This window comes from Protopterus annectens, chromosome 16.part0, assembly GCF_019279795.1.
Source record: "Protopterus annectens isolate FY-2018-M chromosome 16.part0, PAN1.0, whole genome shotgun sequence".
Lineage (NCBI taxonomy): Eukaryota > Metazoa > Chordata > Ceratodontiformes > Protopteridae > Protopterus > Protopterus annectens.
Window position 1 is genome coordinate 240,171,121 of NC_056750.1, and position 72,089 is coordinate 240,243,209.

Consider the following 72,089-nt stretch of genomic DNA (forward strand, 5'->3'; position numbering starts at 1 on the left):
GTTGAGTCCCATGCTGGGGCCTAGCCGGGTTGCATTGTGAGTGTGGTAAGCATGGATGTAGTGTGCCAACTGTATTGCAATAAGCAAGAAAGAGTAAAGCATTTACTGCAATAAAGTATACACAAGGAAAAATTGTAGTGCAATAAATGGGCATGTAGAACTGTAGTGCAATAAATGGGCAATCAGAGCCATAGAGCTGTAGTGCAATAAATGAGCAATAAGAACTGTATTTCAATAAAGCAATAACAATACCAATAACAGTAAGCAAATTGTTGTTCAGCAGGATTGTGTAGTCAAAACCATTGCACTAGAGATGTGTGCATTGACTGTCTATGCTAAGGTCGCTGCAGTCAAGTGTAACACTGTAATAGCTGTAGCCAGCAAATCTAATGGCCTCCAAACTATATTGCTTAACTCATAGTACTGTCAAAGGCTGTCTCCAGGCCAATATCAGTCACATAATGCTCTCTCTTCCTCAGGCATCAGGTAACAAAGGCATATGGGTGAGGTAGCCAGTTCATGGGCAGATATTGTGTGCAGACCTCACAGACATTTCAAACCAATAACAATAAAATGTGCTCACTAGCACTGCTGATGCTAAAGTACATTTTTTTCATATATGCAGTATGGTTGTATTCCATGCATGTGTATTCTACTGTCACTGCAGTCTAGTATAAATAATGTAATAATACTAGAATGCCAAAGAAATGTCATATAACTTGTTTTGCTCAATTCATAGTATGGTTCCAGGTGATCTCCAAGCAAGTATTAGTCACTCAGTAGTCAGCAGTGACTCAGTAGCTCACTCTGTTAAATGTTTTATATGCAGTACATTTTGACACACACACACACAGTCCTGTATTTGAATCCAGTGGTATGTAGCACTAAATGTTCAGTATCAGTCAAATAATGCTCACATTTTCTCTCTCACCAGGAACACAGCAAATATATAGGTGAGGGAGCCCATATTATGAGCAGTGATTAGATTTCACAGAATGTTAACATGAATACCAAGAATGTGTTCATCAGCATTGTTGATTCATAAATAAAGCTGTGTAATCCCAGTATGATTGTATCCATGGCATGTCTGTACAAAGTTGCTGCAGTCAATTATTACATTATTTGCAGATGTCCCCTGCCGTCACAGCTATTGGTTTCTACTTTCATGCCTGCCAACTATGGCATGATGGCTGACTAGTTTATTTACTGTACACAAACATGCCTCTCAAGTGTCACAATTTTTTGTAATGTAATTAAAACTGCCTAATCCATCTGTCACATGATTAGCAGATCATTTTTTTACCTGGAATGCAATGTATTACCAAATCTATGTACAGAACACCTCGGTAGTTATATATGTCCACATTATGTGAAAGTTTTCTGTGTAGTGGTGCACCTGCATTTGTTATTGCTTGGCCCATACTGAATCATGCTAACAGCTTGAAAGGTATGTACATGCTACATCAGGTATAGGAGATTTGTAGTCACTGTACACAGACCTGACACTGTACACCTGTAGAGTATGTGTTTCAGTGTTTTCAGGGATATAATCTGCAATGTCAGTAATATAATGTTTCTCTCTCTCCCCTTATCTTCATTTATTTATTACTGTTATTTATTATAATTTCCATATTAAACTAATTATAATTTGGAAACTGTGGTTGATTATTATGTTGTATTATGATTTAATAACATTCTGTTTAACTATATTTTGGAAAATGTGGTTGATTATTGTTATGTTGTATTATGCTGCAATATTAACATTTTTGTTAAACTAAATGTTTTGTTGGCCATATAGTTTACTTTGTACTGGCATGCTGCTATCATACTGACTGTTATGTTACTTAATGTTGTGTTGCATATAGTATACATTAATATGTATTTGGATGAATAAATATGATGTTCAATTCTATTAATACTAACAATGGTTTGGTTATTACCAACTGTAAATTATTGCTATACCTCATTTAGCACAGTAGACCAGTTCTGAGTGATCCCTCTACCTTGCCTCAACCAGCCGTGACACCGGGTCAGCACCAGGTCCCAGCACATCTAGGACCCAGACCGGTGGTGCCCCCTCTGCTGCCCCTGCACTACCTGCATTATTGGCTAGTACTGCCCCAGGGGACAGGGCCCGTCCCCACACTGGGAGTAGTGGTGGAGGGGGTGTTGTCACCCATGCAGAGCTGCTGGTCTTGGTGTACAGGATAGTCCACCATGGCTATGACCAATGCCTGCAGCAGATAGAGGGCATGCTGGTCCCCTTGGGAAAGCCTTGCCCTGGTGACCAGCCTCCAGCACAGCCACCCTCAGGGCAGTTATGGAGCAGTGTCAACAGTCCCATTAGTGGGGATGTGAGTCGTACTGCTACCATCTGGAGACACATGGGACACGGATTCCACAACACCTTCCCTATCCAAGGTGTTCACCCCCCCCCCATCATGTGTCACACACCATCCCTGTCGGCTGTCTTGTCTGTTGCAAATGCATCTTCATCTACCCAACTTACTTCCCCACACTTACATATGTCTCTTCCCTAGCATTCCACTCTCACCTTAAAAATAAAACAAATGGGCACCTGTCCCACAAGAATATATTGTCCCATATATAGCTCTCCATTTTGCACACATCCATTGGATGCATGTAAATCAGTCCAATTGGCTTGACAATGCAGTTATGTTGTCCTCACTCCTCTCTCTGAGGTTTGAGGATCCAAATTCATCTACAAATCTGTCAAAGTGCATAGTTGTTGCTATACAAGAAATGGATAGCTATGGTTCTTTCATACAACCTTCCTGCACATCCCGCTCTTTCAATATATTTTCCCCCTGCTTGCCCCCATTTTACAACTTTCCTATCTCCCCTTTTTTCTTTTCTTTATATTTTTCAGCACAATGCTATGCATCGCGCAGTTTCACTAAGCTCAGCTAAATAGAGCTATAATGACTGTATGTGTTTCTAACATTGTAAGACACATGTATAAAACAAACACCTATGCCATGTTTTGAACCCAAGCCCATCATGCCCGCAGCACACTGCATTAACCAGTTATGCCACATAGTTCATAACTAAAATGGGTGGTTTAAACAAAACATAGTAATTGCCATTTACAGCCATTAGGCGTGTTTCGGCAGAGCTGTGTGCCGTGCTGCACTATGCAAACTGGAATAAAAAATAATGGAAAAAATGAGAGTGTACCTTGGACTATGGTGCAACAGTACAGCACTAGACAGCTAGACACATGATTATAGATATAACTGAGGCCTCTGATAGCAGATGACTGTGACCTTTTATCAGCAACATGTAGAAAGTCACCTACTAAGGCATTAATGGCTAAATACATATTCAGCTGGGACTTTGGTGCAGAAATACATCCATATAAAGCTGTACACATACTGATGGATGTAGAAAATGTATGTCACAGCCTGTAACTGTGCACAGATTTCTTGCAAAATACACCTGCTGTAGCAGGGACTCAGTAGCTCAGTCTGTTAAATGCCTTGCATGCAGTACATTTTGTCACACACAGTCCTGGGTTCAAATCCAGTGTTGTGTTACATTTCAATTAAATTATTGTGAAGTCAGCAATTTATGAATGACTGATGCACTTTATGTCCACACAAAGTATTGCAAATTAAATAACTGCTTTTGAGTGATGGACGTCACAGGCCTACAGGTAGGGACACACATCACATATCCATATAGCATTATTGTATGTCTCCTAGCTCTTTGTTATTGACACAATTGCCTATCACATGCACCTTAAACACATGCTGTAATTGGAGTGTAAAGGCTACCCTCACCCTGGTTCTGCCTCTCCAACAAGGCTGACACAGATACACTTACAGCTTGTTGTCCTCCAAAGTGTTCATACTCACTGCCTATGTCTATTAATTGCAGCAGCAGTTACAGCCTGTGGTACACACAGCTCTATGTAAAGGTTTCTGTTACAAACCCACCCTCTGCAATGATATAGTCTAACTGTGAAGAAAGCAATTGATGAATGACTGATGCACTCTTTATCCACACAAAGCATTGCAAATTAAATAACTGCTTTTCAGTGCTGGACGTCACAGGCCTGCAAGTAGGGACACAGATCACATATCCATATATCATTACTATATGTCACTTAGTACTCTGTTATTGACACAATTGCCTATCATATGCACCTTAAACACATACTGTAATTGAAGTGTAAAGGCTATCCTCACCCTTGTTCTGCCTGTATAACAAGGCTGATACAGCTGACACAGATACACCTACAGCCTGTTGTCCTCCAAAGTGCTCATACTCACTGCCTATGTCTATTACCTGCAGCAGCAGCTGCAGTGTCTGGTACACACAGCTCTATGTAAAGGTTTCTGTTACAGACCCACCCTCTGTAATGATGTAGTCTCCTAACTCAAGTAATGTCCATTTCAACAGCTAAGAATAGGGCCATGTTCTTCATGAAGGCTTCATATATTACACAGTGGTTGATGTCATTTTCTAATGATAGTGCAGCTTAGTTGATTTAGCTACAATTGGCATATCAGAATCACAGATTGGTTTAGAGGAATTACCTAATAATGAAAAGCATGTTAAAATGCAATCAGCTGGCTATGGGAAAACATTCTGTATGAGACTTTCCTCACACAGAGCACACTTTTGGGAAACATTACTAGTAGCACATTTCAACAGAGTACGATGCTCCACCAGATATGTAGCTGCTTTTGTGTATAACAGGTTGCAGATGGGAGGATAGAGGTATGGGAAATAGGGATTACAGCAGTAAGCCTGTCTTAGACCTGTGGTAATGACATGTCATTGACACCCTGATGTTTTACACAGGCAGGGGACATACAATACAGCAGGGTTGCATTGTCTTTTGTCACTGTGGCACACTGGTGGTGTTGGACTGTCCCAATATACTGGTCATAATAGCACACTGCTGTTTTCCTGGCACTGCACATATGACATATTATTTGGAGGCTGGCCTTAGGGGACATGCCACAGTGGACCGGAGTGTTGGGTGTAAGATTGTACAGCAGAATCACTCATGGCACACAGGAAACTACCTCAGTAATGATAGTATCTCGGTTGCATCCACACATGTAGTATATTGTCAAACTGTGGGGTATGACGTGTGAGCAAGCAGTGGCTAGTGCAGGCCATGTTTCTCTTGCTGTATCTGTGCATAGTGGACATCCATGTATTTGATCCTGTAATTTGTTTCCCTTTTGGTGTGTTTCAGGACTAATGTTTCACAGAAGGCATGTGGAAAATGAAGTAATACTTCAAGGACTATGACAGCCTTATCAAATCCTCCTATCCAGGGGTAGGCATAACAGGGAACAGCAAGCTGCAATGTGGGCAGACCTTGTCCAGGATGTGAATGAGACTGACCACCAGGACAGGACATACGAGTAGGTCTGACATCATGTTACGGACATGGTGAATGCTGCATGACGAAGGGAAGCTGATGTAGCCAGGTATCATGCCATGACCAGTGGTAGGCCTGCAGTGCAAGAACCACTCACAGCCACTGAGGAATTCCTGGTGAACCTCGGGACACACGACAGCTCCCAGGCATCCATTACATCATACATCGTGGAGGTGGGTGCCACAGTGTCCACAGCAGAGGAGCATGTAGGTAAGCATACTGTGATCACCATTGTAATACTGTAGCAGTAATTCTGTCAGGCTGTAAATACCTTTACATGGGTGTCAGGTCTATGTGCTGTGGGAGGGGTTAAGCTCAGTTGTACACTCATACTCAGAATGTCACCAATACATCAGGTAACACAGTTGTTGCTGTACCTGTGAGATATATGCAGGTATTACATTGTTGTGCTGCAACATGCATTGGTATTGAAATTACATCACCCTCACCTTTTTACAGGTCTGTCAGGAGTTGTCCAATGCCATGCTCCTGCTCCTGCTAAGCCTGATACTGTTTTGTTATGGAACATATATATGCTATTAAGGGTAACAGCCAGGATAATTGCCCATATACATTTAATGTGTGTAACCAGAGTAGAATGTTTGTATGTTCCAGTCTGGAGCAGTTACCTAGGCTTCCTAGAGTGGGTAATCACAGGACTGTAGTTGAACAAGCAGAAATACATTTGCAGTTATAGTTCAGAGCAAATAAGCCTCCTGGTGTACATGAGGCAATTGATCCGACATGCCTTGTACATACTGAGAGATTGATGGTACATATCTTAGGCATTGAACCTTGTAATTGTATATATATTTGTTAAGATAGGTGTTCTGGGTTTTGTGTGTTGTTTTATCAGGTATAGTGCCATATTGCATATCTGAAAGGTATATTGTACTGGCCAAGTGCCACGTGATTTACATGACATGCTTGTTATAAAGGCCTTGAGTCGAATGTGTATTTTGTTGTGAGGAAGTCTGTTGTGCATGAAAGTGGAGATGAGAAGATGTGAGACTGGTAATGCAATTGTGGATCCTCATTATTATGTCTCTTTGTGGATTTTCCATACATAATAGTGCAGGTAGTAATGTACTGCTTTTGTCTTGGTTTCCACAGGTGACCAGGGGGGTTGGGGTCTCTCCCCCACACAACCTGATGTCAGTGTCTCTTCAGACTCTGATGATGGTGGCCAGAGTGAGGCACAGGTGAGGTTGTTGGGGGCTGAATCTGTCCCACAGGTTGATATTCCTCTTTTGCCCCCATTGTCACTGCACTCTCTCAATATGCCCACACATACCCAGTCCCTACAGGCCTCAAACATGGGACAGTCAGAGAGTGGAGACATTGAACAGGCCAGTATGACAACTATGGCTTCAGTGAGTGTAGACAATGGCCATAACCATAATCAGAGAGCTGGAGAGATCCCACGCAGGCAGATTGACAGGGGTGCTCATAGGAGGACTGCTGTCCATTCACCACCTGTTGTAGGTGTCACATCATGAGTCACCCAACACATGTTTTGGGCCATTATGGAGGCACAGGCACATTCTGAATGGAACACCAGGCATATGCTTAGGGTTATGGATGGAGCACAGTCTGACATCTGTGACTGCCTCCACTGCATTGGGGACACCCTGGATTGGTTCACTGATACAGTGGATAGATGGTGGGCTGAGACAGTGTCTGTCTTGGTGGGCTGAGACAGTCTCTGTCTTGGACCACACATTGTCTGTGCTGGAACATGTGGTTGGAGTTGGGTGTAGATGCTGTGGACATAGGTCGGCAACACCATCTGCTGAGAGTCCATGCACCTGTGCACAGTTACACTTCTGTAGTGGCAGTACATCCACTGCTGCAGAGGGAGAGTGCTGTCCACACCACAACGTGGCAGGCCATGGGCACATGGTCATGGGTGACTATATTACTTGACATGTACTTGTGTAATGCAGTATTGTTTTACCATGCCACTTGTAGTGGTCACCAACATACACTGTATGCTGGCATGTGTCATGAAATTGCAACATACGTTTGTGGACCTTATGTTGTGTGATGTTGTACTGGTGGTATTGTTACACAATGACAGGTATGTCAAGGAGCTGTGTGTGTTTCTGTTCCAGACGTCTGAGGAGATAGCCTTTGGACACATGCCAACAGTGAAGCGGCACAGCATGGCATGGCAGCACAGCAGAAATATGACTTCAGCAAGGGACAGCAGTATACTGCATAGCTCCATAGGGTCACATCTGTATGACAGTCTGTCAAAGACAATGGCGGTGGGCAGCATAGTCATGCATTCATAATTTGTGACAAGGTGTGCTACAGGGCAAGGTGTCTCCTTGATGGAGTGCATATGCTGCCTATCTGTTGGGAGCATAGTAGATGGATGACTTACTGTAAGGACATTGACCTACTATGTGAGGTTAGTAATACATGCTTGTGTGAGACATTTGTCTAGCACACAGACACACCCTTGAAACAGACCCTGCCTAATCGTACACAGAGCACTTTAGTGCACATCAGCACATGCTGTTTGATTGGCTGGGTGGCCATAATCCCAAAACACATCGTCTGCCTGAATGCCTCTTGCAGTATGTGCTGCTGGTACTGTACAGAGGGGTATAAAGATGTATCTGATTGTGAGGGCTGTATGGCCATCATGATAGTTAATTTTGCATGCCCTATGGCTCCATAACATGATGTAGACTGCTGTAATAGCCTCACACACAAAAATGGCCACACTCAGGTTAGCACCACTTCCACTCACTGCATACAGGACACTCCAAGGCACACAAATACTGCAAGTTGGCTGTATGTAGATGAGAACACTTATCTATGTACTGGTGTACACTACAGATCACAGTACCTGATGCGCACAACACAACTCATGTCTGCTAGTACTATCAGTTTAGAACATATAATGCTTGTTAATATCAGCAAGTCTTGTTGTGGTCTGTCATTTGGGGGCCCACATCACCTGCTACAAATAAAATGATGCAAAACCCTAACTATGTCTAAGTTACAAAGGTTATCACATGTATGCCATATGAATACACACACACACACACACACACACACACACACACACACACACACACACACACCATGTAGGGTGGAGTGAGATTAAAACCCCTACCTAACTAAGCCTATACACGATAGATCACAGTACTTATCACATGTGCCACAGCTATGTCTGATACCATACTGTCAGTTGGTTGTCTTAAAGTGGCTGAGATCATCATGTCTGATAGAATAGGGCAGCAATTTAAGCCAGCAGAAAGTTACAGGGCCAGAAATTGCATAACCATTGCAGGTGGGTAGCCCATTACAGCAGGCAGCTGTTTTGCAGGGGTATATACACACACACACACACACACACACACACACACACACACACACACACACACACACACACACCTCAAGTCGGCTGCAGTGAGATTAGAACCCCTACCTATCTAGGCTTATACACTATAGAGCACAGTACTATTCACAAGTGCCACAGGTTAAGTCTGTTGTGTATGGGATTGCAGGCACAGTACTTGTGCATTACACAAACTAGGTTTGGGTTGAACAGCATCTGTGGCCTGGAGAGTGATATTGCGTCTTACTGTTATCTGCATCTAGTATCCTAGCAGTGACATAACTGATGTTATCCTAGCTTTGTGTGGACAGTTATCAGTATGGCTATTTGTGGCTGCTTACAGTTAGATAGACGACACTGTAGGCATGGACAATGTGCCTTTTCCATAAGTGCATTGACACCATTATGCCTTACACCACCTGCTCACCTGTGTCTATGTATGTGGTGACATCCAGCAGGCACAGGGCTCTTTAGGTAAGTGGATTATGTACTGTTGCACCCTTAGTTTGGATCCTTTGAGCAATGTTATGGATGTGTGATAGTACAGTTTACTCACCATTATTAGGGTATGTCAGACAATGCAGACATCCACACACATATTTCTGTATATAACAGGGATGAATATATAAATGTAGCTGTGTGTATGATATGCATATGTATTCTGTAGATATATGGGAGAGTCTATGTATCATTGTAATACATATAGCTATGTATTTCAGTATATATATATCTGACACTACATAGCGATCGATATACTATGCATGTGAGAGAGATACTGACAGATGGATATGTATACATATATGTCTGAATGTGTAGGCATTTATACATAACAGGTCATTTCAATATAGGGCCAAAAGAATTGTGCTCATTTTATATGTCTGAATGTGTAGGCATTTATACATAACAGGTCATTTCAATGTAGGGCCAAAAGAATTGTGCTCATTTTTACTAAGTGTATGGGCATGCCCAGTTGAACTGTCAGTACTTATAGTGTGACTCCAGGCCCCAACTACCTGTATTACAGTCTGGGATTTTGTATGTTACAAACATTAACATCTGCCCCTGTTTCTGCAGTATTGCACTTCACTCAAAATGCCCACAACATTTTCCAGCTGTCTGCTGTATGTAATATGTGAGTGAGGTTGGTAATGTTACACCACCAACAGACTGACAGTCAATATACCTTTCAACTGTGTTGATTTTCACAGAATATCCAGAGTTTTGCCTCATATGTTTGGTCTGTTCCTCACACATTTGTGGTCTTATGGTGTTTTATTGAATGTTGTCATCAATACATTCTACTAGCTACAGACAAACAATTGTGTGTTGGACTTTATATCCATCAGAACATATGTACTACTTCGACACCTTTAATTCCAGCAACTGTCTAGGTTTATGTGACCAATATTTAAACTCTGTCCCGATGTGTGGGTCTTTGTCCCCCCAATCATTCTGGATTTGTTCATTTTTCTTGCACTAAGAGGTTGGGAGGTATGACAGTTCTGTGAAAACACCAACATACTACTACCTCACATCAAAAGATGTGATTAATTCCAATGTAGAACCATCACTACCATCACCCATGCTAGCTTTCCTAGTCCACTGAGCCACACAGGTCACTAGACAGACAGGGGTCATCCATCACACAATCAACAGCATACATATGTACATTGTTATCCTGTGTGAAGAGAGGCATACAATGTGTGGGTGCTATGTTACAGCCCTGAGATTGCCTGGTCCACTGCTATACCATAGCTGATTGTTAAAGTGGTTATATGGGTTCACTGCTGTGTTAGGGGTGGGGGAACAACAACACACTATCAGCTTGGGTAAACAGTAGTCCAAATATCATGTGTGCCCACTGTTTAACATCTCCCTTGCCTGATGTCATGAATATCTCAACCATAAGGCCTAGTGAAAATTAAGAAACACATACTATTGGACTGAGTAACACTTGCCCCATGTGGATGTTAACTCTGACCATATAGCCCACTATATTCCCTTGCATAACAGCAGCAGATGCATACATACGATACCTTATTATAGTAATCCATAAAATTGGTGTGTAGGTTAGAGACTTACCTTGTGAATGCAGCAGTTAACAGAACTGTAATTCAGGGATGACTCTGTGTGATGCAAGAAGTACACAGCCAATACATGGATAGGTACAGGTTGTGTGGGTTGCCTATGCTATTTTAATATATGTATGTGAGTAGGAGTAAGGTGTCAGTCCCTGGGGTCTTAGGTTGTCAGTGAATGTGCATTGCCTCTTAGCGAATGCCAGGGCATACTGGGCGTGCCTACATCTGCCTGCAGGGACATCATTAGGGGGTTCTCCCTCCGAGTCCTCCTGTGAGTGTGGCTGTGGTGACCTAGGCATTACATGATAGATGTGTTGCATATTGCTGGCCCTTGCCTCAGGGGTGAGGGGAAAATAAATGTGCTCACTGGCATGTGGTAGCATAGCATCCAGGAACTGGTGGAGTACCATGGATGCCGATGCCTGTGAGGCCCCTATCATGTCCCCAGTTGGTCTTTGGAAGATACTTGTGGCTATTATCCTAAAGGCTACACATACCTTTGTTTCCACTGGGATGGGTTCCTCTTTGTTGGCTCTGGACCTGAGTTAAGGGCGGCAGAGCTCAGTGAGTTCTTGTAGTATGTCCCTGTCCACCCTGTAGCGCTCTACAATCTCCAGGTTATGTAGCTCCTGGAAGGTTACCTTGGGTCTGAACACTCTTCTCTTTCTTTGCCTATGCCTATTGTCAGCAGCAGCACTGACGTCAGCATCTAATTCATACAAGTGTAGCAGACCTGCAGCAGCCCCTAGTATTCTTTCAGTTAAAATTCCCAAGTCTGTACACCAGTGGTGTAGAGTATGGAGAAAAATCAGATTGTAGGGTGTCTGCATACTTTACACTGCTCTACTGTAGGTGCTGCCTTCATGACTGGCTACCTATGATGCCTTGCACCTGCCTAATATATCATTGACATAATTTAATGACTAGTTTAAGTTAAGCAAGGATCAACACTAATTAATACATCATTGGCCTTTTAGATACTCTGAGCACTCTGGTGCACCATGCAATTATGCTCCCTGTAGGTAAACAATGCTTAGAAATCAGAACACCCACCCCCCCCCCCCAGACTTGCACTCTCAGCATTGTGGCGCACCACACAAACAGGAGCAGCTATGCTGCAATCATCTCAGAAGTTAGTAGACACGCCCTCTCCTGATGTCAGCTGCCTCATCTGAGGACACCACAACAGTTCTCTGCCTACATGGAGGGGATCTGTGGACATGATTACCCCATTATGCTATTCAGTAACTCCATCTCATTTGCATAGGGATCCATGCTTACAACCGGGATACTACATGCATCCAAGCCCTTCCACATTAGCAACAGCACCAATGCACCATTGTAGATACTGCACACAGGGTCATAGGATCATAGGAAGTTACTAGGCTATTGGACCTGAGGACCTTATATGCCTAGCCAAGAGTTTAGCCCATGCATAGACAAATCAGCACCCAATGCCCCTGTCTAGCAGGGATGTTTTTTTCTATTTCCCATCCAGTTATCCAGATTGTGCTTAAAAAGGGGTAAAGAGGTACCCTGCTTGATGTGGAGAGGGAGTCTATTCCATAAATGGGGGAGTCTTTTTGACACAAATATGTCCCGCCAGCAAGTCCTATTGATGTCACAGACCAGGTTGAGGCTGTGTGTGTGGGTTACTCAAGTGGAGCGTGACTTGCAGATATGCAGCAGTCCCATCAAGGCGGGGTCCACGATTGTCTTATATGCCAGACAGATGTCACCTCTGAGGAGTCTGTATGAAACCGAGTAGAGGGATAAGGCTTTTAGCCTATCTGTGTATGGTAGATTTTTTGAGGCCCTGGATTCTCCTGGTGAGGAACCTCTGTGGTCTCTTCAGCTGCTGCATGTGCTTTGCAAGGTACATGCTGAATGGGGCATTGTACTCAATAATGGGCCTTATAAGGGAAAAATACAGGGATGTTATGACCTCTTGTCCCTGGATGAGATACTCTTACTTATGAGGTGGGCCATGTAGAAAGCTTTCCGTACAATGGGAGTAACATGGTGGTCAAATGTCAGGCTGCTATCAATCTGGGCATCCAAATCCCTCACAAATGACTGCGTGCTTAGAATGTTGTTATTAATGTGATACTTTGTGGGGACATCTCTCCAGATGCATTTTTTTTGTATTCAGCTTGAGGCCATGTTTCTGGCACCAGTCATTTGTTTGAGTGAGACTCTTTTGGAGGATGTCCACGTCACTAGGGGAACTGATGACAGCTCCCGACTTGTAGTCATCTGCAAACATGGTCAGCCATAGCCCACTGTTTTGGTCTGTACCTCAGAAAACTATATTCCAAATAACAGAGGCCCCAAGACTAAACCCTGGGGTATGCAACTTCATACAGATCTACTGCTTGAGGTGGCTTCCCCTATTTTGACTAGGTGGGTTCTATTAGTGAGCCAGCTGGCTACCCACTTGGTAACATACGGATTAATACCTAGTTGGGAGAGTTTATCTATTATGCCTGTGTGGGGAATAGTGTCAAAGGCTTTGGCCAAGTCAAGGTAGGTGGTGTGTACTGTCTTCCCCTCATCCATGGCTTTGGTGACTGTCTCAAAAAAATCAACCAAATTTAACAGACATGACCTCCCCTTGATGAAGCCAAGCTGTGTGGGATTGAGTGTTTGGAGGTTGCCAATGTCCTTGTTAATGAGGTCCATGATAATCCATTCCATGGCCTTACAGTTTAGGCTAGTTAGGCTGATGGGTCTATAATTTCCCAGATCAGTAGATGCTCCACTTTTGTGTAAAGGGATGACAGTGGCTGCCCACTCAGCTGGGACAAAACTGGTAATCAGGCTTTGGTTGAATAGGGTGCCTAATGGTGCTGCAAGCTCCTGCCTGAGTTCATGTAGGATGTAGCCTGGGATGTTATGAGGTCCCATGGAGGCTGTATTTTTTGTCTTTGAGAGAGCAGTGATGACCTGATCCCTAGATGTAAGGGGAAGGGGCAGGTACTGGGATTGTTCTGCTTTACTGATGGGGGGACAAAGGGGTGAAATTTTCATTGAATCTATCACCCAGCAAGTTTGCTATATCTACAGCATTTGTATATGTGGTGTCCTTGACCACCAGTTCTGAACAGATCTGGGGCTACCTTTGAGATTACGGATATATGTGAAGAAGGCCTTATGATTGTCTCTAGTAGATGTGGCCAATTTGGACTCGAAGTTTGCTTTGGAGGATTTCACTAGTGCTCTTATTTGCTTGTTTAGGGTAAGGAGAGATTACTTCCAGTTGGGCACCTGCTCCTTCTTGGCCTTGGACAGCAATTTTATTTCTTTTGTTATAGAGTTTATTTATTGCAGATGTCCACCAGACAGGTTTACTCTTCTTTGTGGAGGATGATTTAGTCCTGTCAGGTATTCCTGATACCATGCATCTATATAAATGTTCGTATAGTAATTTGGTATAGTTTTGGATACTGGTGCCAGTTCCTAGAGAGAAGGAGGGGGCTGTGAAGCTGTTTATACCATCCCCCATGAGGATGTAATCAGTTTTGGAGAAGGTCTTTTGATTGACCCTAGCTAGAGGGGGGTTGGGGAGATGGTGACTTCAAATGTGGTCGCTTTATGTTCGGATCTTACAAGGGAGGATGATACTGCAGGGATGCTGTACTGGTTACTCATGTTGGTTAATACCAAGTCCAAGGTATGATTACCTCTTATGGGGGTATCGACTAGCTGTTCCAAAACATTTGCATTGACAAAGTCGAGGAATCTCTGGGCATTTGTCTTCTGGCAAGAGTAGTTCTTCCAGTCTATGTTTGGGTAGTTAAAGTCACCTAGGATCAGGGTGAAGGGTTGAATCCTGATAGATTCGAAGAGGTCTAGATATGCAAATTAGGCATCTTGGGTCAGATTTGGGGGCCCGTAGCTAGCTATGATTTGTATAGGGGTTTTGTCAATAGTTAACTGCACCTGGAATGTTTCCTGTGCGTCATACTGTTTGACCAGCCTGGAGGTGTGTATGTCTTTAATATATATTGAAACTCCACCTCCTTTGGCTTTACTACCCACAGTTTGGGGTCTGAATATATGATAGGATGAGTAACCAGGTAATGTTGGGGTGCTCTCAGCGGCTTTGAACCAGGTTTCTGTGACTGCACAGATGTCAGCATTTTCCAGGGTTAGTAATGCTTGCAATGAGTGCAGTTTCATGTTTAGATTCCTAGCGTTTAGCAGCATGACATTTAATTTGTGTTTTGTTGAAATTTATGCGTTGGTAGTTTTGATCTCATCACTTTTCCTAAAAAGGGCACTATAGGGGAGGCAAGAGCTTTTGCCAGAATCCTGAAGCCCAGGTGAGGCAGATGCAGGCTATCTCTGGCAAAGCATCATTTTCTGTCGATCATAACTTCCCAGGCTTTCAGGTACTGGATCCCCCTGAAATGACACCAGAAACTATGCAAATTGTTAAAATCAATCATTTTCTGTTTGTATTCAGGCATTATTCTGGGTGACGGTAGAATGCTGCTTAGGGCTAGGGACATACCTGCCTGGGACACATTCAGTGAGTTCAATCATGTCTCTCTTCATATAGTCCAGGGAGGTACATCTCAAGTTATTCACACTAACATGGACTATGACATTACAGTACCTGTTGATGAGAGATTTAAGTGCGTGTGTGATATGTTGGATTCTGGCCCCTGACAGACAACTAATCGTGACTTTCTCCTTATCCAGTCTGGTGAGAGGCATATCTGTGTGTCTCACAATGGAGTCACCTATGACCTGTATGTTGGGTTTATGGTTAAGCCTTAGTGGTTGTGAGACACAGGTGTATGAACTATGTATGGTATGTGGTGTGGAGGGCTGTGGAGATCGTGTGTGTTTTTTGCCTTGGAGGTTTTTGCCTCTGAGGTCTCCTTTGTTTGGGCATGTTTTTGTTGAGGACCTCCACATATGTGGGTGTGTGTTGTGTAGGTGTGGGTGGTGTTTGAGATGTAGTGATTGTGTTGACAACCTTCTCAGTGCCAGATATACTGGCTTGTGAGGGAGAGAGCTTGGACTCTAGGTTCCTAATGTAATTGCATCTCTCGCAAACTGTGTTCCTAAGTGGTAGTAGTAGGTGGTTGTCTGTGTACATAAGGAAGTTGCTGTACTGTCTCAGCATGCCCATATCAACGAGACTGGCAGGAGAAACTGTAGGAAATTGTCCATCCATATTTTTCAGAATTTGAGAGAGAAGGCCAGGGAGAGCTAAGGGGTTGTCCTAAAGCCCAAGTGCTTAAACCAAAACTAAGAGGCTTAGAATAACACTTACAGTTTAAACAGACTATAAACAAGCAGTAACAAATGAAATAGGAAGATACAATTGAACACTTTAGAGAACAAGACACAGCAAGTAGCAGAAAAATCAAGACGAAGTAATGGAGCAGGAGGAGGAAGCACAAATACAGTAAAAGAAGATGAAATACATTTCTGTCTCATGATATTAATATTTGATTATTCCACTTTTTTTATGAGGCATGTTTGCGCACTACAGCATGCCATGAAAACATGCCAAGATTATGAAAAAATATTTTAGATATTTTCTGTAACTTTTGGAACACACAGATGATAGTTTTGCTCAGATCAGTGTGTGATGTACCATTTTTGTCTCACTACAGTTTTACATCCTCTTTTATGTGTCTAAACTCCTGTACACGTAATTTTTCTGTGTACACTACTGACACTGACATGGTGTCTGTAGGGCTGACTGTCTGCTTGCTGGATTACTCTAACTGCCTCATTTGCATGAGATTCACTTGCTTATGAGGTGGTTTGCATGCCATGGAAGTTTCTGTGTTGCTGGGCTTGTGGAGCTGATCAGCACTTCTTACTGAATCTAAACTTGTTCTCGCCCGTGTTAGCAATGTGGTGCAATGCCTACACAGAAAAAAATGTGTAGACTTTATTAAATTCCCCCGATGTTTTTGTCTCCAAGACTACAAATTATTGTGTATACAAAACGGCAATCTGATGGAGAGTGCCTTAACAAACAACATAGTTTTAGCTGAGGAAACACTGTGTAATATAAAAACAATATGATGCATTTTCATTCATCTGCAAGGTATGAACTCATGTTAAATACTGAAGTAACACTTTTTACTAAATATACCACTTCAAGACATTTAGTATGTGCATACTTACGTATACCACCTCACTAGAATGTAATGTGCAAAACAATAGAAAATGTGATTATTCGTTATATGATGCCTTTTGACATCATTGGACAAGAGTCAGTGAGCACTCAGGCATGACTTTTATAAAGAATGATATGTATACCTGTTCTGAAATAAAAAAAATAATGTTTAAATATGAGAAGGAATGTTTGATGAACATGATGGTAGACCATGCACCACACAGTACAGCCCACATATATCCCTGCATGTATCAATTTTACTCTATTTTTTACAAGAAAGGAAACAGTAACCTGAATGTCATGGTCCATAGTACTGGTCTAGATGCCTCCTCTTTACATTTGCAGCCTTAGATCATACATGAGCCTGCTGCATGGGGTCCCTTACTACTGCCACTGACTGGTCACCATTAGTCATAGTAGGACTGGAGCTGGGAGGTGCAATGACAGCATGGGTCACTTCACCACTAGATTGTTGCATAATCATGTTGGGCAGAATGCAACATGCAGTAAACAAACTGTATGCAGTAGCTGAGTCATACTGAAGGGCAGCCCCAGAACCATCTAGACACCTAAAATGACACTTCAAGAGGCACAGATCCTATAAATGATAAGATGAGTCTGGGACAGGGCTATGTTGTAGTTCTCTTCAGCAGCTTCACTTGGATTTCTCACTGGTGTCATGAGCCATGGTTCCAGTAGATATCCAGCAGCACCTGAAAAAAACAGGGAGAGAGAGAGAGAGAGAGAGAGAGAGGGAGGGAGAAAAGGGAGAGGAATAAAACAAAGAAAAGGTGGTTTAGTATTCAGTAAATCATAATGCATTTTACCATGCGTAACTACTTAAACAAAACAGATATATATACACATACATATCCCCACTTACCAACAATATGACCATTCAGAAAGAGATGGTAGAGTTAACTAGTGTGTCATATATGGGAACTGTATGCACTGCCAGGATGCTGGGCAGAGAAGTTGGTAATGCTCTCCCATGCACCATACACCACCTAGAAATTGATGGAATGGTAGCCCTTACTATTGTAGGACTACCTCCGGGGACCAGATGGGGTCCTAATTGCAACAAAAGTGCAATCTATTGCACTGAGTAACACAGGAAAAGGTGCCACCCTATAACAGATACACATAGTCCTTGCTTGGTCCAGAGTTGGCACCAGGAAATAAATGTATTGGGCTACATTTGTCAACAGTATATCCGTAAACTGCTGAAGTATTCTCAAGGCAGAAGCCTGTGAGATACCCATGTCCCTAGTCTGTCTCTGGAAGGTCCCGGTGGCAAGTATAGTGAGGGCTATACATACCTTTGTATCCACAGGGATATGAAGGCCATGCATCACTCAGTGCCCTGTGGAGACTATACATACTCACTAAGGCCCTTATATTATCCCTGTCCACTCTGAACCTATCAAGTATCTCCTGATTGTCAAAATTATACTCAGTTATTCTCTGCCTATATCTCTACCTTCTTGGCCGGTGAGTGCCACTGGGTGTAAGCAGTTTTTTTCTTGGCCAAGACAAGCATTTCACACAGGAAAATAGCTGGTCTAGCAGCAAGTGCCAACATTATCGCAGATTGCAAAGTAGGTAGAATAGGTGCAGCTCCACCTTTCATAATGAATCTGCAGACAGCATGGAAAACACAAAACTCTGACTATGAATTGCAAGTAGGTGGGAGAAGGCCTCATTAGCTCATGTTGTTTTACCTCCTTTCTTATTTGCTTCTCATTATGACTTCATTTGCTTATGTTATTCACAACCATCATGTATTAGTGTAAGTGACCTATCTGAATTGCACATTTGTTGTGCTCATTCGCAGACAGTTCAGATATCCTTTACGCATTCACATAATGAATATGAATACCACCCAAAGATGTTAACAAGGAAAGCGTACTTTAACTTCATTTCATTTCACTTCTCACCACTTAATTAACCGCAAGGTGTAGGGTTTGATTCTCACATGGGGTAACTGGCTAGGCTTAAAATGGTCCACAAGGGCAGTTAGCCTAGTACTAATTTAAGGGTGGGAGGATGGCATAATGGTTAAGGTGTTTACCTTACAGACACTTCCCCACATAAAATAATGAAGAAGCATTCTACTGAATATCAAGGTAAGAAATGCATTATTATAATAAAATAACTTATGTACATCAATTTCACATATAATCTGTTATTTAGTTATGCTTAATGATTGCAAACAGTCTGACATTTGTTTAAGTTGTTAAGCAGTCTTTTAATCATGTATGATTCACTCCATAAAGTGCAGTTGTGTTAGCTGTTTGCTTAGCTATATGGATTATATCCTGCCAAGGATATAATGACTGGCCAGCTTCCAAAGCTTGAGGGCACCTTCCGTTTATCCAAACTGTCATGCAGCTCAAACTGTGCTGACTAAAAGACGAGTTTGGGTGCAAAGCCTTTCAGAGTTTTCCTGACAGCAGAAAGAGAGAGGCTGTGCCTTGAAAGGACTATGTTAGGAATAACAAAACATAAATGTCCAGACCTTGGCATTAAAAACACACACACACACACACACACACACACACACACACACACACACACACACACACACACGCAAAAAAAAAAAAAAAAACAAGCAGGATAGAGGGAGAGAGCAGCCAGTGCAGCAGTGATCATTCGAACATCTACTGTTATGGTACTTCAACTTACATAACTGTACCATGCTCTTTATATTGATCACTGCTGCAGTAGCCTTAGCTATATGGGTAGAGTACCATAACTAAATATATTTAGGAGGTAAAAGAGAAGGAACCAGGAGCCCCTGGAGAATGGTCATAGCAAACCTTGATCCGGACCAAGAGAAGGAACCATGCTTATAACTCTTCATAAAAGTATATTAAGAGGACCAAGTAGCAACTTCTAGAATATTTCTAGAAGCCATCCCTTTCCAAAAAGCCATATATTAAGCCAAGGCCCTGGTAATAGGGCGTTGACCCTGCCTGGACTAGATGTGTTATGGCAAATAAAATCTTGGAAGATTCCCTGATCTAGTTTCCATTCATGAGGGTCTGCCCTGGTCCTCCTCAGCTTGTCTGCCATGCAGTTTTACTCTGATGAAATGTAGGATGCCTGTAATGTGAGACTGTGCTGTGAAGCTATATCTCAAGGTAACATAGCTAGTCTATATCTCAAAGTAACATAGTTAGTCTGCAAAGGAGATACAACCTGGTTCTCCCTTGCTTATTGATGTACTGCAAGACTGGGGGATTGTCTGAAACCACTTTGAAGAGGTCCCAAGGAACAAAGATGGTTCACAGAGTTGAGCCCTTGATCAGGGCAAGCATCTCTTAGATATTCATGTGCTTGCATCTGTCCTTGATGCTCTACATCCCTACACTTGTATCCCTCCTGAAACTGCTCCCCAAACAAAGTCTGAAGTGTCTCTGGTGACTGACTGCTTTGGAACAGGGAAGAGAAGGGGAGACCTGGATTTAAATATATTTCTTGTCTCCACCAAAAGATTTCTCTTCTGACAAACCCCAACATTGAGGTTTGAAAAGATAAAGGGTGTTGATGCTGGGACCAAAGAGATTTCAGGTACCATGGTATCTTTCTTATCAGAACTCTTGCCAGGGGTCTCATGAGAATCATAGATGCCACGAGACCCAAAATCCTGAAGTATTCCCTTGCAGTAACCGAAGTCTGAGTGGGAAACTTTAGAAACATATCTAAATAAGGATCTAAGGTTTTTTTATGTGGAAGAAAAGCTCTTTGAATTGCGTTATCTAGTTGGCATCCCAGGAATATAATCCTGTGTGAGGGAGTCAAAAAAGACTTTTGACTGCTCTCTTGGAATCCCAGCTTGTGTAAGAGATCTCTCACCCAAGAGAGATTCCTGAGTTTGAAAAAGACTGCAAAGATAAGCAAGTTGTCTAAATATGGAAAAACATGGATACCCTGTCACCTGCAATAAGCTATAACTGGAGCTAAACACTTTGTGAACCCCCACTCTTGGTGCAGTGGATAGACTTAAGTTTAAGGTAGAGACCTGATAATGTGATCCAGACATACAAAACTTTAAGAAACTCTGAAGTGTTGATGAATAGTGATGTGATGATAAACATCTTATAAGTCTAGTGTTACCATGAAACTACAAAGAGTAAGAAGAGGCAACAGGTTGTGAAGTCACACAATTTTGAATTAGGGCACTATCACAAATGTATTTAGGAAAGAAAGATCCAGAACTGGTCTCCAAGTATTTTCTTTCTTTGGCACTAGGAACATCCTTGAATAAAACCTCTTCCCTTTTTGAGGAGGAAGAACTGGTTCTATCAGTCCTTGGGACAGCATGTGACGAAGAAAAAGTGGAAATAAAAGAGTCTGACCTGGAGGATGAGGAATGACCCCATGGAAAGGAGGAATTTCCCCCTGCTGCCATTTGCAATATCAATAAATGATAGTCAGAATAAATGCTTTTTTTATATATGCATATATATATATATATATATATATATATATATATATATATATATATATATATATATATAAATGCTTTTTTTAAAAAATCAGCAACAATTTTAAAACCACAACACATCAATCTTATCACTTAATTTTCTTGTGTATATAAATTAATCTAAATACTGTTAAATGCTAGATAACAACTTGAACTACTCAAACAAATGGAAATATAAAATTTGCATAAATGTATAAAGATAGATATGTATAAATAAATATTTATAAATTCATTCAAGTATTAGAAAAGTTGTTATACAACTGAATTTCACCTTTGTACGGCTTTTAATTTCAAAATACATTTTATCGAGCAGTATTCATTAAGCCCTGGTGGAACATGTGCATATGTTTTCATTTGCCAAACAAGTTCCTGTTCTTCAAGTTTTAATTCCCAGGGCCCACCTCTAATGTTCCTAACTATTTGTTGTAATATTGTAAACTGGAATTTATGTGTGTTTTGTTCTAGAATGTGTCTAGCCAAAGCATTTGTGTTATTCTTTTTCTTCTTCTTCTTTCGGCTTTTTCCCGGTTAGGGGTCGCCAAGTGGAGTTTTACAATGTCGAGTTGCCAGCCCGGCGCCCAGCCTTCCACAGAAGGCACACATATGTACACACTCACACCTAACTAATTTGGTATTGGTGCTCATAAATTCTCTGCTTAAACATTCTTTACTGCTCGATAAAATGTATTTTGAAATTAAAAGCCCTACAAAGGTGAAATTCAGTTGTATAACAACTTTTCTAATACTTGAATGAATTTATAAATATGTATTTATACATATCTATCTTTATACATTTATATGAATTTTATATTTCCATTTGTTTGAGTTGTTCAAGTTGTTATCTAGCATTTAACAGTATTTATATTAATTTATATACACAAGAAAATTAAGTAATAAGACTGATGTGTTGTGATTTTAAAATTGTTGCTGACTTTTTAAAAAAAAGCATTTATATTTATTTACATATACATTTTACCTTGTATAACACTGGCTCTTTAAATTTCTCAAGTTATGTTAATTGGTTTTATAATTAATTATCTCACCTTAATTGACAGTTTTATTTTAACTGAGGACTCTTGATGTTTCTTTGTCTGAAGAAGTTCATATATTTCCTGAACTTAAGAGCTAACAATAAACTGGTTGGAATTCACCTGGTACATTTGCAAGGTAAGTACACAGTTCTTGTAAGGATTATTATAATATGGTACTATATGTATGGAGCTGCTACATTATGCAAGTAAATATAGTGGGTTATTTGGACAGAAATAACATCGACATGGGACTTACAGATACCCATTCTGCTATCATGTTTCTATTAGTACTCACTAGGCCTTATGCAAGGAATATTCATGCAGTCCTACTACAACAGATTATTGGTACAGCAGTCAAGAGAGATTTTAGACAGTGGGGTGACATGATAGTCACACTATTGTGTATCTCAGCAGAACATGTGGTGTTCCACCACTGCCATTACAGAAGTGTTCCCTTGTAAGTGCTGGATCAGAAACCCATCAGTGGTATATCAGCATTCCAAGCAGTCTCATGACAGTAACATAGAAATTGACCATACATTGTATATCGTACTTAATGCAGGAATAACAATGTACATAATTATGCAGCTGATTGTGTGAGGAATGATCCCTGTCTATCAAGCAGCTTGTGTGGCTCAAAGGACTAGAGCAAATAGCTTGTGTGATGACGTTCATGGTTCAAATCTAGAAGTACCTACTTATTTTAGATGTGAGGTATCATTACTTTGTGTTTTACAGACTGCCACTCTCTGTGTGGTGTAATATTATAAACTTCTGTCACATATTAATTATATCAGACAACTTTAGAAAGTCATAGCCAATGTCAGTGACATGCAGCACTAAAGAAACAGGGACAGATGTAATTTTAGGTTCATAGGTTCATAGGTTCATACTAGGCTATCTGCCCAAGGGCATTTACAAGCCTAGCCCAGAGTTTTTGTGGCTTTCGCCACCCCTTTAGTTTGAAGAAAACTGTGCCCATTATTTTGCTGTGCCTCTGTCAAGCAGTGACACTGAGGTAATCCCTGGGGTATATCTTCGATCTCCCATCCATTGGTCAAGATTTCTCTTGAACACGGCCAGCGAGGTGCTCTGCCTCACATTTACCGGGATTTTGTGTAACACATAAATCCTGGACTGAAGTACAGGTAGGTGTGGGCTGGAGTCAGGTTATAACTAACAAAAATCCCACTGGGCATGCTTATACACTTGGTTAAACAGAGCCCAATTCAGTTGCTCCTCAATCAAAATGACTTCTTATATATAGATATGTCTACAGATACATATATATGTATACTTATCTGTCTGTCACTATCTCTCTCTCCCTATAGATATCTCTATTTCTATATGTATATATATATATATATATATATATATATATATATATATATATATATATATATATATGGCAACACATACATTACATACATTCCTGTCTCTTTCCATGTATCTACATAACACACACACACACACACACACACACACACACACACACACACACACACACACACACACACACACACACACACACACACACCTCCATTTATATATTATATGTGTGTGTATGTCTGTATTGTCCTACATACTCTGAAAATGGTGATTAAAGCTGCAGTATGACACATATATAATGTTGCTCAAAGGACCAAAAGTAAGGCTCAGCAGTAGATAGTACACTTACTTACAGGCCCTGTGCCTGCTGGATGTCATCACACATACACCAAGAGGTGAACAAGTGGTGTTATGTATCATGTTGTGTATGCATTCATTGACAGGGCACACTGTTTTTGACTACAGGCTTGCCCATCCAAATGCAAGCACCCACATATGGTTAAAATGGATACTGTAGCCACATAGCTAGGATAAAAAACAGTTATCTGACTGCTAGGCTACTGGATGCAGAGAACAGTGAGAAGTAATGTCACACTGCAGGCCACACATGCTGTTCAACACAAGCCTAGTTTATGTTCTCTATAGATTTCAACTGTAGTGCATGCCCCTCATTGTCTACAAAACTGAAATGGTTTGCACTTTTTGGCCCTTGCAGGTAATGCCAGCTTCCAAGCTCCTGTCTACCACGAGGCCTGTTGATGTTATGTACCTTAAGACTACCAACTGCCATTTTAATGTTGGACTTCAGCTGTGGTGCATGTCATAAATTATAGTATATAAGACCTAAATAGGTAGGGGTTCTAATCTCACACCAAGTCACGTGATGTGTTTGTGTGCATTTCTATACAAATTAAATGTGATCACCATACTAACTTAGAAAGAGCTTGGGGTGTGCAGTTTTTTTTGTTGTAGCAGGTGACGTAAACCTCCAAATTCCTGACCACAAGGCCTGCTGATGTCATCTACCATAACATTACCTAAAGAGATGTCAACAGTAGACTTGAGCTGTGGCATGTGCGTTAAGTACTATGATCTGCTGTGTGTACCATTAGATAAGCAGGGGTTCTAATCTAATTGCAGCCAACTTGGAGTGTGTGTGCTAGAAACATTAATTAGAAGGGGTGCTATTGTCACTGTAGCAAGGTTTGTGCATGTTAGACCATTTTACATCAGTATATGTGATCATTGGACATTAGTAGCCTAATGGCTCTAGGTCCCTTAAAATTCTAGTCAAGTTGTTACCCTTATTTACATGATCATCACATATTGCCCCTGTCCATGAGGGACACAGGCAGAAGCCCTGTGTTGAAATGATGGCCATCCAGGTAGTCATACAGACTGCATCTGAAGAGGGTCAATGTCATACACTGTTTGCCATTAGGTGGGAGTCTGTTGCAAAGGTTTGTTATAGTCTGGTAGACATATCTCCCCCATCAGGATGCATTTGGGATGTCACATACCACATCAATGTCCTTACAACAACTAATCCTTGTACCATTCCACCAACAGATATGCAGCATTTCCGATACAGCAGGGTCACACATTGCCCTGTATGCAAGGCAGAGATCACATCTAAGTAGTCTATATGACACAAGCTACAATGACACTTATTTCAGACTATTCTCGTAGGACGGACACTGGGGACTTGAAGTTCCCTTCGAGGAGCCTTTGCATTTTGTGCATTTGCCACTGGTGCTTGGAAAGGTACATGAAAAAATGGCCATTGCACTCAAATATTGCCATGCTGAGAGAAGAGTATGCGGAGGTTATAACTACATCATTATTGGGTGACAGTGCCCTCAGTAATGACATGAGCATGATATACTTCACTGCTTACCACTGGGGAGGCATGGTGATGTATGGTAAAGTAGGTGTAAACCTGTATGGCCAGGCCTGTGTGCCCAGGTCTATCACCCCTGAGTATGTACATCAGGTGTTGCTACTGATGTACTACTTACCAGGTACATAGGTGTTACTAATGGAAATGATACTGCATACACATTTGCATGGGGTTTATGGCCATGAGTATGTCAACAAGCATTTGTTCATGACAACTGTCTTGTAGGAGATTGACATGACTGCAGGGTGTATGACAGTTTGCTGTGTCATGAGAATCTTGTTTTCCTCCAGTCAGGTACAGTGGAGTCTATGTAGTTATACAGGTGTTTGCATAAAGCATTGGTGTAGAGCATGGCATAGTTGTCTGTCCCATCTGAGGGGGGAAGTGCAGTCAAGCTGCTTGTACCATCCCATAACAGGTTATAATTTGCTGTGTTGAAGTTTATTACTGTGTTTGCTGCAAGGGGGGGTCAGGTGTGAGTCTTACCTTTAAGGAGACTGATTTATGGTTATATCTCACCAGGGAGGACCTCACAGTGGAGGTGCTACAGTGGTCACCCATATTGGTAAGCGCCTGATGCAGTACATCAGTTCCTCTTGTGGGGATGTCAATCCACTGGTTCGGGGCATTGTAGTTAAGGACATGGACTAACCTTTGGGCAACTGAGTTTGAGCAAGAGTAACCAACACAGTTGGTGGTTAGTAAAAATCACCCCACTCCATGGTGTTGTGATGTATCTTGATAGACACAAGTAGATTCAAATAAGCACAATGAGTGCATTAATTCATGAAGTTACTCCTGGAGCTGGCAAAGGATTGAGTAGGTGCCCTACCAGCAGTGAATAGCACCTGCAGTGTCTCCAGGGAATCACACTGTTTAACCAATCTGGATCTGTATCTATCTTTAACGAATATGGATACATCAACTGCATTACCTGGCATACTTTCAGTTTGAGGTCTGAACATGTGGAAGGTTGTGTAGCCTGGTATGGCTGTGGTGCTGTCCACAACCTTTTACCAGGTGTGTGTGACTGTGCAAATGTCTGCATCTTTAAAGATGGGGGCACCTTCCAGTGAGTTGTGTGTAGTGTTGGCATTCCTAGCATGTAGCAGCATAACTGTGATGTTGTTTGAATATGGTGTTTCCTCACTGGAAAGTTTTCCCTTGAGACACCTATGGGGATGGATGTCAGCAGCCTTGGCCATTACACAAGCTTCCAGGGGTGACAGATGAACACCATCTGTGACAAAGCATAGAGGTCTGTTGAGCAGATCATCCCTGGATGACATGCACTGGATTCTCTTACAATGACACCACATGATAAGCCAATTATTTACTTCATTTTCCGTGTGTATTGGGCCATCATCCTAGGTGAAGGTGAAATACAGCTGAAGGCTGTGAGCATACCCACCAAAGGCACAGAGTCTGTAAGCTCAGTCATGTGTCTGCATATAGTCCATTTCCTGACCCAGAGACTCCCCAGACTCTTGAATAGATTGCCCATACATGCCAAGCAGAGTGCCTCTTTGGCCCTCTTCAAAAGGAACCTTGATGATTGGATGGGAGAAAGGAAATTCACCCCAGGGATCACGCCAGTCGCCCTGCTAGACAGGGGTCCAGGGAAGTAAATAGTGTGGGAAGAAATAGCCAGGGAATTGTTATGGCTAGGCTTGTATAGGCCCTAGGGCTGATAGGCTAGTACCAACCTATGAACCTATGAACCTATGAACATTGAGGTATGTCTCAAGATGTACACACCAACAGGACCTATGAAGGCATAATGTTACCTGATGTGGACATACCTGCATGCATGGGTGGTATGGCATATTCTGGCACCTCATAGACAACTAAATGTGACCTTTCACATATGTAGCCTGGTGAGATGGACATCAATTTGTCTCATGATGTAATCACCTATGAATAATAGGTTTGAGTTTGTGTTTTGCCTCAGGTGTTTGACCGGTGAGACAGTGGAGTATGCGCTACTATGTGTACTGTGTTCTGCAGATGTACAATTATGTACAGTGAGCTTGTGATTGCATTTCTGAGGAGTCTGTTGTTTGCATATGTGTCTGGTAAGCAGCTCCACACATGCAGGTGTTTGTGATGTAAGTGGGTGGAGTATGTGGTAAGGTGTGCATGTTGGCAAACTGTTCATTGTCATATGTACTGACCAGTGCATGAGACAACATGGAAACAAGGTTTGCAATATAGTCACATCTCTCACACATTGTGTGGCATAGGAGTATAATGGTGAGGACACTTTCCACAACTCAGCAGCAGTCATTGATAATGCCATTAGCAATATATTCTTTCTTGTGTGTACGTCACAACAGGCCATTGTTAGGCAGTGACCTGACAGATGCTGAACTGTAACATATCTCCTTTATGTAGTTCCCCTAAGGTAACACAGCACCTGACAGTGTGCCATAACATGGAAGAGTGAGTACAATGCTTTGCCAGGCATGTGGCCCTTGGATTAACCATAACCCTGTTATTAGACATGGTTGCAATAGTATACCTACAAATGTGACAATGTACAACTCCAGCTAAGTTAGGGCCATGCTGCTACACCCTTGGGGTGGACAACCTCAAACACATTGTCTGTAGGCACTCCTTGCAGTGGAGATGTGGATATCTGTGCATGCACAGAGACCTTGTTCAACTTTGCAGTCATTACTTTGGCCTTGCTAGTCTACGGTGCCTCACAAGCAACCAGACAGCAAACTAGATATTGTGAGACATGATGTGGGAACACAGCTATGTGTTCCCATTACATAAATGTACAGTATGACATACCTAGGGCATGTGTGAGGTACACACACTTTTGCTAAAAGTGGCCACTCCTCTGCAGTAAGCCTCAGATCCATGTCATGCAGCTATGCATCATGAAGCTGTTGAAGGTCAGGCTGCATGAACCGCTGTGAAATTGTCACCAATAGGGATCACTGCTGCTGCTGTGGTGCTTGTTCGAGCAACCTTGGATGTCTATGTCACCGAACATTAAACATCATATTGTGACAGTGCATCTGTGGTCTGACTCACCATTTGGTCAGTATGCTAATGAAATCCTAGCAGTCCTGGAATATAAGGCATAATACATTCCAAACTCAAATCAGTGCTCTGGTTGCTAATTAAGGCATCTACCTGGAAAAGGGTATGTGAAGCCTTACATGACATGGGACAACTATGTGGTGAACAAACAGGCTGTGGCTTGTTCCTCATGTCGAGCTTGGTACTAACATTTTGCTTCTGGAGAAAGACAAAGTATAGGAGCATTGTATCCCAGGAGAGAGTGGTGTTGAACTGGGTACTAATGTTTTGCTTCTGGTGCAAGACAAAGTATTGGATCATGGTATCCCAGGAGGGAGTGGTTGTGGTAAGACCAGCAGTAGTAGTAGCCAGGCACCAGCATTGCATGGGACTCCCCTCTTGTCAGCATTCCTCACATGGTGATTGTGTCATTTCAACACACATTGCTTAAGTAGTGTCCAGCTGCAGAATAACTGTGTAAACACACCCTCCTTAACTTTACAGGGTGTATGTATGACTTCCCCTCCATTGTTTGCCTGTGCTCTGTACAGACACAGATGTCTTGGGTGACTATCTTATTGGAAACTATGATGGAATTAACTGCAATACTTAGTTGCACACAGGACAACTAGCTAGCATGCAGTGACAAGCACTGTCCCCAGATGTCTCAGTACTCATATTTAAAGCCATGAAAAGACTTATCGTGGAAATTATCAGGAACAATGTAGAACACCTGCAGACACTGACCCAAACCCACTTTGTTTTGTTCAAAGTCAGATCATGCCTACCCTAACCAATGGACCTCATTGAGTGTTAAACTATTCAATGGACGATGGAAAAATGACTCACTCCACCTACTATGGCCTGAGAAGGAATTTGACAAGATTAGGCCATCAGGTATTGTTGAAACACTGTACAGGCTATTTACAAACTAGTATGTCAGCAGGTGGATAGCCAAGTGTCTGAGTCATTATTCGGGAAGATAGCATTGGGCAGTCCACTGCTACAATGTGGCCAATCACCAGTGGACTTCCCTTACACATCATTCCTGGGACTACCCTTCCTAGCCATACCCCTCTCTGCAGTCAAAGCCACTGTCAGTGACCTCAGAATGAGTACATTTGCAAATTATTGCAAAGTAGGAGCTGTTGCTGAATCCCACACAGAAGAATCCAGGATGGGCTGATACACGCATTCAGTTGTTGTCAGAACCATTGACAAATACCAAATGCCAAGGAATTCACAATACTATACTTTTGAAAGTCATCAACCCCAGGGAAATATATTGTCTGCACACCTCCAACAGTTGAACAATTAGTCAGGGCCTTATGGACACAGAGAGTGATGTAGCCTTTGACTTCCACTGGTCAGTAAGATGTGGGGATTCATTCAATGTTGCACAAATTATAGAGAAAGGCATGGCATGTGAATTCCAGAATGTCACTGTTACACTGCATTTGGCACTCATCACATCTATCATGGAGTGCAATGCCACCTTTGCTATGTAACTACACAGGCATATCTGCCAACTGTAACAGACACAGAGGTTTCACAATAAGCCAAAACGCACTGTACATAACATGTTCTATGCAGACAGTGTCAGTGCCATAACTGTGTATTCTGTCTCTTACATGCTTTGGAGGGGAGGTGTATGGCTGCCATACAGGGAGCTGTCAGATCCCTCTGTGTACTTCCTGCATATCCAAGAAAATGCTAGCATGAGAATAACCTGTTCTACACAACTACACCTTGACTGTGGTATAAATAGGTCATGCTGGAGAGATAGATATGTTACCCACACAATACACCCTATCTGTAACAGGCTCCCCATCCATGTGAGGCACACTTCTGCTGTAACACAAATCATGTGCAAGTTACACAATGGGATGCAGAACAAGACAATCATGACTGGTTTAGGGCAAATGTCTGTAATGGACAAAGGGAAGTTGTAGATGGTTCATCTCATATGCCACAGCTTGTAGATGTGTTAGCTCCCAAAACCCTGCTTACACTTATCAAGGGTACCAGACCTTGTCAGAGATTAGGGATGCATGACTAAGCTGAAAGAAGCCATTGTGCTTGTTAGCCTGTTATACGCATATGAGCCTATAGAGCCATGCACCTATACTGCTTTACCTTTCTGAAAACATTTTTCTTCTGTGCTGACATTCCATCCTGTGCTCTGATGTCTATGGGTTTATTGTACCTGTGTACCTATAGGTGTGTTCTACACAGTCCTGAAACATACACAGTTGCATGACACATCTTTCATTGTGTAAGTATACAGACATTACAACATAATCCAATGTAATGTGGTTTACTCATTACAAATGGCAGCAAACAATATCTGTCAGTGACCACTACAAGTGGCATGTCAAAGGCAACAATGGATGAAACAAATACATAGTAATTTAGATAGTCAACCTGTGCATCAGACACATTGCTTAATTTCCCTGCATCGATGACAAGGATGTGGCACAGGTATCATCACTTGCAAGGGGATTGTGTGGGGGTGCAGGAGGCCTAGGCTGACCCAATAGGTTGGCAAGGGTGTGCGTGAGTCAGTAAGGGAAACAGGGAAGATGGACCATGGAAATGCACCGTGTGTGTCTGTAGGTGATCTGATTGTGACAGTGGTGTGTGAGTGTCTGCGTGAACAAAGTCAAGCTCAGTGCTAGCCCTACATACCAGTATGTTGGACAACTTTGAACCATGTATGGTAGAGCTGACAGTTCACCATCTCTGCCACAAACATGGCAGCTGGCTCTGCCAAGAGTTGCACTGGCACCTTCATAGCCAAGGTCAGATTCAAGGCTACTACCTGAGGGAGACTGATGTCTAATGGGACCTTGTCCTCCACAGGAACACCCAGGAACATGAGTCCATGGCCTGCCATATCTTAGTGTGTACAGCACACTCCCTACTGGAGCACTGGATGTACTGCCACTATAGGAGTGTGAGTGTGCATGGCCATGTGGACTCTCAGCAGATGTAGTTGCTGACCTACTTCCATGAGTCCAACACTCAACTCCAGCCAGATATTCCATCACAGACAATGTGTGTTCCAAAACAGGTATTCTGCGATCTGTTTCAGACCAACGTCTTTCCATTGCGTCCGTCAACCAATCCAGGGAATCAGCAATGCCATTGAGGCAGTCACGGATGTCAGACTGTGCTGTATCAATAACCCTGAGCATTCATCTGGAGTTCCTTTCGGAACATGACTGTGCCTTCATGACAGCCCGAAACATATGCCAAGTGACCCATGATGAGATGCTTCTATATTACATAATCAAACTTTTAAAAGTTTGAATGTCATATGGTTGACACCATATGATCGAACTTTTAAAAGTTTGAAAATGTAATAAAAAAAAAAAACAAAGAAAAAACCTACCTGAATGGTTTAAGAAGGGGGGCAAACCCCCCTGCACCCCCCATATGGGGAGCTGCACCCCCAACACCCCCACTCCTTAAATATACCAACTCCGAGATTGCACTACAGTGCAGATAAGGGAAATATTCACATTCCGCACTGTACGGAAATCTCTGTTGAAATGTTGGAACTTTTAAAAGTTTGATCATATGGTGTTGACCATATGATGTTCAAACTTTTAAAAGTTCGACAATGTGATATAGACCCTGATGAGACACCTGCAACAGGTGGTGAAGGACAGCAGGCTTCCTATGAGCACCCCTTGCTGTGTGGAACTTTGCCATCTCTTTGGCTATGGCCAGTATCAACACTCACTGCAGCCATAGTAGCCACACTTTCCTGTTCAATGTCCTCACCCTCTGACTGTCCAATATCTGTGGCCTCAGGTTACTGGGTATGCGTAGGCATACTGACTGTGTAGAGTGATAATAAGTGCAGAAGAGGGGTGTCAACCTCTGTAATAGAATCAGCCCATGTGACCCCCACGTGTGTCTCACTTTGGCCACTATCCTCATCAGAGTCTGAAAAGACACTAACATCAGGTTGTGAAGGGGACAGAGACCAACCCCTCGGTCACCTGTGATAAAAAGAGAAAAGCAGTACATTGATGCCTGCACTACTATACTCTGCAGTACTATCTTGCAATATATGTTAAGCTGTATACAATGCTATCAGTATTACAGACTTGTTTAACCCCCAACCTCATACACTAGGACATGAGGGCATCATTTTCTAGCAAACATCTGTAGTTACATGTAAATAAAAAGCTCTTTAATCAAGAGGCTCATGAGCAACGGTGATGCACACTATTGAGATTTGGCAAACCTCTGCACAGTTGACACATATGGCAAACTGCAATGTCCTGAAAATACTGCCAAATTTATCAATGTGGTTACACCTACAAAGCATAGGTAAGGTTCTAAACTGTGTGCAATTGGACAATATCTGTGCAGTTGGCAATCATGCAGACAGTACATCAGTCCAGCTGGCAGGCCTGAGATGACACTTTAGTGAATACATTGCACTAAATCTACATCTCTAACAAAACAGTGTTATGCTTACCAGGAGCAGGTGTATGGCCACATCTGATTCCTGACAGCCCTGTGAAAATTTGAGGGAGAGGTAATGTACACAGCACCACATGTTGCACTATAACAGGCTAATATGTTCAAATATCTCACATTTACAGTAGCTACTATGTTAATTGGTATGCTGGTCACAATTTGAGCATGAGATTCAAACTGCAACTAACCCCCCCAAAAAAAATTATACCTGACACCCACATAAAACTATGTACATCCTGACACACTAAATGCTACAGTATTTCACTGCTGATCCAACTAAGCATACCTGGATGCTCCTCTTGCATAGAAATTGTGGCATCCACATTTATGACATACTGTGTGATGGATGCCTGGGAGCTGTCTTGTGTTCCTAAGTTTACCAGGAATCCCTCAGTGGCTGACAGTCTGACAGTGGTTGCTCTGCCACAGGCCCTCCGCCAGTGACACTATGATCCCTGCACATCTGCTGCTCTTCTGTGTGCAGCATTGATCATATTGGTGGCACGGTGTTGCACCTGCTCATATGTCCTGCTCTGGTGACTGATAGCATTCACATCGTGAATCAGGTCAGCCCACAGTGCTGCCCACTCTTCCCTATTTGGTCTTCCCCTGGACAACAGGAGTTGATGATGTTGATGCAAGGCCTCCAGGATGATGTCATTTTCAGCATCTGTAAAAGGGGCCCGGTGTCAGAGATGCATATTTCCTGAAAGACAACAAAATGGGAACACATGTCAGGATCACATACGTGGGAGTACAGTATGTAAAGATACAGCAATAACAAATGGCTACCAGTATTCACTGCTTGATTACACATCTCATATTCAACACTATGCAAACATAGTAAGGGTGTGGATGGAACTAGGATAGTACCAATAGGCAGCTATTCCTGTTTGTGCCATGACAGATGAAGTATGATCACACACCCAACACAGGAGTCCATTAAAGTGCATCCCCTAGGTTTAAACTCCCCTTATAATATATAAAAACAAGAGTGCCAAACAAATAGCAGTGTAGTATTACAACTTCTGTCAAAGAAAATTTCCAGGAAACCTGTGTACCTAATTAACAAAGAGCATTAGTTCCTCTGTAGGTGTAACATATTTGGAGATCAATGACATGTCATCATTACAGTTCTAAGAAAGGCTTAATAATCTAATCCCCATTCTCCATAAATATATTGAAACATATGCATCATGTTGGAAACAAAATGATTACATACCTGATGGAGTACAATACTCTTGAAAGTTACAAATATGTAAATGTTGTGCCAATGAGTTCACCTTGCAAAGTAACTCTCATACAAAATGGTTCCCCTAGCTAGCTGTTTGCCTTTTTAACATGGTTCTCATTAGCAAGTATTTGCCTCTGAACCAATCTGTGCGCCTGAAATGATAATTGCAACCAACAAGCTGATTTGCAGTATAATTAGTCAATCACATGCAACCACTGAGCAGGATATAACTCCTCAATGTAGATTACAACCCCTTTCTCATATTTTGGATTGGAAACTACTAGGGTACAGATACTACATCATCACAGAGATAATGTTTGCAGCAGCTACTATTTACATACAAATATGTGTGCTACAGGCTGAAGCTGAAGGTGATGCTGCAGGCAATAGGCATAGGCAGAGAGGGTGAACAGTTTGCACTACAACGAACTTTAAGGGTAAGTGTGGGACCAGTGGCAGCCTTGTTGTATAAGCAGAGACAAATTGAGGGTACCCATCTCACTGGGAATTAAGGTATGTGTTTCAGGTAAGTATGTCAGTCAATGGTACCAGTAACACAATACAAAGCAAAATGCTTAGTGTGTCCCAGAAAAGGTAGGTGGTACATTAACCATTTTGCTATGCAGTTGGGCAACTGCCAAGTAACATGTTATGTCATGGTAGTTCCCTGTTCAGTGTGTGCTGGCAACCCTTGCATCTAGCACAACCTCCATATATGTATCTTACTTGTGCAGCTGTGGTTGTCTGTAATATCACCAGCAAATCATGGTGGGCTGCAGTCTGATATTACTGGGCCACAATTTCAGTACACACTTCAACATCATCTTTGAATTCAGGCTAATGCATGTCCTGACATTCTCTGCACTTTCCAATGTTGTACTAGGACTAGTTAAGATTGGTCCCATCTGTAGGCATATAACCTCTATTATTTAGATGCAGACATTACAACTGTACTGCTTTGGGTGGATAAATAGGTGATGAGACAGACATACATATCACAATTTATAATGTTGATGTCCATATACATGTATTTTTATTGCTAGATGCAGCTGTAATTGAACCCAAGACCATGGTACCAAAAACTGAAATTCTCGCATTTCAGACTGAGTTACAAAGTCATTATTATAGCAGGTGTATTTTTACATGTTGTAGTTATCATTCCACAGTTATCTGCTATTAAATACTGCACTTACATCTATTATTATGTGTATGACTTTAGAGAACTGTATTTGTATACCAGAGTTCCAGTTAAAAAACTATTTCCCATTAATGTTTTAGCAAGTGTGTTCTTACACATTGTCCATATAACTGCAGGGTTACCAGCTATTAGACATCTCACTTACATTTAAGCTTATGTGCGTGGGCTTTATAGTGATGTATTTCTGTCCTAGAGTGCCAATTACAGTACAATTTTTCTATTAATCTCTTAGCTGATTTGCATGGTGTGACGCGATGCACAGCATCTCTTCAACAAGCTTAATGATGGGAACTTGAGCATTACTCTGTTTTGATTAAAACACCTGTGCTAGTTAGCAGCTGTGTGGTTTGGCAGGATGAGCCACTGTTTTGCAGGTGTGATGGTCCTGGGTTTGAAATAGGACACAGGTGTATTTTTTAAATGTGATTAATATTTTTTTCAAAAGCATACATCAATGTAGTGCTATTTAGCACAACTAAGTGATGCAGTGTGCCACGATGCATCGAGCAAAAAATCTTTAAAGAAAAGAAAAATGGGGAGAAAGGACAGTGGTGAAATGGGGTGCAAGCAGGGGGAAACATAGTGAAAGGCAGGTAGGGATGTGCAGGATGGGTGTAGGACAGAACCATAGCTATCCATTACTTGTACAGCAACAACTGTGCACTTTCACAGATTTCTTAGCTGAATTTGGAGTGTCACCCCCATGGAGGGGTGACAACAACATAAATGCATTGTCAAGCCAATACGATTAAATTATGTGTGTCTAGTGGACATGTGTGCAAAATGGAGAGCTATATACGAGACAATTTTTTGGGGGGGAACAGGTGCTCTTTTTTTTTTTAAGGTAAGAGTGGAATTTTGGGGAAGGAACATAAGTACATGTGGGGGAGGTAAGCTGGGTAGGTGAGGAAGCCTTTGCAGACAGAAAAGACAGATGAGAAAGTAGACAGGGTTGGTGTGTGACATAAAAGGGGGGTGAACACCTTGGAAGGAGAGGGTGTTGTGGAATCCCAGTCCCATAAATGTCACACATGGCAGCAATGTGACTCAAGTCCTCACCCATGGGACTGTCAGCACTGCTTCTTCACTACTCTTGTGGTAGCAGAGGTGGACACTAGTGTCCAAGGTGAGAATACCCCACCAAGATGGACAGCATGCTCTCCATCTGGCACAGGTGTACACCGACAGTTTGGTGCAGCAACCCATGCACCATACCTGGCAGTTTCTCACAGGTGACAAACTCACCCCCTCTAGCTCCGCTCCCAGAGAGGGGCCCAGCCCCAACCTGTGGGGCAAAACTACCATATGCCACAGGTAGTGCAGGGGCCACAGACGAGGCATCACTAGGCTGCAGCCCAGATGTGCTGGGTCCCGATGCCTCAGCCGGGGGAGCCAAAGGTAGGTGCATCGGCAGGAACCTGCCTACCTTGTTGTGCTGTAGTAAATTAATTAGAAACATAAGGTAACAAAATAAATAACCAAACGAAAATTAGTATTAACATAATGGAAGATAATATTGATTAATCAAATGACATATAAAGGAATATTATGAGGAACACAATAATAAATAATAAGGAAAGTATGTTAACAGCAAACCAGTATGAAATAGTACAAAAGGCCAAAATAACAGTTAGTTAAAAATAATATATCAATATCAAGTCATAATAATAAATAACATTAATAAATTAAAGATGATAAGGGGTGGGGAGAGAGAGAAAAACATGCCATTAGTAACTTTGCAGGGCCATTTCTGGATAATTAAACTGTGATACAAAATATCTAGAAGCAAAAATGTACCTACAATGGATAGTGTGCTGATTAAATAAAGCACGAAACTGACAGCAAGGTACGTCGTGGTCAGGGCCTAGGCAAGGAATACAGTACAAGTCAAAATCCTTATGAGTTATTTGCTTCCCACAAGTAATACAATTATTAACTTTTACTGACATTAGTAAGGAGCAAGAAAAAGTTTCCCCAATGAGGTATTTAGCTTTTTAGTTGAAGACTTCGGTTCTGAAACTTGAAAACGAAAATTTCAGGAGTCGGCTGACCGGCACTTGCGAACTGCTTCTGCTTCTGGCACCGTGCGGCAAGACAGACTGATGTAATGGCATCGGCTGCATGTTTTATACCCCCTGACAACCTGATGTCATGGAAGAAGGGACAGCAACTGATGCAGGACCCAAGACTTTGTTAATCAGGCCGACTGAGGGCAACCTGCCAGCAGATTACCCCAAATGTAATGACTGCAACAGTGAAACACGAAGAACATCAAAAATGTCACACGAATCACAGTAGGTCAAGTCAAATGTGTAATACATTGAAGTCAAATGTGTAATACATATCTCCTAAACATAGGCTAGGTGATGGAGCAAATGACTTTGAAGAGGTGCTGTCATGAGAGCTGGAGCTGGTCCGATTATGACCTACTTAATGCAGGTGATCCTGTAGGCACTGATCTAATAGTGCTGAGGGACTGTGACCTCAAATAACAGGTTCTGCTAGGTGTAGATGAATGCTGATGTGGCCTGCATGAAATCTGTTGTGTGTTTTCCCTGTCTACTATGCATACTACTTTCTTTCAGAAGCACTTGTAGTCTCAGGTGATCTGCCTCCATGTGTCCAGACTGTACACCGTCCTCCTCCCCTTCCAAGACTGACTCTTATCTGAGTCTGATAAGTCCTAACTTGTGTACAAATGGAAGTGGTTATGGATGCTTGATATGCCACCATACTACACATCAATATGATTATGAAATTATCCCTACTCTCTGCCATTTCATTTAGAGCAGGAAACCTTCATGTATACCCTTAAGGACTCTGACCATTTCCATCTGACTCTCTGTGGCAGTTCCCTGAGCCCTAACAATTGTCTCAGGACACTTGCCAGTATGCAACCATTGCTTTTCATGTTTTCTGGGGTAGCTGTGACAAATTCCTGCACCTGGTGCTACTTTGTAAAGGTGTCAATGTGGACACTGTTACCTCTGAATTTCTACCATCATCCTGAAAATGCTTGCCTGGGTTTGGAGATACTGGTGTAGATGTGCAGGAGTTTTCTCCCTGTACAAGTAGGAGTGTGATGTCAGCATGTGCTTAACTTTCTGATGCACTGTCACTTCCTGCAGCATTACTAATATGTTGTGGGGTGTGAGATCCTGCATTAATATTAGGGGCTGCATGGTAGCTTTGCTCAGGCTGTCTCATAAATATAGCTATGTTATCTTCATCGTCTTTAGCAGCCATTCTTTTGCTGATATCCTCCAAATTTAGTGGAACTGTTTGTTTCTGCTGCTGACCCTGTAAAAATGAGTTGAAAACATTAACAAAAAAGAAGTAGCATGCACTTCTATATGTTGAGTAAGGAGGTGTGGGGACATTTAGTATGCACACTGTCTTCATTGTCATTCTGTGCAGAAGTTGAGAGTTCACCTGCTAATAGTAACTGTCATATGTTTAATGTAATCATTCTATGTCAGCATTCAATTCACTATATAAATGTGTGTTACTGTTTTTGAACTAACCTTTCTCAGCTGGCATGTTGCTGCTGCAGATGTTGGTAACAGCCATTGTCCACACCACCTCTGATTATTACCAGTCCCGCCTCTTCTGTGTCACAGTCATTTTCATGAATGGAAAGGAGGTATTCCTCATCTGGTATTAAATGAATAAGTGATTTGAGGGCCCCCAGCACTGGTACGGGTAGTTGTATTCTGCCTCACCTTGGCTCTTGCATGTCCTACCATAACATTTCCCTCTTCTTGCACTGTGTTAATGTGTGGTTCCTTCCACTGACAGCATTAATGTCCATAACAACTTGATTTAATGCCTTTGTCCTCTTAGCTTGTTTTGACCCCCCTTTCCCAAAACAATGTTTGCCATATGTCCCAAGTGCTGCCATGAGGGTGCAGTTCTCATCATGGCTTAAGTTATCTTTTTTCTGCCTTGATCCCTGGCTTTGCATTATTACTTCATGCAAAACAATATGTCACAGTCATACACATAAACATTTGATATAATCATCTGTCAAAAACATAACACAATACAATGAAAGCATGCCTGCCATATTCACAAAAAAGTTAGCTAACAAAAAACCCATAATTATGTACATATGCAGAGTCCCGATTCAGCCAAATGAGGCTGTTTTGATCTAATGTTTGCACCATCATGAATACATTCACTGTAGTAAGGCAGCCTTCCCTACCACCTTCAGTGGTGACACTCAGAAATCTCCCAGTAAAGACACATATATGTTGAGCCAACAAAACATCCTTAACACTTCAGTACTTCACAACTAAATCTGCATTTCTACTGTGTGCACAATCACTAAATAACAGTAAAATAATATTACCTTCTCACTGATCACTATGCATTTTCACTACTGCTGTAATGATTTTCCATGACAAATTACAGTTTTACAGTGTTCATATAAGTCATTGTAATATGCCCATCATATCAGTAAAGCAAACATTTCTTTATGTAAACTCAGCAATCTTACATCATTTTAAAGTGTTTCATATTTTATTTATTTATTACATTTGATTACCGGGCAGTGTCCGACTGGGCAAGTAGCCCATTTTCAGTGGAGACTCGGGGAGAAAAGCTCCAGTACTAAGATACATAGATGCATAGAATTAAGATCTAAAATATTGAACAAAAAATAATCAAAAATCGTACAATAATTGCAAGGATACAGTAATTGAAATAACATATTACAAATAATACATGAGACAATATAGATACAGAGGAAATAGAGTATCAAAAATTAGAAACAGTAGACCATAGGTTCTAGAAACCTGACTATAGAACAGTAGACCATACGCACATATTGCACATGTAGTATGTGGCTTGAATTGTAGAGTAAAAATTTACCATTGAGACATATAAAACATTGTTGTAGTGGCACTAGAAAAAAGGTGAGCAGTAAAACCATGAACAGAGCATTGGGAGAGGAGGTAATAGAAGAGTTGAGTTTAACCTGGAGAACAGCATGTGCATGGCCAATTGTCTATGAGGTATTCCTTTATTTTGACTGAAGAATGGCAGGGAGTGTTTAGAGGGAGAGCATTCCAGAACTTACCTATTTTATTAGAGTATAGGGAGTCACCATGGTAATTGCGAGGTTGTGTAATTTTGAGCAATGGCTTATCTGAAGACCTAAGGGACCTGCTGTTTACCTCTAGTTAGACTTGTGTTGAAATTGCTGGGCAGTTTTTGGGATTGTGGATGATAGTGTGGGTGAGGGTAAGTTGGTTGAGTGTTAATAGTTTGGTGCCATTTGAGTTGTTGAAGAGCAGTACAATGATGGGTCTTGTGTGGGAGATTGGTGGCAAACTTTGCTATTTTGTTATAGCAGGACTCAAGATTACAAAGGTTGGTTTTACGTAAGTTGGTGAGTGTGTGTGAGCAGTAGAGAAAGGTAGACAGTAGGTGTGATCTAGCAGTGGCTGGCTACTCTGGCTTGGGTTGTTAGGTAGGGGTTGGCCCTGTATAGTGCACTGAGTTTAGCATGGACTTTTTTGATAGTTTGGGAAATGTGAATATCAAATTTTAGCCTGCTATCTATTGTCATACCCAGGAGCTTGGCCTGATTACTAGGCTCAATTATGGTACCATTTGCTGATTTAATGCTTAGGGGTGGGCAGTTGTGTTTGGTAGGTTTGTTGGAGAAGATTATTAACTTGGTCTTATTAGGGTTTAGGATGAGCAGATGTTTTGATAGATAAGTTTTGATTTCTTGGAATGATTTTTGCATCTTAATTTGTAGTTCTGGTGGGGAAGGGGCAGAGCAGATAAGGGATGTGTTGTCTATGATAGAGGCATGTTGGGTTGCTGAAATTAGATTGTTAGTAAAAATGATGAAGAGTAGGGGGCTGGGTATAGAGCCTTGGGGTACACTGGTGGTTAAATAAAATAAAATAAAAATATTAATTTGCAATATTTCTATTATTTTTAGTTACTTTATAAAGTCTGTGGTTTCCTAAGCTATTTGCCTCCTAACTTCAGTAATCTTAAGTTAATATGGTGGTGTTAAACATAACTTATTCCCATAAGTTCAGGCCAGTTAAGCATTTTGTATGCCTGTTAGGCCCTTTTACACTATCTCTATGAACTGCAGTAATATGCTAATGTGTAAGGCAACTTATCCTCATACCTAGGCCTTGGCTAGCCTTAAACATGGCTTCAGGTTCACATGAATGCACAGGGATAGCAGCAGAGTCTACAGCAGTCCCAATTATACCCATAATGACATGTGAATGTGTGGATAATCTGTTATTCTCTAAACTGACAATGTTTGGAAAAGGCAAAATGGAGTCATGTGCATGTGAGTTTGCACAACCATAAAGCATAATTCCTGGCCATTCAACATCATCAGACACACCTTATCATCTGAAAGCACTCAACATTTACTAACGGTTTGTACTCGCACATGCACATGGGAATATTTATTTCTGCAAAAAGCCCCCCCCCCCAAACAAAACATTAATACTGATGCTTTTCTGCATGAGGAATGTATAAAGAAATGATTAATTCCTTAAATTCAGGTGTAATACTCCAAAACAGTAAGAAAAGTAAGGCACATCAAAAGTAGCAGTTGTAAGATAAAAACTGATTATTTCATTAATGACTATTATCCACCATATAAATGAAATGTGAATGTATTCCTTTAAAACACATGCAGATGACAAAACATTTTTGGTTATTTCAAACCTGCCAATAATAACAGTACCAGGTCTAATGCCCCTGCTGGTTAGGGTGATGTCACACCCTAGAGGGAGTAGTTCTACACCTGTGAGACACAGCCTTGTTCACGCTTTCTTCATTCTAGTGCTGGGACTTTTAATGATGGCAGCAGCTATAAAGGCATGAGGCTGTGCTCTGAGCTGGTCTGACAAGGAGACTAAGATAATGTTCTACCTTCATAGGGATTCATACCTGAATAAGACTGAATCCTGCATCCACAGGTCTGCCTGGAAGAAAATAGACATCAAGCAGGGGTTGTTGAAAACCTGTCATCCCTGATAGAGATCACCTGGTCTGGTCCCCAGTAGAGACATAGGTACAATGCTCAATACAAGTGTAGGCGTGACCAACTGGCTGAGTGGGCAGATGAAGTGATGGTGAAAAAGACCAACTGGCTAAGAGGGTAGATCAAGTAATGGTGAAAAAGTCAGAGCCCTATAGTAAATATTTATTGTTTAAGTTTTTTGGGGTCATATTAAACATAGGTTTAAAGAATAAACTGTAAGAAGTTGCATAATTAAAGGTATTTGCTAGAAGAAATATGTGTAACTCAAATATGCATCTATATGTTATTATGATGTAAATGAAAGCATAAACATATCTGTACACGGAAATGCATCTGTGCACAAATGTGGAATGTATGGGTGATGACATAATTTTTTGTATGAATACAAATGTATATTTATGAGTAAAGAAATATATGCAAGTATGCATATACATGTCTGTAAAATACAGCTGTACATATGCATCAGTAAATTTATAATTATGTTTTTCATGGATGTAAATGTATGCATTTATTCACAAATATTTTTTGCATTCTTACATAATTTCATTTACAGTACGTAGTACCTTAATTATTAGTTGAATGACATACAGCCCATTTTTGCAAAGAAAGGATTGTTTCTGTAGAACAGAAAATATTTATTAGTATAAAAATTGATTTCCTTTGAAAATAGGTTGGGAAAGTTGGGGGAGGGGCTGGAGGTTGAAGTGCCAAGTGAATGACCAGCACATAGTTTATTGACAGATGACTTGTTGCATTACTTCTGCATACATTTTTAAACAATCTCCTTATATTCTTACAGTTATTAAGCTGGGCATTATCAAAACACTCGTTATTTCCTGAAGTGCATGCACTGTATCCATCTGAAACAGCTAATGTGTTTTATTTAATGAAGGTTGAATTGAAAAGAAGTGAAAACTTCTTTTAAATTGCTACATTTTATGTGCTTGTCTGTGTGTGTGTGTGTGTGTGTGTGTGTGTGTGTGTGTGTGTGTGTATGTGTGTGTGTGTGTGTGTGTGTGTGTGTGTGTGTGTGTGTGTGTACAACTTCTGCCTCTGCCTCAAGAAAATTCACAGAGTGTTACATAAAACCGCAAATTAGGTATGCAAACCGTAGCTGAAAGTAGAACTTATTCTGAAAGTATAAGGTAAGATTCCAGGCAACAACCCTATTGTAAACAGACAAGCACACACATAAAAAGAGCATCAATTTGTATGAAGATGCACCACTATTTCACCTTAGATTAAAGGAAATATTGGCACAGTATGACAATTGGATGTGACTAAATGTTTAAAGAAATAAATACATATGTTAAGCAAGTGCAACAGTAACTGAAATGCCTTGCAGAGTACCAGTTGTCATATCAGAAACGTTAAGGAAAAAAAGGTGTGAGACAGGTAAGGAATGATGATCTTATGTTTATCTAGCTGAAGAGGAAATCTACTATAACAGCAGTCATGAATGTAGGAGACTTACCAGATTGGTTCTGGGGACTGGTAAGTTTGAATAAAACCCTTGCCATTTAAAATTGTTTTTAATGAAGTTATTGGCTTCCTTTACTGTGTTAAATATTCTTCGACAAGAAAGTAAAGAAATTTTAGTCTTGTAGGATATAGCAGATTAGCTTTGATTTTGTTTTAATTGTTTAATTGTTTAATTAGTGGATAGAATTATATTTTCTTCTTTAGTGTTTTAATGGCATAGTCGTCGTTGACTCTTATTATATAATGATCCATTTTTATGGGGACTTTCCCAAAGGCTCTTTTTAAGACTAGTTCCTTGTCTAAGAAGGAAACAAATTTAAGTATGACAGATCTTGGTGCTGCAGATAGGTTTGTTGGTCTGACTGCCCTGTAGGCTTTTTCTATCCCAAAAGAAATATCCTCCTGAAGACTGAGAAATTTAGGAAGCCATGTGGATAAACATGTGACAATGTCTTCTTCATTTTTTCTGGGAGACCAAAGATTATTTAATTTGATGCTCATCATATTGATCACTGCTACAGTGGCCTATGCTATATGTGTTATATCCTGCCAAAGATACAACAGCTGGCCAGCTTCCAAAGCTTCAGGGTATGTTCCACACCCCCAAACCATTAGACAGCTGCAACCGAGCTGCCTAAAAGTCAGGTTTGGGTGCCAAGGCCTTCAGAGCTTTCTTGACACTGAGGAGATTGCTTTTCTGTAGGCTTTCAACAATCGATGATTGGCTTGTGCTGTTCACTGGTAGCAGATAAGTTCCCCCGGGAAAAACCTTCTATATATAATTTTTATTAATTATTTTTATTTACCTGGTTAGGAAAATCAATTTTAGACTAGGAGTTTGTGTTTTTTAACTGTTTTGAGACTTAACTGTACTTTTAAATGTGAGCGTTTTATATTTTTGTCAGTTTAAAAAGTGATAAAAACATTCTAAAATTATATTTCTGTGGAGAAACTGTGTTTATTTTACTTTGGGTGGGCTGTAAAAGTTTATAAAAGTGCTTTTTATTGTGTTTTTACTAGGAAAAGCAAATGTTGTGACTGACGTTTTACTGGTTTGTGCTGCTTGGTTTTCTTGTGAAGGAGGCACTATTTTGGCTTGACCATGGAACAAACTTCTAGTGCCATGGTCAGTCCTTTTTTTCAGATGCAAAAAGAATATATCACACAAACAGCCTTTACCACCACAACAGGCTAGCAATTTGCCTTAGATGCAGGTGGGTGACTATGCTGTGGCCAAAGCTGGTTTTTCATACCACTTATCTTTTCTCCCTTGATCCCTCTGCTGTAGGACCTACAGTTACTATTGACTGGTGGATAGCCATGTCCTCTGCCGCTGCTTGGGCCCCTCAGTGGGCAAGGGAGAGCAACTCTTGTAGGACTTGACAGAAGTTGAGGGGAAGATGCAGCTGCTTTGTCAGAAAGTTATGCTCACCACTGGGGAAGCTGCTGCCGCCATTAATAAACTTGTTTGCACCAATTTTTCTGTCAAAAATAAACTGAAAACTAAATATGTATCTGCTGAAGTCCCTCTGGACAGGAGTATGTTATTAGGTCTAGCTCATGGTCTTGTTCAGGGCATTGAACTTTCTTATAACTTGGATTCTGGTAAAACAAAAAGGGATTCATTTTTTTCCTGAAGAGATTCAAGATTCTGAATCTGGACAGAAAGATGAAGGGACAGATGCAGGGTTTTCTTCTCAGGTTTCTGATTCAGATTCAGAGGGGAACATGGCATCTGAATCTCCCTGTGCGGGATTCTCTTTTTGTAAGACTATTTCAAATTACAGAATATGCCAGTGTCAGTGGGAGAAGACTGAGGTTTCTCAGTCACTCAGAAAGTACTATGAGCTGTAAAATATGGGATTTCTAGAATCTTCACCCATCCCCCCAGTTCTTTAAGCATTGGAGGATGTGTTTGTCACAGCCATTATAATCCCTCCTAATAGATAGTCGTTTAAGTCTGTATACACATATCCTAGATTTGACCCAGCAGCTATAGCTTTAGTAAATCCAGCTGTTGCTAAACATTTGGTTAATTCCAATCATTCCTTTCAGACAACAATTGTAAAACAATTGATAAGTATAGGAAAAGTGTATGCTTCTGCAACTTTCATTTTCAGAATTTATTTTTTCTGACCAATTGTGAATGTATGAGGAACGTTTTATCTGCAGTTCCTTCTTGTGAGAAAACCCTGCTTTGTGTGGTTTAAGTTCTTCCATTTCACTGCTCACTACTTATTGTTTAAAGTGTGTTCATGGTTTTGTAGATACCGCTTCCAGGGCTGTGGCCATTGGTATTGTATTTAAGTGGTTTGCCTGGATGCATTCTGAAACTCCCCGAGGAAATAAAAAATCAGATTTTAAATTATTTTCCTTTGGATGGATGGTTTGTTTTAGGATAAGATTACAGATGACACTGGAAAGAAATTCCCCCTTTTAGGGAGTTATTCCTCATCCACCAGCCCAAACTTCACTATTTCTCCCTGTCCCACTGAACATGTTGCCTCAGGGTGTAATAGAGATTGTTCCTCCTTCCCAGTTGGGGAAAGCTTTTTATTCAAGGATGCTTTTAGTGCCAAAGAAAGCAAATGGCTGGAAACCAGTTCTGGGTCTTCTTTTCTAAACCAATCTGTGATAATGCTAAAGTTCAAAATGCTTTTACTTCACAACCTGTTACACCTTCTTCCTCATTTGAGTTTTCTTGTAAAGTTGCTTATCATCATATACCTATTTATCCAGACTTCAGGCATTTCTTGATATTTTGTGTGTCTGGATCACATTATCAGCTCTCTGCCTTACCCCTTGGATTATCCACTACACCAAGAGTGTTCACAAAGTGTTCAGCTCCCTTATTAGCTCATTGCAGGCTACAGGATATCCACATTTTTTCCATAATTTATGCAACTTGCTTATTTTTTCAGAATCTTTTTTCAAAGGATCAAGAATCTTTCACTTGGGTGAGAGATCTGTTACTCATGCTGAGATTCCAAGAAAGCATTCAAAAGTCTATTTTCTGACTCTGTCATATAGGACTGTGTTCCTGGGTTTGTCTGCTAGACACCTCAGTACAAAGTCCTTTTCTTTCACAGGAAAAAAAAATAGATTTATATCAACATCTATTTCAAGGGTTTTCCACTCAGACTTTGGTCTCCAAAAAGGAATACTTCAGGATTCTAGGTGTCTTATCATCTATGATTCTCATGATACCCCTGGCAAGACTCAACATGAGAAGGATACAATGGTATCCAAAGTCTTTTTGATCAAAGCACCAACACCCATTATTTTTTAAATTCCATTTCTGGGATTTGTCATGAGTGATATCTCTTGGTGGAGACATCAAATACCTCCAAATCCAGGTGTCCCCTTTTCACCCCACTCTAAAGCAGTCAGTCACTATAGATGCCTCAGACTCTACTTGGGGAGCAGTGTCAAAAGGGATAAACATGCAGAGTATCTGGGAAACAAAAACAGACATAAGCATATACATATAAACGACATGCTTGCTGTTATCAAAGAACTTAACTCTGAATCATATTTGGTCCCCAGGACCTCTTCAGTTTGTTACAGACAATACCACAGTAATGCGGTACATAAACAAAGAAGGAGAACCAGGCCTTACCCCCTATGCAGACTAGCCATGTTAGTTTGGGATGTAGCTTTACAGCATAATCTCACTGTACATGCATTATACATTCCCTCAGAGCAAAACTGTGTGGCAGATAAGCTAAGCAGTACCAGGGCAGACACTCATGAATGGAAACTAAATTGGGGATCTTCCAAGATTTGATAATCTGTGGGCAGTTCCTCAAGTAGACCTTATTGCCTCCTCTCTGAACAATCAACTGACAAATTTCTGCTCCTGAACTCCATGTAAGAAGGCCTGGAAGACAGATACCTTTTCTTTTCCTTCAACAGGAATGTTCCCATGTGTTTTTCCACCCTTTTCATTGCTTGATACATCCCAACTTCAAGCAACTTCAACTGACTGCCTTAATGATAGGGTCTTAATTCCTTTCAGGCACCTGTTTACTGTAACCTTGCTGCAGATGCTTATGGAGGCAAGAAAGCCTGTTACTAGAAAATCACAAATAAGCAAATAGAAAAAGTTTTCTAGTTGGTGCCAATAATATAACCAGAGCCCATTCAGGGCTAGTGTTTCTCTGAATTTATAGTATTTGTGTGAGTTACTATCCTCTTACTCCTCCATTAAGGTTCGTTTGTTAGCCATTTTAGCATGTCTGTCCATGAACCCACCTCTTTAAATGCATTCTCAAGTCAAAATATTTTTATAGGGTTTTGCATAAGAAAGCTCCAAGAAAACAGATGGTTCCTCCTTGAGATCTTAATTTTGTGTTAGGGAAGCTAACACTTTCTCCATTTGAACCAGCTCATCTGGCTAACTTGAGGTTATTAACATGGAAAACCATTTTACTGATTGTTCTGACCTCTGCAAGAAGGGCATCTGGCTGACAAGCTCTTATACTGGATCAACCATATTTCATTTTTCACAGGGACAGGGATTTTTGAGAATTAATCCTACTTTTATGTCTAAAGTGGTATCCAAGTTTAATTTATGCTAAACTATCCATCTCCCTGTTTTCTTTCCTGAATCCAGAAATGAGGGAAAAAGGATGCTCTATATATTTGATGTCCACAGACAGCTTAGGTTCTATCTCGAAGGAACAAAATCTCTCAGATCTTCAGGGACAACCTGTGTCAGAACAAACTATTTTCAGATGGTTGTCTCAGGCTATTATCTTAAAACTATTGCAGGCTGGGTAAAGGCTCACTCTACCAGGGCCTTGGCCTCATCTACAGGTTTTTGGAAAGGTTTGATTCTTGAAGTATTCTAGACGCAGCAACTTGGTCCTCTGTACATACTTTTACAAAACACTACAAGCCTGATTCTTTTTCACGGTTTAGATCAGGCTTTCCTAGGACCATTCTCCAAAGGCTCCTGGACCCTTCTTCTTCCAAATATAATTAGTTGTGGTAATCTACCCATATAGCTAAGGCTACTGTAACAGTGATCAATATGATGAACATAGTACAGCTGTGTAAGGAAACTTACTATAACAGTAGATGTTCAAATGACTGCTGCAGTAGACACTTCCTTCTTCCACCTCCCTTTATTATTTAGTATATTTTTATGCCAGGGTGTGTACGTTGATGTCTTTTTACTGTTAGCTGTGTCCTCTCAGGGCTCAGGCTCTGTCTCAGTTGACATTAAAGCTGGGAAGGGCTTGGTGCACAAATCTGACTTTTATGCAGGTCAGCTTGAGTTATCTAATGGCTTGAGCACATGAAAGGTGTCCTGAAGCTTTGGAAGCTGGCCTGCTGTTATATTCTTGGCAGGATATAACTCATAGAATTTAGGCAACTGCAGGAGTGGTCATTTGAACATCTACTGTTATGGTAGGTTTACTAATACAACTGTACTTTCTTCTTTGTCTAGTTTCCACATCCTATGTTTTATTTAGCAACCACTTATTTTGTTTCAACAATAATTTTGTGTGTTTCTCCTTCTTTTACTCCTCTACCAACATCATTCAATACATTCTATCTATTGTGTATTGGTACGTTTTCTTTTGTGGCATTGCTTTTAATAACACAGTTTATTTTAAGTTGTCCATGTTTGTAGATAATTCCTATATTGAAGAAATAACTTGCTGAAAGTCTTTTTTTAAGAGATGTCTCAGCATAAAAGTTGGTTTTGCATTTGTGGTATTTCCATGTTAACAGATAGAAGAAGTAATTCTGACATGAAAGGTTTTAAACTTGCTTACAATTTCTCATTAGTTACTTAAATTATCTGTTTATAATCCAAGTGGCTCTTTCCAAAGTTGAAACCTTGACAGTTGTTTATGAATTTTGATTTCAGTATTCAGAGCTCACTTCAGGTACTCTTACTTTTCAACCATCTTGGTTCTGTCCCACAATTTAGCATTTTTGTTTTCAGAATATTTTATTTCCAAAGCTAAAGTTCTCGGTAATAGCATATTAATTAGCATGGAATATATGACACAAAATACAAAAAAACAAAAAAAAAATAGGATCTGAACCAAGTAAACACATAGAAAACAGAAGGACCTGAACTGATCAGATCTTTCTATTTACTGTGTATGGACTGTGCCCTTTAAGCATTGTGGTTGTCATGACACTGGCAGTGCTTAAATCTTTGTTATCTCAACGTAAGTAAGCACTGTAGGCATTTTTAATTGTACCTTTTGCAGCGCTCTGCCTGATGACCATCACCTCTCCATAATCTATTGGTTTATTTGTTAATCCTGGGGCAAGAACTGTTCCCAGCCCATTTGTTCCCTGAGAATCAATAGCCAATTCCAGAGCCATCATTCTTACAGCCAATAAGGCATTTTAGGGGTGTGGCCTAACCCCATCTCTTAGTGGTAATGTAGGTTCCATATCATCCCAGAGGGAACACCTTTGCCTTGGTGGTAATGTGGTCTCCATATCAATTTGACCTTGATACATAGGCATGCCCGCTCCTTATCTTCCCTCTGCAAGGATTACCATACTGGCTAGGGCAGCCTCAGGGCCTTTTCTTGGGGAAGTGGCCTATGCCACTCTCCTAGAATGCCAGATCACCACAGAGGAAGAACCTACCACAACCCTACCTCCCAGATAGAACAAGTGTGAAGCAAAAAGGGTATACCACTACAACCAAAAATGACCAATCAGCAGTCCTCCACAATGACTTTATTGTGTTTTCCCAAAATAGTTTAAGCGCTTTCATCAGGAATACATCCATGACTTCATCAGAAACATTGAAGCAAGCCTTTACACAAGTTTAAAAGTGTTGCAAACAGCATCACATGATAAAAAACACCAATAGAAAGGCTAACCCTAAAAATCAGTTAACTAATTTCATTTGATTCCATTTAAAGTAACAAACCCTAATATGCTTTACACATAAAAAAGTCATGTGAAACAGGCAAGATTCCAAAGCAAATGTTCTGATAGGGCTTAATAAATAAAGTTTAAACATTTAAAGATTTTAATTTTAAAACACTACTTATGGATATGTTGTCATTTAAACCTGGGGCAGAATAAGCGTTAAGTTTAACCTGCCAGAGTAGCTCTTTATACTCAAGCACAAGTTTCCAAGGACCCCCCCATACCTCTTTTCTCACCATATTAATACCTGAAAAAACAAAGTGATGGTTGGGAAACATGGAAATATGTTTAGCCAGGGAATTTTTGTTATCATTATTCGTGTGTTCATAGATACGGTCACGAAACCTTCTCTGGGTCTTGCCCTCTGCAAGGATTACCATACTGGCTAGGGCAGCCTCAGGGCCTTTTCTTGGGGAAGTGGCCTATGCCACTCTCCTAGAATGCCAGATCACCACAGAGGAAGAACCCACCACAACCCTACCTCCCAGATGATGACAATGACCTGAGTCATGCATTTCTCACCTACACATCTATCACCTTTCAAGCTTCCTGATCCACTAATCAATTGTGTGTCATCTTGGTTGCAGTCAAGGCTTTATCCATGTGTACCACAGAGCCAAGGTAAGTATTGAAGGGATTTTAGATACATGCAGAAGGAGGGAAAAAGGGTGAGTGGGTAGGTTGGGAGGGAAGAAGACAGAATGTTAAGTTCATTTAAACAGCCGACTGCATAGGCATGCTGTCTCCTTCTCTGTTAAACAAATGCAATATAAATATGTAGGTTTCCACATACAGTGAATGAGAAAAAAAACAAAGCAATAATGAACTACAATTTCTGTATGTATCGCTCATATATTCATTTAGCAGCACACACTGGTTTACAGCAAAACGACCAATAATATTTAATATCTCTTTCAGGAAATAGTGTTTAATTGTCCTAAGAGCGTCTTGTGCAATATTTGTGATACTCTACTTTGCAGAGAATATATCATATCTAATTTGAACTAAACAGTTTATGCAGAATATTTCAAACAGCATAATGGAAACAACTCCAGTCGGCTGTATGTCCATTAATTGTGCATGTCCTCGAGACACATCAAATCAATAGTTTCTTTTTACAGAGTAATTTGGTATCAGTCAATTGCACTAACTTCAAATTACACCTATTTCCCACAGCCTGGTAACTTTCCTTTAACACTCAGTGATACAAAGTGGATGTTTCCCTTCCCAAAATAGGATTCTAATTTGTATAGTGGACAAAATGAAGTTTATGGGTGAATACTAGTAAAACTGCCTTGAAGGGCCATTTTAATCCTAGCCAATGACCTGAGATTAGAATCAAACCCTGCACTTTATGCCTGTGAGATAAAGACCTTAACCATTATGTGAAACCCACCGCCTTTTCTGCTGTGAAGTAAATGTACTCCTACTAACTTTTTGTTTCCTTTTGATCTTTTGCTGTCCTACTGCCTGTAAAACCGATACTAGTTTCTGGTTTTGAAGACTGCTTCTAGCCATCTACATGTAAACCTTAATGTTACCAATAGCTGTAGTCCCACTACAGTGCAGTACCCACTATGTGCCTGCAGTTTCAATTCCTCTCTCTCGTAGTAGCTACTTTAGATGTGAATTCTCTGTAACTTGGGCTGAACATTTACCCTTATTCCTGAACGTCTTCTGGAGTACTTCATAGAAATGTATCGTTGTTATGTAGTGCTGCATTGTGTGGTTCTTAAACAGACATAAAAAGAGTGTATTCTCAAAGTGCATCACAAGAAAAGGAATCCTTGTTAAATATGGCTGTAAACTGAATATTTTTGCAATCATCTGAGTAGGAAGCATTTCATTCAACATGTGTTCATGCATTATGCGAGATTTCTGTGTAGAATAAAGAAAGCTCAAACTGCACGCATGCTTTGTGATGTATCTAGCTGTTTCTAAACTAAAATCAGTCCCTGTTAATTAGTACAGTTAAATGAAATGGTGGGTGTGTTTTGCAAACCCTAATGCCCCCTTTAAGTTTGTATTGGATGTATCATAGCTGGGGGGTGATGGTAAAGAATCATGAAAGCAGGTTTTGGTTGATGCTGAAGCTGTGGATAACTGAATACTGAAAAGCTAGTGGTAGTTGGGAGAAGGTAAGGAAACAATGCTGGAACTTGGATCTAAACATACTTGGGGTAATGAGCAGGTCTATCCCTTCTGATACAATCCCAGTTCATCATCTTTTTTGTCCACTGTGTATAACTCACTAATGTGTCATTCTATTCAGTGGGATATTATCGTGTGATGACAGCATGGTTCATATCTAGAACGAGAGGATCACCCATGCCTCTGAAGAAATCGCATAATCCTGTGCGTAACTATGCTCATGAGATTGGTGGCATTGATGGCTCTGTAGTTCTCTAAGTAAACTGCTGATCCTCATTTGTGGATAGGGACCACTTTGGCCCATTGCCATAGTCCATGGACACGCCCTGTATTAAAAGATTATTTAAGGTGTGAGGACAAGTAACGCCATTAGATATTCTATAGCACTGAGAAAACAACTTGGGATGTTCATGGGGTTCAGAGAAAATAACTGTATTTATTGTGCCCAAGTTTGCTTTAGTATGATCATAAGATATTATGGGGATTGCTCACAAAGTCTGTTATAGTAGTCTCCTTGCATGGATTCTGATGTTGTAGCTAGTCTCTTTCTAAGATATTGGTGGTATCCTGTGGTGTGGAATTTATTGCACCATTGATTTCTAGGGTGCTGTAGTAATGAGTATTATCTGTAAGCTTCTCTGGACACCTATAATACACTTATTTTTCTACAATTTAACTGCAGGTTTAAGCTTGTAGGAGACCCTGGTTGACTGAAACCATACCAACTATATAGGCATACTACAGAAAAATAAATTGCATCCACCTTATATTTCTAGATGTGTCTGTATATTAATTGCAAATTTTCCTGCAGTAGCCTGAAACAGTAAATACCAACATTAAATGTTAAGGTATGTATGTATATAGACTTCATTGCTAAGCATTTTGCTATAGCTCTGTTTAGTATGCAGAACTGAATCTTACAATAAATGATTATTTACTTTTACCTTATTTAATTAGCGGACCGGAGTTCCAGTGTGGCGACCCCTAACCGGGAAAAGCCAAAAGAAGAAGAACAACAATTTATACGGTAGGGAATATTTAGATACATTTGTTCATTTTGTTTTTTAACGTAATACACACAATTCTTTTTTGCAAGCTGCTTTATCAAAGTGCTATCATAAACCCTAATTGAGTATTTATTCTGTAACTAGGCTGTGGCTAACAAAAATGAAAAAAAGAGGTCCACATCACTTAACTTACTAAACCCAAGTACTGCCTCAGGGTGCATCTCCTTATTAATATGAGCCCCCCCCCAAGTAGTACATGTTGCAGTGTCTCTGAGTGCCATTTGCAGATGCAGGACAGGTTTCAGGTATGGTGCTCCTCCAATGATAAAACAAAGTTCAGAAGGTAAGTTAAAGGTGTCGTTTACCTTCTGTATGGTGTATTTCAAATGAAGAAAAATATGGTTTCCAGTGAAAATGTTTCAGAGAATTAGCTTGATGTGAACCCTTTGTAAAACTGTGTTCCTTTTCAGCCAACTAATTTTCTCTCTGCTGCATTTCAATCTCCCTAAATATATGTCAAACATTACTGCCTCCTAGTGTTTTATATGTGCACAGCAGATTTACTTTTCTATAGCCACTTTCACTCTGTGATCTTAATTCTGCAAAGAGCTAAACCCAGACTGCAGAGCAACACTTTGAGACAATTCATTTGTAGCATTTATTTAATTTAACAAGATGAGAATTAACTTATAATTTTTGAAATAAAGGAAGTTTGTAACTGTTATTACTGATGTTTATTGATAGTAATCTACTACCCGTTCTAAAAGACTGTCACATTTTAGAAAAGATGATGTAAAATATTGAGCCAGTCTTGAAACTATGTGACCACTGTATTGCACAAATGGGCTTAAGTAATGGCTGAAAAAAAGGCTCTTAACAGTTCTTACACCAGCCCAGTTATCAAATGTATAAAAATAAACATTTGAAGAGGTGTAAGTGAAAAATATGGTTTGTGTCAGACTGGTGTAGCCAGGATTTTCAAACTTGTACTCACAGCTCCCAAACTGACAGTTTCAGCTCAAATTTCTCCCCCCCCCACTAAAAGTCCAGAGAAAATATCACATAACATAATTCTCCCCAACCATTACTAGAGAATAGGTCCTTGATGGACTTTCCAAGGCCAAAAACACTGCATCAATGGACACTGATAACATCCGGGGATGTTTAATAAATAGCATGAAACATGACCTCTCTGGTCCACTTGAATCACTTTTCGACTGCAGCCTTTAGTCAGCTTTAGTGCCCAAGGAATGGAAGATGGCTACTGTCATTCCTCTGAACAAATGAGGTCCAACCACTGATCTGGGTAACTACAGGCCTATACGGCTTACTAGCCTCATATGTGAGGCCATGGAAAGAATCATCATGGGCATAATAAATGAGGACATAGATAACCTGCTAATGATGGATCCATGACAATTTGGCTTTGTTAAAGGAAGGTCATGCCTATCAAATCTGGTGGACTTTTTTGAGGGGGTCATAAAAGCAGTGGATGAAGGTAAGATGCTGCACACAGCTTCCCTCTACCTAGCCAAGGCATTGGAAACAGTACCCCAATCAGCCATTATAGACAAGCTCACTAATTTAGGTATAAATCCTTTTAGCACCCACTGAATAGCCATCTGGCTCACTGATAGGACTCAGGAGGTCAAAATAGGTGAGGTCACCTCCATCAAGAGGCCAGTCACTAGCAGAGTCCCCCAGGGCTCTGTATTGGGCCTGCTCCTTTTTGGCATCTATTTCTCTGAAATGGTAGCAAATGCTAAAGGTTTGTGGCTGACTAAGGTTTCAAGGTGTTGGTTATCACTGACTCCCATGCAGATACTATCATTCTCCAAGAAGAACTATCTCGGGCTAACAAATGGTGCCAAAGCCATGGTCTTAAATTCAATCCTCAGAAATGTATAATTGTACTCTTTGGGCAGTCAACCATTCCAGCTAATTACAGTGTTGATAATACACTCCTAAGAGTCAAAGTGGTTAGTGATCTAGGTATGGACATAGACACTAGCCTTACCTTTGATCACTATGTGGCCATAGGTTTGAGGAAATCCTTTTATGTTGTACAACTTATAAGTAAGGACATGATATCTAGTTCCAAACAGGTCATTACCCAACTTTACTCCACCCTTGTCAGACCAATCATAGAATACAATACTCCCTTTGGTATGTACATGACCAAGCATACCCAGCAACTAGAGTGACCTCTAAGATTCTTTACAAAAAGAATACAAGGCGTAACAAACATGCCTTATGCAGAACACCTTAAAGCCCTTTCCCTCTACTCAATCGCCTATTGATTGCTGAGGGGTGATCTATGCCTGGCTTACAAGGCATCTGCAAACTCCACACTTATGAATCTCCTACATATTCATAATTCAAAAAGTGCCATAAATAAAATGTTTAGGTTCTTAAACAAAACATGCTGGAGAGACAGATATGTGTCCCAGAGACTGCCCTCCTATGGAACAGGCTTCCCATCCATGTGAAGTTGAGTTCATCTATTACTCAGTTTAAATACAACCTAGATCAGTGGATGGGGAATAGGAAATGTACACTGGGCCTGGCACCCATGTCCCTTATGGACAGAGGTAGCTTATAAATACTCGACCCTAAATATCCTATCTGGATGCAGACATTATTATTCTTTCTGGAAAGCTTAGCGAGGCTTAGAAAGGACCCTCTGAATTGTTAGCCTAGTAAGTCTATGAATCTATGAATTTATGAGTTATGAATTTTGCCATGTAGTAATCCAGGGTATGATTCCCTCATCCTGTATTTGCAGTGTGCTTGTGAGTAAGTAACTTGACTGGGAAATACTTCCAATCTGTGCTTCAAGCTGATTTGTGTTTGTTATAATGTTCCTTTTTTCACAACATTGTCAGTGTTTGAGCAGCTGCATTCTTGAAAGAGGATAAAAAATATGAATATCCTAAGGTTTGCAGCACTAAAATCAATTCTCTCATTGTATGGGCTCTGTTTATTTGTCTCCAAGTCAGTGCAAAGGGGGTAAGGTTAATTTGGTTACTGTGCATTTCATCCTGTAGTAGTCAAGGGTTTGATTCCCTCATGCTGTGTTTGCCTGCCTGGAGTGTGCCTCTAGGGGACTTAAGCACCTAATACATTATACCCTGACATTTTATGGGTATGAAATAATGTCAGATTTTCCTGTAACTTTTGCATTAGTAAGTAATTCTGTATGTAAAGCAAGTAAAACTGTGAACAACTAAAATGGTATAGCAGTCACAATTTCTTTAGACAGTAAAATGAATGTGTTGCTTTATACTGACTGTGATCACATGTTTTGTCCTGCAAACTGTCATGTTTCCCCATTTTGGACAAATAAAAAGTTGGTAATCCTACTCTGAGTTATGTATAAGCTTTATACTCCTCTAGTTCAGAGTTCCTTCATCCTGCATCTCCCTGCCTAGTGAGGAACATTATTCACTTACCAGGGGAGTGTACCAAATACATATGTTGTATTTTGATGTAATTGCTGCTGAAATATGATTATGTATGCATTTCATGACACACTACAAGAGTGAGCTTTTATTTAGACAACTTAGTGAAATTTAGCACTTTAATGAATATGGTATAGTTTTTCCTATATCCAAGAAATATTTTTGTACTTTGATATAATTGCTGCAGAAATCCATGACTATGTGCTGCATGTTATGTTAATTGGTGAGCTTTACTGATAGTAATCTACCCCCTTCTGAAAGACTGTCAAATTTTAGGAAGGATGATGCAAAACGTTGAGCCACAATCTTGAAACTATGTGACTTCTGTATTGCACAAATCGGCTTAAGTTAGTGGCATATAATGATGCTGTGATCAAGCAGCAGGTACATTTAATACAATATTTATTTATTTATTTATTTTTCAAATGATAAACACTTGAACAAGACAGACCACACTTATTAAGATTTCAGAGAGTCACACAATGTGGTACAGTGTTTATTATTTAGTTATTTATTTGCAGCTTGTTAACCAGGAATGTCCACTGGGCCATGCAGAGCCCATTTTCAGTGGAGGCCTGGGGAGAAAAGCTCCTCAGTAAAACCAAAATTACAATTAAAGTACAGAACAAGTAGTAAATTATGTACATTTGGTAGTAAAGCAATGTTTAACAATATTGGATAAGAATGGTATAATCAACTCAGTACAAATACATTTATATACAGAGATAGTATGCTATTTTTGAGTCAAGATAAATTTATATACAGAAGTAGTAAATCATTTTGAGTAAGATTAGCAGTACAGATGTATAAGGCAGAGGATTTATAGATAAAACTCAGTATAGAAAGGAGGGGGAGATCCAGTTAGTAAGAGATAGGGTATTCAAGGGGGCTGAATACAGGAACAGTTCCAGTTCGAAGATAGGTAAGTGTGAAGGGAATTTTTGAAATGGGCAGGAGTTTGGATTGTTCTGATTGCTAATTGAAGATCATAGGTTCATAGTTAGTACTAGGCTAACTGCCCTTGCGAGCCATTTTAAGCCTAGCCAATTATCCCCTGTGAGATTCAAACCCTGTACCTTGTGTTTGTAAGGCAAACACCTTAACCATTCGGCCACCCTCCCAACAGATCATTCCAGTTCTTGGATAAAGAGTAAGAGAAGTTGGCCGGGTCGTAGGTTAGGTTTGTGAACCTGAAGCAGTTGCTGATTCTCTGATCTCAGGGGCCTATTAGGGAGGTAGAAGGTAAAGACAGAACTGAGGGCAGGGCAGTCAGAAGGTTTAAAGATAAGTTTGTGGTCAGTAGTAAGTTGCAGGTAGTTGAGGTAGTTTGGAAGTTCTATTCATTTTAGTGAGAGAAGAGCATTACAGTTTGGCTTTCAGAGTGGTTTGGAGGTTGGTAAGTAGAGGCGTACCATACATTAAGGAGGGAAGTAGGTAGGTAGAGGCAAGAGTTTGTCTGGAAGAAGGGCTCAGGAACTGGTTGTGTCTATAGAGCTTTCCAAGTTTCAGATTGTTTTTTTTTTTTTTTATGTTTTGTTGCAGGAGAATATCAAATTTTAGATGTTCATCTAGGGTTACTCCTAGACGTTTTGTGTGGCTGACAATTTCTATTTGTGCTTTAATGTAGGAGTAATATAAAACTTGTTTTTGTCCAACAGGGTAGATTTTTGGGTGGTGACTAGCATGATTTTGGATTTATTAGGGTTAAGGGTTAATTGGTGTTTTAGCATCCAGGATTCTGTGTGGAGAAAGTTGTCTGGGTTTTGAATTGAAGTTCTGAGAAAGACTCAGCTGTGCAGATGATGGCTGAGTCTAGGTATATTCGATACGGGTCCCATTGGTTATAGATGTGTAATGAAGATGTTGAAAAGTAGAGGGATGAGTATGGAGCCTTGAGGAACCCCAGTAGATGTGTGAAGATAGGAAGAGATAGAGTTTTACCATTTGATGGTCTGTTTGTCTTTTAGATAGCTTGAGAACCAGCTGAGAGTGCTGTTGGACAGACCAAAGTTGGAGAGTTGAGATAGTAGCAGGGGGTGGGAAACAGTGTCAAATGCCTTAGAGAGAGCTAAGAATATGGATGATACAATTTTCCCATTATCACGAGCTTTGTTAATAGTTTCCAGGAAGGAAATAAGGGCAGTTATAATGCTTTGGCTGGGTCTGAACCCATGTTGTGTGGAAGACAGGAGATGCTTCAGAAGGAGATAAGGCATTAGTTGAAGGTGAATACATTTTTCAAGATCCTAGAGATAGGGGACACAATAGCGACAGGTTGAAAGTTAGAGATATCATTGTTTTTGCCACCTTTGTGAAGAGAGAGAATGAAGGCTTTCTTCCATAGTTTGAGACATAAGATTCTTGGATGGATCTGTTGATTAGGATACTTATAGGGAAAGGAATGGCATTGGCTGTAGTCTTTAGGAATGCAGGGGGTAAATTGTCAGGAGCGTTAGAGCAGGGTTTGAACTTAAGGAGTAGTCTTTTAATGGTTGTGGTTGGAATGGGATTTACATTGAAACTAGGGGAAGAGTGGGGGTGGGGTCTGTAGTGGAGATGGAATTAGTAACAACTGGGATGTTAGTGGGGGGGGTAGTGTCACTTAAACTGTTAGTACTAGGAGGGAAAGAAGCAGCAATGTTGGCTATAGAATTTATAACGAGTGAGTTAAAGAAAGACGCATTTCGTGAGGAGGTTTGACAGTGTTGGGGCAAGGATTGTTTTTGACCCAGGGTTTAGGAGGGATGAGATGGAATTCCAGACCTTTTTGGGGTTTTGTTTATGGCTGGACTGTAGTTTTATGTAGTGAGCTTTTTTGTCCTTATACACCAGCTTTTTTCCCTGGTTATGGAACTGTTTAAAGAGTGTCAGGCTGCCCTGATTTTTGTTAGATTGATAATTTTTCAAGGTTTTATCTCTAAGGTGCATTAGATTCCTAGTGGGTTTGGTAAGCCAGGGAGCAAAGTTAGTTTAACTCATTTTAAGCGAGAGGTGCAAGGCTATTTAGTATATCTAGGAATGTATTATTGAAGTAATATACTGTATCATCTAGTGGGAAAGTTTTTAATATGTGCCGGTTAATATTTTTGAGACTATCATTAAAGATTAATGGGTTGAAGTCAGTCAGGTTCCTTTTCAGCCTGTATTAGTGTTGATTTGGTGGGGCTGAGGTGAAGTGGCTGATAAAAGTAGGGAGGTGGTCACTCAGTGAGTCTGGGAGGGTGCCAGCTTCAGATATTTTATTGGGGTGGGAGACAAGAATCCAGTCTAGAGTGGATCTAGAAGTGTTATCTTTGTTAGTTCTGGTTGGGGTAGGTTTTGTGGTTATTAAGCTTTAGGAGGGCAATATTAGTACAGTCTCACAATGTTGAGTTTCCAGGTTTGATTCTCAGCTGGGGTGCCTTGCTTTCTTTGTGGGTCTGTGCATCTTCCTGTGTCTTTATATGTCCCTTGGGTTTCTACATGTTACACTTATAGAGCACCATTAGTGCAGCAGTTAACATTAGTGTGTGGTCCCCAGGTTTGATTCTCAGCTGGAGTGCCTTCTGTAAGGAATCAATACATCCTGCTGTGTCTGCATGTGTGTTTTTGATGGATCTGTACATGTAACAGCTGTAAGGCATTAGTGAGACTCAGGCATTACACTTACTGCCGCACGCTACTTGGCCTCCAGTGTTAATTTTTAAGCTGGTGTATCTTTTGTTTTCTGTGGAGTCTGCAACTTCCTGTGTCCGCAGACCACATGAATTTTCATAGGGTCACCAGATTTCCTATCCCTCCTGCTGTAGAGAGTGTCTCTTACCACTTTGTATGATTTTCACTGACAGGAAAATACTTATATGTACCAGTGCCCAGACATTATCCAGTTACACTATATGAGCAATGGCATCTTTGTTTAGGAACAATATGGCACATAACTCCCAGGGATCAGGGTAGCTGGATCACTAAAGTGGTAGTGACAGGCTTTGTATTAACTTTTCTTTTGGTTTTGTTGTAGTGATACAGTGATCAAGGTATCCTACAGCAATCAGCACGCTTGATACAAGGCCACAGGATAAGCAAGAGGCTGGAAGCACCACCGCTTTTGAGAAATTAAAAGCATTCTGTATTTATAACGAGGCACAGGAGCACAGTTAGCCATGGGTGTGCTCTGCACAAAATGAAAATGCTATGATTAGGTTTACATCCTAATTGATAACATCCATACTGAGGCAGGATGTTGAAAAGGTACTGAAAAGCCTCCAGAAGTCAGAGAATCATCACCAAAGCCTTCAGCTGCAGAAACAAAGCTTTGTGGTGAGAATATTTATGCAGCCATATTGAAACAAGTTAAACCTTTGAAGTGGCGGTGGCTGAGGTCAGAACAGTTTACTGTAGGGTGAAACACAACCACTCATATATGCCCATGGACTGTGGAAGTAAGTTGGCATAGACACCATAAACAGACTGTACTATGGCTGTAAAAGTCAGATGTGGGAAGACATAAGCAGAATGCACCATTATGACTGTATATTCAGATGAGCTACTTCTACAGGGACTTGGCTTGTCTCATTTCTCACAAGCATCAGATATGTCTTATAAGGGAAACAGAAGAATGCTCCCTGCAGTTACTCAATACTTCACAAATTCATGATATACAAAAGAAACTGTTCACTTTTTATGAAGACTATAATGAAGGTACAAGAAGCCATTTCAGTAAAATAACAGATGTCTGTGCACAAAGGACTTTGACAATGAAACTTGTCCAGCTTTGTTGCAGACAATGTTTTAGTCAGTTATGACAAGCACGGATCTGTTTTTAGATGTGATAACGGTGAAGGGCCTCACATCATTCCAGCAAATGTTTTGTGCCATATACTGCATAATTTTACAAAGCAAGCCAGCAAGGCCCTTACATGGTTTGACTGGACCACTAGTTTTTTGGCTCCAAAGTTTCACCCATCTTAAAGCATTTTCCTTCTGCTGTAGGACACAGCAGGCCTCCAGGAACTTCTGTACCTTTTATACAAATGTGCTTTCTTACTTGCAGAAGTGGTTTGTCTTTCATAATAGCACCTTCAAGATTATGTAGGTCTTCAGCCTCCAAAAGCAAGTAGTCCAGACAACTTTGCACAGCTGAAGACATTTTCAGATGAACATCAATTCACTTTACTCAGACTACGGCACTTTAACTGCTGCATTACCATTACACATGACAGAGGCATTCTTGATGACTCCTGGGTAATGCAGGCATTCTTGATGACTCCTGGGTAATGTTTTAGCAAAGTTTCAGTCTTCAAAATGCTATATAAACTTGTACAATTTGTATGTTCATTTCCTCCAACAACAACTTTGTGAAAAGAGTATATTCATGAATGGTAATGAATGTGCTGATCACAGAAACAGAATAACTGTGTTTCTTGTACAGGCTGAGCTGCATGCCAAATTACATTTTAATTTAAATTGTGCACAGTTTTATGCCTGTGTAAAAATACCATAGAAACATGATGGGTATGATATTGTTTGAAAGATTGCAGTACAACATGCACACTGATCGACAGACATTTTGTGTATGCAGCACTGCTGCAGAGCGCTAACAATTCGTTTTTTGATGAGGTAATGAAAATTGTTACTTTTTGATATTTTATGAATATTTGTATAAGGCAGCATGGCAAGGTGTCATTCTGAAGCTGACAGCCATATTTAGAACTTGTCACAACAGGTAAAGTAGATGTAACGCATATGTAGCAATAACAGTTTGTATGTTTGTCAGACTGTGTACAATTATTCAATTTTTCATATTTATGTAAGTGTCTGTCAGTAAGTATGGACATATGGTATGCATATATGCTTTTGGCAACCTTGCACTACTGCAAACACATTTACAAACAAATGCATATGCACACAGCTGCATTGCTACAAGAGTGTATTTATTAGTTAGGTTATGAAAATTATAATGTTTTTGAATTTTAATGAAATAACTAAATAAGAGAGCATGGGAAGTTGAAGCGTAAAGTCTTATTTTGCAGCTGGCATTAATATGTACAGCATGATCACAGTACATGGAGTTTACGTAACCCACATGGAAAAATATAATAGTTTGCTTATTAGTCAGATTATGAAAATGAATGTGTCATGTTTTCGTTAATATTTCTGCCAGCAAGTATGGAGACATCGTGAGTAAGGTGTTGTTTGGAACCCTGTATTATTACAGACACTCTGTCTAACATACGTGTGCATGGAGCACATCTGCAGAGCTATTACAGTTTGTTTATTAGTTGGGTTATGAAAATTATGATATTTTCCATATTTTTATGAATAGCTCCTTTAGGAGAAGAAGGTTACATGATGGATAATGTAACATTCTGAAGTTGACATTAGTAAGGACAAATTACTAGCAAAACTTGATGTTTATCTACTAGACTTACAGACATATAATACTTCATTTATTGTTCAGATTATGACAATTACAATAATTTTCATTACTCTGCTTATATTTATGGAGAGAAGCATGGGAACATGACAGATGATTAGTTTTGCTTCTTGCCTAATATTAGCAAGTGCTGACAGGGTTAGAAAAGTGTACGATTGGCTCTGAGTAGAATGTTCTAGCATGGAATTTGGAATTTGTGGCCAATATCGAATGGAATAATGGTGTAGTGTTCATTTCTAATTGCTCACAACAGTTTCATAATTGGTACAATAATGTTGCTTTTAATGAAACAAAGTATAAAGAGTGCTGATTCTTTTAATTCAAGGAGACAGGATCTTGATTTCATAGTTTGCCATGTTTCAGTACAATAAAGAAGATTGTTATTCTCTGCTGAATTGTCTCGTTAAAGTTATTTGGTTTCTTAACAACTACTAGTACAATTTCAGCTACTACAAAGTGTAGGTAGACTAAAAAAATGTTTAGGTATACACAGAAAAATAAGACCTTGACTACACATGCATTGGCCAGCCACTATGTGCATCAGACATAGGCGACCAGAAGTCACAGATTGTTCTAAGGGCAGGGCACAATCATTATCATTTGCACAGTATGGAGGCCACATTTTTCATAGGGTATGTCTATGAGTGTGAGAGCTGCATTAATAGCAATTATGCACTCTCAAGGCCAGTGTGTCCAGATATGAAGAATTTCACATTGAAGTGTGTGTGTGTGTGTGTGTGTGTGTGTGTGTGTGTGTGTGTGTGTGTGTGTGTGTGTGTGTGTATGTGGTGTCATGATGAGCATGGGGTGCAGTGTGTGTGTGTGTGTGTGTGTGTGTGTGTGTGTGTGTGTGTGTGTGTGTGTGTGTGTGTGTGTGTGTGCATCTGCACGGAACAGGATCAAGTTCATTGTGAAATCCCCACCCATGTGAACTGCCTTTGCCAGATGTTGAACTGCTAGTTTCACAACTCAGGCTAGAAGTTGGAGTGTTACCTGAACATGAATGAAGTCTTCTGAATGAGTTGTCATCATGGCCATGTCCAACACCACAATGATGTGGATGACCTCATGTGGGTGAAGATACATCCACCACTGATGTAGCATTGGTAGTTCTAACACTACGGGAGTAGGATCTGGCATGTCCATGGCTATACTGTTTGTAGTCTGACAATGTACCAGTTGACCAGCCTTGTGTATGTTGCCTCTTCCCCAACATAGGATCCAAAATGGATACTGCATGGTCAAGTGTGTCATACAACCTGTCCAAGGAGTCACACACACGGTTCATCCAGTCTGATAAATCAGAATGTACAAAATGCACCAGTCTTGCATCCTCTTCTGAGGCCCTGGGGGAAATTGCCTGTACCTCCACAAAGGCCCTGCATATACACTAGGTGGTAACTACTGACATATCAACCTCAAGGTGAGGGCAGTAAGCATACTTTCTCTGAGCTCCTCTACCAACACCCCTGTGTGGTGCCTCTTATTCACAATGGCTAGAGAGAGATTCCACCATGTTTGCACCTGGGGCTACCATGCTACCCTCATCACCCGTGGCATCACAAACCAATCCACTCTCAGATGGTTCCCTTTCATGGTTATGTGAAAGTATACTGACCGTGTCCATAATATGAGAGGGGGGTGTGGGCACACTCCCTCTGTCTAACCCCCCTGCATCCCTATTCTGTGCCTGTTTCTTACCACCATGATCATTGTAGGAAAAGGATGCCTGAACATCAGATGGAGGGAGCTCCACACTGCTGGTGCCAGACAATGCTTTACCCAAGAATACAGAAAAATAACACTACAAAATACCCATAATGCTTATACCAAAATACCTCAGCCGCACATGCAAATGCTGTAATCTTAGTGACTACTAAAAATGACTAATACATATAAGTATGCCCATACAATGGGTGATCATTGCACTTCAATGCCATATGTACTAAGACACACAAGTTGATAGTCACATGTATGCTTATACTACCTCTATCAGTTGCAAAGGGAGGATGTAAAATATTTGAATGACATACCTGGGGAATTGCTAGTGGAAATCCTTTCAGGCTAATCCACCTTTGCCCCAACATCCAGCACCTCATTGTGAAACTCTGCTGAGCTGCCTGAATCCCTAACTGATAACAGGATCTCCTCCATCTGAGTCCCAACAACAGTAATCAACACCCCTGTACAATAACCTTTGCTCTTAGCCTGTCCTTGTGAATCATGTTCACTGGCCCTATGTCAGATACATATGTATGTTCAGCCCTGACCAACAACAGTACTTAATTCCTTGACCACCTGCCAGCAGACACGGTCAAAAAAGGTAAGTGAAAGGTGTGTACATCAAATAGCCATCCAACATGAAGACAAAGAGCCTGTAGTATGACATCATTCTCAGCATCTCAGAAAGGAGGCTTCTATGAGGATGATACCTTACTAGATTTAGGAGCCATATCCCTGTTCTGGTGGAATAAAAAAAAAAAACAACTTAATGCACAAGGTAGCACACAAACTTTATAGTTATGGAACAAAATATATCAATATGCAGTCAGTGAGCAGCATACTCCAGTGTAATACAAACATGCCTGCACCCTAAAAACATGCACCCTAATACACAACCAACAGTGTAAACAACAATGTACATTCCTCAACATATCATCAAATATAGCTGTAACCTATAGGAATATAACCAGCACTGTAATATCCAGATGCAACCTCCAACTTACAACAGCCACAGAAGACAAAAAAAGAGTACCTGATGAAGGAATGTACTCCTAACAAACAAACATCATAAGCAAAGCAACAATATTGGGAACGTAACAAAGGCTTATGGAACTCTCAATGTGACAACAGTTTTACACATTTGTACACTTAATCACCATTACATTGGCATATATCAAGAGAGAGATACCACTTCAGAAAATATACATTTAATTATTTTTTGCCTGTTACAATAATACAAAAGTCTGTACATATGAATATGTGTTCCCTGACCGCATGAATTACACTTCAGGTGATTTGAACAATTGCAATGAACTGCTGCATGTAGACAACACGATGCAAATATTTAGTAATACAGTAAACATGAGCAAGTGGCATGAAGTACCTTTCTTTACTGTACAGCTAAAATGTTGAGACTAGTAGGTTCGACAGCACTTGGGAAAGAAACCTGAAATTTTTATTTTAATTTGTGCGCTTCTATACTGTGCTTGATCCAAAGTCTTCTTAAGACACACAGTATTTCTGTGCTGTTTACTGCTGAATCAGAGTCACAGAGCTTTGCATGACTCCATCTGTAGTCTGTTTAAAGCACCAAGCCTTTCAAATTGCACACTGATAAAGAAATATATTTTGCAGCTATAAGCACAGTTACAGATAACTTATTTTTATAACAAATGACACATACTCTTTCTTTCAGATTGTAGCATATATTTACAAAGTTTTCCTTCATTACAGATATGAATGATGACTTCTACATAATATGTCTCTCTCTCCCATAACTGAATTACTACAGTTGGTATATAGAGTGCTAATCATCTGCAGGAAGCATTCAGCCTTCAAGTGAAATAGTTCCGAGCGTGATACCAAAGAAGGGATCTGTCCATGCGCCTTTGTTACAGCAACTCCCTTTTTTATTAACACTGAAAAATGTCGGGAGATCCAGGTCAGAAAGCAGAGAGAGGAAAAAGAGAAAGGTAACTTAGGAACCTCAATGAGCTTAGATGAATCGATTTCGTTGGTAATTAATATATCCGATTATGAGCTGACAGCTACCCGAAAGAGTGTTCTGCAAAGAGGCCTGAGCTTCATACCCTCAATACATTCTGACCTGAGTGAGTTAGTCAGAATGAACAAAAGAAGAAACCACTAATAAATCCACGAAATGGCTGGTTGCACAAGGAATGGCTCAGTACCCGGAATGTTTTTAAACAGCTTTATTAATGGCTCTCTCCACTACGACAATGCTGTAGTAGATAACAGAACACAATACACAAACGGTTGAGCGCTTTCATCTGCAAGGCAGATTTCATCAGAACACAGAAACTCCCAAATAGAGTTCTTAAATAACCCATTTGGCGCTAAAATAAATTGGTTAATACATTAATTAATTAATTGAGTGATAGAATACACTCAGTTTAAACATCCTTCTAAGTTATATAACATATAGGTTCATAGGTTCATAGGTTAGTACTAAGCTAACTGCTCTTATGAGCCATTTTAAGCCTAGCCAATTATCCCTTGTGAGAATCAAACCCTGCACCTTGTGTTTATAAGGCAAGCACCTTAACCATTAGGCCACCCTCCCAGGTATATAATGAGTAGAAATGTTAAATAAGTAAAAACGTTGAATGCAGTAAAAGCGGTAAAAGCAATAAACTAAGTAGCTTATAAGAATAAAAGATAATAAATGATGACTAATAAATAATGACTAATAAAAATGCTAGTGTTGCTATCTCATATGTGAATGTAAGAAAGAGGTACAATGTTAAAAATATTGTGAGTATTATGAATATTTTGAATATTTTGAATGTTTTAAATATTTTAAATATTTTGAATATTATAAAGAATAAGGAATATACATAATATAAATGAATATACATAATGTACATAATGTAAATAAAATAGATGAATCATGTACAATAGCTTGTACAAATAAATGTGTGTCATTATAAATAGAATAAATGACTGAAAATACATAGTATAATCTATATAAAAAACATACATAGTGTATATGAAAACACTAGGATGGTAATACACATAATTGAATGTATGCACAAAAATATCGAATGTATACACAAAAATGAATGAATATGTATGCCAAAAATACTCAAAGGTACTGTGTTGCCTCAAAGGATGGCATAATCCCCCAACCAAAATAGATCAAAACAATACAATCAGTACATAGATATAGATAATGTATATCAAGTAATGACATCAATAGCTGTAACTACAACAACAAACAACAACCCAACAATATATGTGTCTGTGAGCATTCAAAAGTGGATACCCAGAATGCAAATATTTAAAATATTTAAATTAAAATATTCTATTGGGGAGTTTCTGTGTTCTGATGAAATCTGCCTTGCAGATGAAAGCGCTCAACCGTTTGTGTATTGTGTAGTGTGTTCTGTTATCTACTACAGCATTGTCGTTGTGGAGAGAGCCATTAATAAAGCTGTTTAATAACATTTCGAGTACTGAGCCATTCCTTGTGCAACCAGCCATTTCATGGATTTATTAGTGGTTTCTTCTTTTGTTCATTCTGAGTTGCAATTTACGATGGCTGAAGTGTTCGAGGGATTGCCGGTTCCTGCTGAAAAAGAAGAGCTTGCCTCTTTAAGGGCGGAGGTGACGTCTTTACAAGCTGACGTCAGTAAACTGTTAGCGATGGTCAGCAAATTCTCGTTTCTCACTAACCTGGATAAGGACACCGCTCATAACGCCTGTAAAACTAGCAAAAATGTACCTAATGGTACTAGGAGTGATAACAGCACCGAGATGAACGATCGGGAGAGGCGATATGGTAGCGCACACACTGATGGACACTTTAACAGCTCTATTGACATCCCAAATGCCCAACCCCACCTTACCAGATGTTCGGTTATGGAAGGGGAATGTGATGTCAACAAACGGGCAACCAGACTCAATCTGAGAGATACCGGCGTGGAGGATAACCATTTGAACATTTCTTTGGACGCTGAATGCACTTTCGATTTCAGCCTGTTCCATCTGGATGATGAGTCCCAAAGACTGGGAGCTAAACCTAAAAGAAAGGAAGTGTTGAAAACATATTCGTCTGTGGCCCAGCGGGTTGGGTCACACAAAGGTACTGTTTTATATAATCATAAGAAAACAGGGTCGACTCCTAGGACTTCGCAAATTGTTCAGAAAAAGAAAAATGGCAATGTTGTGTATGACAAAAATTTCAAACATTACAATGTTAATAATTATATTCATGAGGATGTTGTATTTACTAAGTATGATAATTGTGCTGATTGTATCAAAACCCCGATAAGAACTGATGAGGGTAGTGTTAAGCAAAAAATTTATGCTTTAGGGAAAAGGCTTTTACAAGCCAAAAGTATTAAAATAGACAACTCTTACCTAATACAGTATATTGAGTTGGGCATCATTCCAAAGGGGTTAAGATTTTTTAAACTACCGTTAGGGTTGGAATATACAGAGAATGTGGTGCAAGATTTTAACAAACTATTTGACCAGTTTGGTACATTATATATAGAAAAGTTAATAACTTGTAATGAAGAGAAACTGGCATATCTTTCAAATGAAATAGATAAGCTTAACGAAGAAATTTTGAGTGATGAACAATTTAATATATGGAGTGATTTATACCATAAACAATTTAGTACTGTTGAATACAAAGTGAACACTATAGTCAGTAGAAAGAAAGGCAAAATTGAGAGAGATATAACGGCTTACAAACAGCAGAGGGCGTATGTTTGGCCTCACAACAAGAGCTATGGTAGTCGATTTAGTACAAGACAGGAGGCACATAGAAGAGAAAGAAATGATACATGGAGGGTTGAGGGGGAACAAAATTTTCAGGGGGGAAGATTTCACCCTGCTCCGAAAAAATACAGGACAAGATACTAATTTCTGGTTCCCACGAGGGACTAGGTAGGACAGATATCAGTGTTCCTATGCTTCAATCTCAATCTCCGGAATTTCATTACCTTTCCTCCTGTGCCAACACCACCCAAGGACCACGTGTTGCCACACACACCTACAAAGGCCTGCAGGTTTACAACTACACCGATTTTGTTATTACAGAAGATTTTTGTTCTTTATTCTGCAAGGGGATGAAATTTATTCCCACTTCCAAGTTCAACGTTTTGACACTATAAAGGAGCTCAAACTTCTCACAAGGAGAATGAATCTGGCTTTCCACTTCAATGATAACAATCATGAAGCTTCTACGGAACAGCATGAAGAATGTCATCCATCCAGACTCAAAAGGAAGAGTACTTATGTTCCAGGATACAATCCTATGGTTGCTCAATATGAGAAGATGGTAGCGAAAGATATATATTGGTACTCGAAAAACAAAAGGAAGAGCACTTATGTTCCAGGATACAATCCTATGGTTGCTCAATATGAGAAGATGGTAGCGAAAGATATATATTGGTACTCGAAAAACATCAGGAAGCACGAATCACAATCATCTGATCATTTATTGGACAATCTTTCGGCGGCAGAAAGAGAGTGTCTGAATAGTGTTATTGGCAATAAAGACGTAAGGATCATGAAACCGGACAAAGGAGGAGGTATTGTGGTTTTCAGTACTGTCGACTATCAACAGGAAATTTTGAACATCTTACATGAATCTGGAAACTATGAAGAAGTGTCCATCAATCAGGTCAATATAGGCTATCAACACATTGACCTAGCCATCGAAGCTTTTTTACTTGACAATAGGATCACGAACGACATTTATGAATTCATGAGGAATGAATTTCCCAGGATGGCTACTATCATAGGTATCCCGAAGATACATAAGGATGCTAACCGACCCCCCTTCAGACCCATTATTTCTGGGTCTAAGTCCAAAACATATAACATCGGAGTTATCATTGATTCTTGGACTAAGCAGGTCCACTATAATGCCGATCATCTTGTCAAGGATTCTTGGAGCTTTTTGAGCAGGCTTACTCCCCTGATTTGGCACCCAGGCCAAATCTTTATTACCATCGATGTCACAGACCTTTTCTCCAGCATTCCTAAGGAAAAGGGCCTTGATCTTTTCTTTGATGGACTAAAGAGATTTTCAGGTCTGAGTTATGAGAAAATCAATCTGCTGGTCGACATGATGAGATTGGTCCTGGAACACAACTATTTGTAATTTCAAGGGGAAATATATAGACAAAGTAGAGGAGTTGCCATGGGGGCCTCATG